General features: G+C 33.2%; 1 protein-coding gene across 1 annotated transcript; it reads left to right on the top strand.

Moving 5' to 3' along the window:
* Positions 1–27,990: 27,990 nt before the first annotated feature.
* Positions 27,991–63,342, top strand: LOC128998449 (uncharacterized). The gene is made up of 3 exons (XM_054424578.1): positions 27,991–28,034; positions 62,169–62,360; positions 63,032–63,342. Exons 2-3 carry the CDS (start codon positions 62,170–62,172, stop codon positions 63,189–63,191), a joined length of 351 nt encoding a protein of 116 aa, XP_054280553.1. The 5' UTR covers positions 27,991–28,034; position 62,169; the 3' UTR covers positions 63,192–63,342.
* The last annotated feature ends 6,825 nt before the right edge of the window (positions 63,343–70,167 follow it).

Here is a 70,167-nt window from a genome sequence, read left to right as displayed (position 1 = left end):
AAGCACGCGGTTTTGTGTTGTTTTGTTGAAATACTGGTGTGCGGCAAAAGTAAAAAGTATGCGGTAAAAGTAAGTAAATGCAGCAATCAGTGCAAGGAAGGCCACTTTGTCAGGTGACTGTAGGAAAATAACTATTATAACATGCAAATCATAACATGGTGCATGAAAATTATAACATAGCTACACCTGTAAACAGTACGTAAAATAGCTAATTTTCGCTCCAGGGTGAGAATGACTAATTTCCGCTCCCTAAATCAGCTGATTTCACAGTTCGTGTTTCTATAAAATACAAATATCCGTTGATCTAATATTTGTATAACCTAAAAAGCAAACATAACCTAAAAGACATATTATGTTGTTGGTACGCTAATGTTATGGAATAATAAAAACGACACTCTTATGTATTGGCGAATTTCCCATATTGGGAATAAGCTATTACCGTAGTACTCATGGTAAGACCTGTACCCAGGACCGATTTACTTTTTCGTTTTGAGGTCCCTAGAGGCCAAAAACACCATCCGTTCAAATTCATATATATATATATATATATATTCTGAATTAAAATAGAATAGTTTAAATTATATTTAACAATTTTTATCAATGTGTCCATAAACAACCAGACTGCAACAGTTTACTCTTCTCCCCGAGGGTAACACAGGCCTACACATTTTAAATATACAGTTTTTTTTTTAAATTTTATCCATATCGAGTAAAGAAACATTTAAATGCACCATCTGTATACTAAATATACTATGATGTGACGACTGAAATGAAAATGGGATACGTTTATGTTTTGAAAGTTGAAATATGTATTTATTCAAATAAAACCCTGTTCATGTTAACCAAACTTGCTGGTTTGCGACTCATTAAGGTTTATGTAGCCCTACACGTCGATGCCTTCAAAATGTTGTTATCGCGTTCAAATATACACAAATACATGCAAATTCAAACGAATACTGTTGGTCCAGGAGTTACCTCGCCATCTACGATGTATTTAATGTTCGTTAAATGTTTAGTCAATTCTTTAATCTGACACCAACATTTTATTTCCATTGGTAATTTCATAGATAGATTATAGTATCTAACAAATGCAATGGCTGAATTATTTTTAGGAGGAATATTTTATAACTCTATGGCCTCTACCACGACCCAGCTATGTTTATGCTCCATGGTACGGCGTGGCGTGACGTGTATTGTTAATGTTTACAGGAACCACGAGGCGTCACTCAACATCATATAAACACCACAAGATATGTCGTCAAGACATTCCCAAGTGGTGTAATCGTAAATTAACCAGTGTGGGAACGCTCACCATAGTCCAAACAATTACTAACAAAAGTAGAATCGGAACGCTATCCCCTCTACTGTTATCTGAAGTGAGTAGTTGTAAACCAAATTATTTGATTTGAAACGTATGAGAGAATCTATACACTTGACCTTTTTTTTATTTTTATATTAAATCTAACTACTACTAACCGTCTATATTTACTCCTTTACGTTTATTATTATATCTATTGAAAGACACATTGTGGGGGATATGGCTTGCGCTTGAACTCGAAATACTATAAAGTTTGCCCGTGTCTTTACTAATTGCACCTTTATTATATCAGCAATAATCCCTTTGTTAATCACATAATAAAACGAATCAGTTAATAAAATACAGGAAACCCTTGCGACCAATTTCATTGTACATAATTGCATAGAGAAACATTACATTTACAAGTACCTATTAAAATACGAAAGTTGACTCTTTAGCAAAACTATATAAAATTAGTTGTTCATGTACACACGCTAACCACTAGCCTACACATTTAATTAATATTGTTTTCAAGACTGGGAATCCTACACCCTTATTTCAAGAAGTTATTAAATCATATGTTATTATTAATAATAATTAGTGTTAAATAAAAGTCATCAACGTTACACATTTTTATCAATCAATTATATATTTAGAATAAATCTTTTCAAATGAAGCAACCTTTTTCAATTATCAAACTCAACAAAATACGCGTGCATACACAAGGCCACGACATGACTAATCAAGCAAGGGTTGACCCGATACAGTATGATTAAAATAATCAATAATCTTTCAATCACCGATGAATAAGAGTTAATTAATTGTTTTTAAAACAATCCTTTACCACCAGAACTATCATTTACACGAGTAGACTATTTATCAAGGTTACTTAGGTTATTACTTAGATTTGATGTCAGAAATGTCTTCGATACAGACACTTAAAACAATCAAAGGCAAAGATTATAAGTAAACAGGAATATAAGTCAGTAAGTTTATTGTGTAGGAAAGCGATTTCAGCTACTTAATACCTCTCAACAGACAAAACAATATCAAAGCATTGTATTGTACATTCTATTGTTGCCTGGCCACTTGAGAGTTTTCAATCAAGCCGAATCACGTTATAGAAATTATTAAAGGAGATACATTTTCCACGGACGATTTTCGTGTTAAATATCGTGTATATTCATAATCAAAACATCATGGGTAGTTTTAACTATGATGATGTATGTTAGGGTCGGGACAAAGAAAGGTTAAAACATTTTGACTACTAGTAAATATTGTTTGCCTTAGCACTATTTTCTGTATCCATTCTCCAAAGAACGTTGTTCGGAAATACGAAACTTAAGGTTATTTATGACCAGCCAACTTTGAGATGTATTTTATTGTGGTGGCATAGTATTATGATTTGTTCCGTGCAAAGACCGTAACCAGCTTTTATAATAATTTGTGTCCTAAGTGTTCTGATAAGCGGCGGACACCTTTATTCTGTTTTCAATGAATCATGAAAAATCAAGAATACCACCCTAAATAATTTTTTAGAAAACTTATATTTTAATAAACTTTCAATCGAAAGGAACGGTTTAAAACAATTTTAAGAAAGTAATAAAATTATTGTGAGGTTGTCCTTATCCAATAGGCTTTCATGACATTCATTGAGAGCTTAAAAACACCTAGGAGACGCTTTTCTTTGGATTTAATGTATATACAGTATAGGTTAGCTAATATCTCGATTCCTTCTATCGATATGGTAGAGGAGTATAAAGGGGATTTTATCACGAAGTGGAAAAAGCAAATCGTGTAAAATAGTTTATGTCAAATAGAATATGTTAAATAGAAATTACATTTCATATCCTGGCCTAAAGGACATTTTCATAGATAGTAAAATATTCTACTATCGAGGGATAAATTTGATTTAATTCAAAAATTGTGTTATGGTAAATATCAAGCAACCATAGGAGAAATCCACCGAATTAGTAATATAAAATATACAAAAACAAATTAATGATAAAAATAAAATGACTATAAATCAAAATCGTTACGAAATGTGATTAAGCAATCAAATAACATAATCCGTACACAATAACGATTATAATGATTATAATAGAAAGTGAGGATATTGAAACTGCTGTTGGTTTTTAAAACCATTCGCCCAAATTTATATATCTCGAGTGAAAATGATCAGATTTTGATTAAATTTGGTACAAACGTGTAAACCTGCGTTTATTCGAACGTATTCACGAACTAGTGTGATCGGACTATGGAAACAAGGTTTTATACGGGGTTTATGGTGTAAATATTGGTTTTCCCATTTTGACCCTAAACTCATTACATTTTCCTATTTCTATCTGAACAATTTTGAACAATCTGAACAAGTTTAAAAACCAAATAATTAAGTACATTGATTTGATGCAGTACCATCGATGGTTACGAAGAAAATGCAAAAAAATCTTCATTTTAAATGTTTGTGTCATTATTTACAGAATTTGATAAACTGTTGTAAATTGCTTGCCTATGGATGCATTTTGATCAAATTTATAAGATTTATTTCTTTCATACCGAGCTAATAACATTTCACTATAATCATTTTATTACCTTCCTTCTAGCAGTAAACCTAAGTACTCATTTAACCTAATGTAAACATAACCTAATGTAACGCAATAGGGAATAAATCTGTCATCTTAAAGAAAATCCAATTAACACTGTATGGTGGTTAAAATCCGATCAAGCAAATGGAAATTTGCTTGGCCTGTAGGTTTGCTGGGACGGGGTATTTATATTTATAACATATTTCGCACAAGAGATATTATACAATTGTTTAGATAAATTCACTTAAGTTGAAATTTAAACTTTAAACTACCGTCAACAGTGTACATCCATTAAGATATTTTGTTATTATGTAAATAACATGTTGGGATCTCAAACTGCACAACTTGGACAGAAGAGTATAGAATTCAGCAAAGAAATGTAATACCATTACGCAAACGGGCTATAGTGCATAACTCATTTTCAGTTTTTCAATGTTGCCAACATGCAAATGTTAACCTTGTTAAACGTTTCATCTACTGGATGGTAAGACATAACTGTTGAATTTAATTTCTTATTAAGGTGCTATGTTAACAAGAAGGTCAGCACAATTTTTTCCAAAGAGGGGAACCAGTATCTTATCTCGGGATCTGGAGCAAACCCTCATATACTAATAATTTTTATATGGAATACTTAAAATATTTTTAGACTGTAAGTTTACAGTATACTAGGTTTCCCTACAATGAAGATTTTATGAAGATTATAAACTAAATCAAAACAATGTAAATAGTTAATACAGGAATAAAAGAGTAACACGTTTTTAATAATAAATAAGGTTTTCGTCATACTGTCCGGAAAGTGGCAGTTTATAGTTCTCTAAATCGTCAGCAAAATCATCGTTTTCGGGTAATACTTAATAACTTCAAAATAGACAACATAAAAAACATATGGTAAATTTTTCTGTTCGCTAACCTCAAAATTTTATCAGTGCATTATGAAAACGCTGCTAATCACACGATGTTTAAGTCCTGTTTGTAAACAACAGAAATGTAAACATTGAAGACGACTATCATGTGTATCCTCAAATTATGCGTAACGATTGGAGGGATGTTACCACACTATGATATGAAAATAGTTGGGGTCGCTGGAATTGTACCCCCCTGGAATTGTATTTTGTACACCACACGGAGTGAAAGTGTCTTTTTGGTACTTAATCGTATTTCAAAGCTCGGCTGCGCCTCACTTGTAAAACACGATTGCGTACCAGGTAAAGCGACAGCAGGATCAACCAGAACACCAATGTAAAGTCAGATTTACTTTATGGATGTCTCTCTAGCAATCACAAACAAGCTACAGGTACTTGTAAACCGGTGCACCCACCAAAGAGGACCCCATAGATCTACAAATTAAAAATCTGAAGTGGCAATGGATAGGACACACTCTGCGCAAGGATCAAGACGCCGTAGAAAAACATGCCTTGAGCTGGAATCCCCAGGGACAGAGGAGGAGAGGAAGACCGAGAAAAACATGGAGAAGAACAATTGAAGCTGAAATCAGAGCGGGTAAGAGCTGGAGAGAAGTAAAGGCATTGGCTGCTATAATAATCGTGTCCGTTGGCGCTGTTTCGTAGAGGCCCTATGCTCCGCTAAGGAGTGACAGGAAATAAGTCAAGTAGGTCAATATTCTATAGTTTGTGGTTCAGTATATCCAGGGGGGCAGGTAGAGTAAATCACAATATCCTCAATATACTCAAGCCCCTAAATATCTTGAAACTTGAGGTAAACGCACAACGAGAAAACCCTATTAGTAAAGAGAGCTCTCACAAGTTCAGTTTTTTTGTCTGACACGGAAGGACGCACTGTATGTAGAAGGCAGAAGATTCCTAGGCTGTAACTCGCTAAGAAAGGGGTATTAAAACACTGACAACTGGAGTTTTTACACAAAACAACGATATATGGGAGCGAATAAAAGTTTGAAATAAGAGCCCATTTAAATGGTTTACATTAAATAAAGAAATTTTGTAGAAAATGAAAGAAATGGGAAAGCGAAGTGAAGATCCAAAGCCAAAGCGGACAGAAAGGACGACGCATAGCACCAAAAAACGGTGAACACCGCAAAAACGGAAGTTTATTGAATCAGCCAATGAGAAGGCGAATCTGGTTAACTGGCAGGATCGGTGATGGACGTTCCTGGGTTGAGTTCCTACCCCTCCTCACTCCCTCTCTCTCGTCGTTAAATTTGAATAATAATTGCAATTTATAAACTATGCATAGAAATAGTGTACATACAGTTTATTATTAATTACTTAATAGAGAACGTTCAATCACAAATTCCCGCAACGAATGGCTTTAATATATTTGTAAAAAATAATGTATTTATTTATTTTTATTTTATATGTCATTGTCATTTACGACATTCATAATTATATATGACATTCAGTTAGGATTTATAAAAAAATTGTAATAATACTCGTATGCTCAATATGGGCTTATAGCATATATACATTTTACACAAAAAAAGGTACATTTTACTATAAGGCTTGAAGGGTAGTATAAATTAAAGTGTGGTTGGCCAACATTTTACGTTTAGCAACACATTGTGGATTTGAGAAATATAAATTGTTTATTCTAAGTTCAAAAAACCAACACAAGTAGACTTCTCATCCCATTGTAAATTTTGAAGCTAGTTTTTCATATCTAGTTTATGTCCGGTGACACCGATCACTAGTGTCGACAAAATTTTGTTTCTCTTATTTTAGGGTCCATTTTATTATTCGACCTTTACTGTTTGGTTATTTAACTAGAGGATGAGTTATTTCTTATGGTTAGATCGTTTTATTTGGTAAAAAAGGTAGTAAATGACTGAAACCACAAGAAGCAAATTGTAATCAAAACGTGACCTCTTCGGTGCAACGGACAGAACTAACAATAACACTAGCTTCAGCTGCTCCATAAGGATGGATGATAAATCTACTAATGTAGTTTATCTATGATTAAACCTTCAAATATCGATAGACTATATACATGGGGACGTGGACGTTCCGTCCCCTTATTGCTGTCACGTCACTAGTTTTAGAATCAACAATCAACATGGACGCAGTTGAATAATAGCATAGATAAAAGGATTATAGACAGTACAGTAAAGGAGTATGTTTACTTCTTTTAATCTATGATAATACAGTAGTTCGTTTATGCAAAATTACTGATTTCTGCCGAACACTTATTAACCAAGTAAAACGTATATGACGACATAATAAACTAAAACATTGCATATTTTTATGTATCATAATATTGTAAAAATATTACAAAATATATTGCGTTAGATATTGCATATCTTATGCCACGTCAATTATCTCAGTAACAAACACTAAAGGTTGATTCACACACATCAGTTACGGCATGTTGCAGTCCAGTCACTTAACAAAACTATTCTTTAATGGATTTTCTATAGCACTATCTACGCTCACCCGTTGCAGTTCCGTCAGTAGCTCTGCAGGCGTCCGTCAGTCAATTTCAGATTTCTTTTCACTGATATTTTTTATTGTTCGGGTGCCTGACGGACGTGTTTGCGGTTATAAAATAGTACTTTTTTTATTTAAATGATTGATTTTATATTTTAAGTAATGTTTGTAACAATCAACAAGACGAACGATGAAAATTTTATAGAATATTTTGTTTTAAGTAACATTTTTTACTTTAACAACACTCTAAATGAAGTGACGGAAGAGTGACTGCAAACAAATAACTGACAGTTTGACTGAGAAATTGCGGATGCAACTGTGACTGGACTGTAACGGAACTGTGACTGGACTGTTATCAGTTCAATCACAGTTATGTTACAGTTCAGTCTCACTTGCATCAGCAATTTCTCAGTCAGTTTTTTTTTTTTTACATTCAATTTATTCCTGAAAACTAAAAATTCAGTTTCAAGCAAGACATATAAAAAAAAGTTTAAACTACACGATTTTTTTTCTCCTAGATATTTTTTACTTCCCATTTAAATTAATCTTTTCGCAACTCGAGTCTATGCACAGGCCCTGCCTATGTAGACTTTTTCCTTTCTTATAGAATGTATTTTTTTACACTTTTATTTACTTATTTCTACAGTATATAATTTTTGTTTTGTTATCTAGTTAGTAATGTTTTGCTGAATCATATTTAAGTAAAGAAAAAAAACACAATGTACTTATCTGTAAATAATTAATGGGAAATAAAATATTATTTCATTTCATTTCATTGCTACCAGCCCCGCGCCGTGCCGGACCAAATCAGTATCATGATAGCGCTATCTAAATGTTTATCGTGTATTCGTACCGTATTAATTTTTGGACTATTTGACTGAGGTATGTAAAAAACCTATTATTGTCTTTACGATTTTTGTGCACGTTATAAATTTTGTTGTATCCATTAGTAAAAATAAAATGTTTGGCACAGTAATCATTAACATGCCATAAGACCATTTTGGTACTTATTCTCAAATACAATACAAAACAAAGTTAAGGTCCCAAAGACGAGTCAGAGGTACAAAGTATGCTGCACTTTAAAGGTACTATTGTAGTATAAAGGTCATATTGGACCTTAAATAACCCGAATGACCTTAACTTGCTCATTGGTATCTTTGGACCTTAATTTGGTTTTATAAGTGTTTTAAAAAAAATTCTGAAAACATGGATTCAACAGGTATGCAATTAATGTTTCAGTAAATAAATATAAACAGCACTTCTGACAGGTGATTTGATTTCCAAAATATTTTGGACCCTAAAAAAATATTTTGCAATTTAAATTGTGTTTTGACGAGTTAAAATCTTTGACAAATGTCTTCGCAACGAAACGTTTAAACTACTGAACGAACAATCCTAGTTGTTAGGCTACTATTTGATGGAGCATGTAAAATATAATCTTTTATTGGCTCAACAAAATAGTCAAAAAGCCCCGCTCTATGTAGACCAACTTAACCTTGCTAATATTTGGTAGGAGATCAGTGGTTGCGCAGAAAATTAGAATTTTTGTTTATTATGTGGTAGCATAGATAAAAGGAGTGGTAGTCGACAATGACCAGACAATGACAGTGGTGAGCTCGGTCCTCAGCGTACTATAGCTAGTGGCTGTTGTGATACAATGTTCTCTATGTTGTGGAAGCGCAGGTCCCGAACTCTATCGGTCGAACAAGGTAACAACGATTGTGTCGGTAATGCAGATTTTATACTAATAAACCCAGATTATTTGGGCATATTTAAGGAAAATAATATCACCAAGTCGTGTAGAAAAGTGTAAACATCAAAGAAATCATACTTTGCATGGTCTCTTGTAGGTGGTTGACGAGAAAAACGATGATCAAAGTGTTGGTTCTCGCAGGGAAGAGTGTTTCTGTTCACTGCATATATACAACGGAGAGCCATTGGTAAAAAGGGTGGATCCGATACTTTGTAAAGTACTTCACTTTGTGCCGTACTTCTCTTCTTCTGGACATCTTGTTCGATTGTGTCCAAGTTCAAGTTTGAATGACTGTGGCGACTAGCGCCTCTTCTCTCGAAGTTCCTCCTCTCTGGGAACACAAAGTGTTTATCATGGGTATCGCGATCCACTTTTTGTAAAATTTTGCAAAGATTTCAGTTTTTTTTTAAATTTTATACCATAAAATGTATATACTTGCTGGCAAAGAAGTTGTGTTATTTGTAAACTAAATTTTCACCACAAGATTCACGATCAGAGGTCTCCACGTCTGAAAGCAATTCTCTTTTAACTCTTTTCTTTTCAATGGATAATATTGATGAAGTTTTGAGTTTAGGTGCATCTACCCTTGGTTTCCTGGGATTGCTCTGTGACTGCTGTCAGCTGAATCTTTGGTTGTGTCCTGATTGCGAACAGTCCAGATTGCGAACAAGGGTAAAATCGTCCAGACTGCGAACACCTCAAAAATGCTGTGGACTACCTGAACATGAGTCGTCCAGACTGCGAACATATATTTTGGAATCTGTAAAGATGGTTTAGTAGCTGTTGTTGAACGTGAGTTTTAATTGCTTGTTGAGTTGGGAATGTGATTGAATGATTGATGTCGTAATGTGTAATGCATATACATGTTATTTCGGATGTAAGATGTATGTAAGTATGGTATTTATTTTAGTTGCTATTTAAATTGCTCGTTGACGATGTTTTTTTAGGTAATTATTGAGTTTGGAATGTGATATTGGCAAATGCATGATATTTCGGCTAATTATGTTAAACTATAGTCAGTTTCTCTTATCTTAATATGTGAGGCTATTTTTGTGAACAAAACTTCTCCGTTATTTCTGGACCGATTTTAACGTTTGAGGTGTCAAATAATTTGTCTCAATTTGTAGTAGGCTACTGTATTGCATAAAGGTTTTATAACTAAAAAACTCTTACCCTTAAGGGCACGAGACGCTATCAAAGGTCGCATCTTCCCCATAAGAATTACATTGAAAACAAATTTTAAAACAAAAACAACTGTATATAAAAAGAAACTCACCAGCTTTTTGGGAGTAAATATTGATGTTTGTAATATTTATGAGGTAATAGACAAATCTAAACAGTCAATCAGTTTTGTTGGAAGAACAGACAATTTCTTGAGTTTAAAGGAGAAATGTTGAAAACAGGAGGAGGAGACAATTAATAGGAAATCTTATACGAATGAGAAGAGTAGAGGAGAGGCCTGGTCTCGAAGTAAGGAATCCAGGTACACACTCACTTGGGGAGATGAATCATTTTTGTCAGTTATGCTAAGCAACTTAAAAACATGTAGAATATACAACAGATGTTGTCACAGTGATAAAGTAAACCTACCTAAAGTCCGATCAAATAAATACATGCAAGAAATGTTTACTGGTTAAAAGCTTTAAGTCGGGAAACATTTGTAGAAAACACTAAAAATTAAGGCCGGGTCCAAAAAAATGCTAAAATACAAGAAGCGTTTATTATTTCAAAGAGCTATTTAATAGCGTGAGTATTACAATTAGTCACATAAGTATTTAGTCGGGTCTTTTAAACTCATCGAAAATTATTACTGTTATTACTGTAGTTTTAAAATAACTTCTGTACCTATAATTCCGGCACTTGACAGTTGCTCGATTTCGAGCAACAGGTACCCTAGTTCATATGAAATGATTGTTTTATTTCTTTTACTCTGAGATTGTTTAGTAAAAAGTTGCTTGTTCAAGTCAAACATATTATAGTTAATTTTAAATAAACAGCCAGTAAATACCTATTATCAGAACGAATTTGTGAGTCTGGAAGAATCTGTCTGTTAATAAGGGGCTTTACCTATAATTATACTACGTCTCATAAAGATATGTGTCTTCAAGAACATTCATCCTTTCCATTATGTATATTACCAGTCTTAAGTTGTGATTTAGGCTAAATCATTCTGTTAAGGGTTTTTATAAAAGGGTTGAAAACCCCGACCACTCAAAATGTGTTCGCAATCAGGAATCCTCCCCACCCCACGGACGACCCCCTCCACCTCGTAGACCTAAACATGTTCGCAGTCTGGACTGTTCGCAATCAGGACTGTTCGCAATCAGGAGGACACCGAATCTTTGTACTTATGCTTAGGCTACTGCACTGCACTATATACCGTTCTTTCAAACCGGAGAATTTTATTGCCAAGCGATGTTTGTGAAGAGTTTCAGTTGGCCCACTTAAATCCCCTGTATCCGACTGTACATTAATTTTTCCAGCTACTTCGTTCAAATTTATGATTGATGACATTATAGCTGGTATTCCTTCTATTTTCCATAACTAAAATTTCTTCCCTGGACTGCTCAGAAGGGGACAATAAAATGCAGGGGTCCACGCTTTAAACCAATTAATTTTGTAAAACAATCTCCCCATTTTAAGGAGTTATGTTATGTTGATTTGTTGTTTTGATTTCAATGAAAAATAAAAATGTTCCCACTATTAAATTCATAATATAAATAATAACAAATCCATGTTTATTTATTTATTTATTTATTTATTTATTTATTTACAGACGGAAAACTCCATTTTCATACATACAATCATGGCAAGAAGTTTCATTCAACTTACATAGAACAATTCATACATCACATCAAGATGACCTGACTAAAGAACCCTAATAAATAAGAATGTATCAAAATATATCAATATATATAACAATAAGATAACAAAAAATAACAATGAATAGCAATGAATAACAATAAATAACAATAAAAAACAATAAATTACAATAAATACAATAAATAATAACAATAATTAACAATCAACATGGGGAACAACAAATTTGGTAATTAGCTAACAAAATAAAAAATCAAAAAAACAAGTAACAGTAAACAACAACTACAGAAACAAAAAAGAAGGTAACAGTATAATGATCAACAGCAGCTAAGCGAAGAAACTCTTCAGCCCATTTCTAAAGACTTCATCGGACATGGAGAAGAAGTCCAGGTGTTCTGGAAGACAGTTTCCAAGGCGATGGAGACGTGGCATAGTGCTGTGGTACGCATATTGTGTAGAGCAATATCTCCTCTCAAACAGTTGTTTTGATCTTGTCGATTTCAACGCTCGAAGGTCGATTTACAATTAAACTCAAACAACAAATAAACCATGTTAATTGTATACAGATTTTCTCAATGTTTATAAGTGCTTATACCTTACTGTCCTTATTAGGTTAGGTTAGGTTAAGTATTTATTTGGATTGAAGTTTAGTGTGGAAAAATATAAGTAAACCAAACCATTATTTAATGGCAAAACTAGGCCGTTCATAAAGCACTTTTGAAAAAACAACACTTTAAAGGATTTTGTTCGAGTTCACTGTCCAGTAAAATTAGTTCCGCTGATTCTACATGAACTCAGGCAACAAAAACAAAGTTAAAAATCGAATAATTCAAGTTCTTTAAATTAATTTCAAGTCATTGTAGGAGAACATTCCAAAAATTTACATTTAAACTTTCATCCTTGTTATTCTTCTGGACAATTGAAAAATGTTGTGTAGTTTGCTTGCTTTTGCCATATATATCATATATTATAATCCATCCAAGTTATTATATATATTGTCCAATCCATATATTATATATATTGATTCCATCCAAGTTAGTATTGAAATTCAATAAAATAAATACATTTTACCTACCTTGTAACAGCAAACCTAAGTACTCGTCAAATCTAATGTTAAATAAAATAGTGAATCAATATTAATGAATTACTTGAGTTATATGGTTACTTTTAAAAATATCACCATTATATCAAATAAGGTTTAAATAGGGAACCCACAAAATGACTTCGACTTGATTATAAAAATATTTTAGTATAAATCCTATCAGACAAATTGAATTTGCTTTTTAGTATTCTATAGTAATACTAGTAGTATAGCATAGAACAAATGCAGGTTTGTTGCGGCGGGGGTAATGGGCCTAAGTAAATCTTTGTGAATAAGTTTTTAAAATCTCCTACACAGGTTAAAAGCGTTTGATTTCAAACTTAGAGGTATACAGTTCAAATTTAAAGGTAGGCATATAAAGAAGTTAATCGGACTGTAGTAGACACAGTTAAACATGACTTTTTTAAAGTTTGTAGGAGGATTTGATACTTTATTAACATCTTTCCTAAATTTTGTGATCATTTGGACAGAAATAGAAGTACGGCATCTATTTAAGTCCTTAGATTGTATGGGTTGTTTTTCTGTGTTGTACCCTCCAGATGTAAGTTCCTAGTAATTATAGTAGGAAATTATTACTTTAGTAAATATAGCTTAAACAGTGTCATAGAATTCTTGAAATAAACCAAAGTTACCAAAAGGTTGTTGTAACATTTTTATTTGATGAATTCCACACATAAAACCTCCGAAAATTTCCTTTCTTCTTTGATTTTGCAGACATAAAACTAGCCTATAAATATTAAGCATAGTATGTGATCAATGAATAAAATATGTACTTTACTGAAACTAAAAAAATAAAAAAATAAAAACTGTTGATAGTATATCATATGATATATTTTTAATTCCCGAAATCTATAAGTATAAAAGAGGATGTTTGTATATATATATATATGTTTGGCAGTGATAAACTCAGACACCGCTGAACCGATTGCCACGAAACTTGGTACATACGTGTAGAATTTCATGGAATAGGTTTATACACCATCAATTTCGTGATCCGTCCAATCGGCTCCGCCCCAGTGGCTCTGGAGTTTCCCATGTTAACCTTATGAGAAATGGAATTAATGAATCTTAACAGCTGTTTCAATTAAACAAGTTGGTTCTGTTCTATGAAGTTCAATAGCATTAAAGTTACAAGGATTACCAACAGGGTGCAGCACTATTATTTCTTTTACATTTATGACAACAGCTAATTTGCAACCAAAAGGTGAGTGAGCATAGCGAACGAACTTCAACCTGGAGGCGAGTTAGCGTAGTGAACGAGCTAACCTGAAGGCAAGTGAGCGCAGCGAACGAGCTCCAACCTAAAGCCCCGTGTACACGAGGCTAGTACTAGCAGCTAGTTGATTAGCGCTAGTAAATTCGCTCCGTGTAAACGGTCTACTAGCGTTAAAAAATACTAGCGCGCTAGCATTTAACTCGCTGCTAGTCGTTTTGAACATGTTTGATATTACTAGCGCTAATAAGTGGAGGGGGTGGTCACGTGACCACTAGCGCTAGCGAACTAGCGCGGTACTAGCGGGGCATTTGCACTTCTGCTAGTCCTAATCGCCACTCGCCACACGCCGGTGATCAGTTTCGACTGATACTGCAATAGGTGTTGTGAAGACTCGAAATCTTGAGGCCAGAATTTCCGAATGCATTTTCGGAGGGTCGCCGGAATTTTATCCCCCTGGAATTTTACCCCCTGGGCAAAGCTGACGTCACTATGACGTAGTAACCTGAGTGGCCAAAAGTTTGTTCGCGGCCGGAATTTTACCCCCGCGGATTTCAAAGTCTAATGAAAATGGTCAGAGCGTGATTAATTCGATTAGCGATAAAAACCGGAATTTTACCCCCTGTCCATATAACTAGTGTTTAGACAATTGAAATGTACGGGCCGGATTTTTACCCCCCGGAATTTTACCCCCCGGAATTTTACCCCCCCGGAATTTTACCCCCTGGCCGATTTTAGAAATTGAATGATTGGTTTTCTTATTTCTGTTTGTAATTAATTGTAAACATTTCATTATTTAGTAGCCTATCTTTATTTATTTATTTTTTAAAGAAATGTTCGAAACAATTATCATTCAGTTGATTGTTTATACGTCATATTAACCAACTGTTAGCTTCAAAGATCGAATCCTAATACTAGAATCTCAAAATTAAAATTCAAAACCTGTTCGGTTTGTTTCTTACAAAGAAATTAATATAGGCTACTTAATAATAAAATGTTTACTATTAAGTTAAAACAGAATGAAGATAATTAATCATTCTCACTAATTTTTATATCTAGCCCGGGGGTAAAATTCCGGGGGTAAAATTCCGGGGGTAAAATTCCGGGGGGTAAAACTCCGGGGGGTAAAATTCCGGGGGTAAAATTCCGGGGGTAAAATTCCGGGGGGTAAAATTCCGGGGGTAAAATTCCGGGGGGTAAAAATCCGGGCCGTACACTCTAGGTTTTTATAATTTGATGTGTTCTGATTAAATTCACAACCGTGAAAATATATGTCTAATTCCGCGTTTAATCCATCGAGCTGATGTCGCGAAACTCAAAAGTTCGCGGCCGGAATTTTACCCCCTGGTTTGTGACGTCACGTTTGCCCAGGGGGTAAAATTCCAGGGGGATAAAAATCCGCTACCCCTTTTCGGATACCCTTCTGGCTCTTGAGAGTCGGTAATTGAATACTCTCTCGCTTAATTCTAAGTTTCTGTGACTATAGGGTGTTAACAGATTGTGACGTAGCGGGAAAGCATCATCAGCCACACATAAGCCATTCTTTGGCCACTGAAGAAGATTTTTCTCCAAAGCTATATTTAAGTCAGAGTTTTTGAAAATTGTGCTGTCATTGGCTCTTCCGTCACAGCCTACATCAATGAAACTGAAAGTGTAGTCGGCATTAACCATAGCAAATAGTATTATGCTATAGAAACCTTTGTAGTTGAACATTTAGTTGAACATTTACATACAAACTAGTCTACTTTCGTATACTTTATACTTTAAGTCGATATTCAATAGTAGGACTAATCAAGCAAGGGATGAGCCGATACAGTATGAGTAAAATAATCAAGAATGTTTCAATCACCAATGCAATAAGAGTTTATTGTTTTTCAAACAATCCTTTACCACCAGAACTGTCATTTACACGAGTAGACTATTTATCAAGGTTACTTAGGTTATTACTTAGATTCGATGTCAGAAATGTCTTCGATACAGACACTTAAAACAATCAAAGGCAAAGATTATAAGTAAACAGGAATATAAATCAGTAAGTTTATTGTGTAGGAAAGCGATTTCAGCTACTTAATACCTCTCAACAGACAAAACAATATCAAAGCATTGTATTGTACATTCTATTGTTGCCTGGCCACTTGAGAGTTTTCAATCAAGCCGAATCACGTTATAGAAATTATTAAAGGAGATACATTTTCCACGGACGATTTTCGTGATAAATACTGTGTATATTCATAATCAAAACATCATGGGTAGTTAGTTAACTATGATGATGTATGTTAGGGTCGGGACAAAGGACGGGTAAAACATTTGTACTACTAGCATTGACTATTGGCATTGACTATATATACCTACATTTGGATACAGAAGAAGACATCCCATCTATATGGATCAGCTGTCGCCAATTTTTTACTAGAAAAGAATGTAGTTGTGTGAGCCAGTCACAGATTGCGCTAGTGTCTAAAACTCTATTTTGTACCTTATTTTTCGTTACTGACATAGTTGCTGGGTCACAACAGTTGCTATAGCTCATAATAAGTCATTCCATCAGTTTGACTTGGTAAAACCCATTATTTAATCGGCAGAAATCAGTAATTTAGATCAGCGCAATCTGTAGCTGGCTCACAAAAACCTGGCTACAACTTTAACATGGGGATGGAATGTCTAGTTGTTGCATTAATAGTCTAGCTACTAGTAAACATTGTTTGCCTTAGCAGTATTTTCTGTTTCCTTTCTCCAAAGAACGTTGTTCTGAAATACAAAACTTAAGGTTATGTATGACCAGCCAACTTTAGGATAAGCTTTGGTATTGATGTAAAAATATGTATTTTATTGGCACGGAATTAGGATTTGTTCCGTGAAAAGGCCGTAACCAGCTTTTATAATAATTTATATGCTGATAAGCGGCGGACACCTTTTTTCTGTTTTCAATGAATCATAAAAAATCAAGAATACCACCCTAAAAACTATTTAAGAAAGTTTCTATTTAAGTAAGCTTTCAATCGAAAGGAACGGGTTAGAACAATTTTAAGAAAGTAATCAAATTATTGTGAGGCTGTTCTTCTCTAATAGGCTTTCATAACACCCTTCGAGACCTTAAAAACACCTAGGAGACGCTTATCTTAGGATTTAATACAGTATAGGTTAGTTCATATCTAGATTACTTCTATCGATATATGGTAGAGTAGTATGATCACGAAGTGGAACACACCAGATCGTGTAAAATAGTTTATGTCAAATAGAATATGTTAAATAGAAATTACATTTCATACCCTGACCTAAAGGATATTTTCATAGATAGTAAAATATTCTACTATCAAGAGATAAATTTGAATTCATTCAAAAATTGTGTTATGGTAAATATCATGCAACCATAGGAGAAATCCACCGAATTAGTAATATAAAATATACAAAAATAAATGATAAAAATAAAATGACTATAAATCAAAATCGTTACGAAATGTGATTAAGCAATCAAATAACATAATCCGTACACAATAACGATTATAACGATTATAATAGAAAGTGAGGATATTGAAACTGCTGTTGGTTTTTAAAACCATTCGACCAAATGTATTTTTTTAGAATTTCCCATAAAAGCTAATCCTGGTAAGACCTTGACCCGGGACCGATTTGGTTTCGTTTGTTGTCCACAGAGGGCAAAAGCACCATTCGCCCAAATTTATATATCTCGAGTGAAAATGATCAGATTTTGATTAAATTTGGTACAAACGTGTAAACCTGCGTTTATTCGAACGTATTCACGAACTAGTGTGATCGGACTATGGAAACAAGGGTTTATAAGGGGTTATTGGTGTAAATAATGGTTTTCCCGTTTTTGAACCTAAAATCATAACATTTTCCTATCTGGACCATTTTGTAGAGTTAAAAAAATATAATTAAGTACACTGAATTGATGCTGTGCCATCGATGGTTGCGAAGAAAATGCAAAAAAATCTTCATTTTAAATTTTTGTGTTATTCTTTACAGAATTAGACAAACTGTTGTAATTTGCTGGTCTATGGATGCATTTTGATCAAATTTATCAGATTTATTTCTTTCATATCGAGCTTGTGAGCTAAAAACATTACATTATAAACATTTTATGACCTTCCCTCTAGCAGTAAACCTAAGTACTCATTTAACCTAATGTTATTGCAATATGGGATAAATCTGTCATCTTAAATAAAATACAAATATTACTGTATAGTGGTTAAAATCCGATCAAGCAAATGGAAATTCGCTTGGCCTGTAGGTTTGCTGGGACGGGGTATTTACATTTACAACACATTTCGCACAAGAGATACTGTACAATTGTTTAAATAAATTCACTTAAGTTGAAATTTAAACTTTAAACTACCGTCAACAGTGTACATCCATTAAGATATTTCGTTATTATGTAAATAACATGTTGGGATCTCAAACTGCACATCTTGGACAGAAGAGTATAAAATTCAGCAAAGAAATGTAATACCATTACGCAAACGGGCTATAGTGCATAACTCATTTTCAGTTTTTCAATGTTGCCAACATGCAAATGTTAACCTTGTTAAACGTTTCATCTACTGGATGGTAAGACATAACTGTTGAATTTAATTTCTTTTTAAGGTGCTTTGTTAACAAGGTCAGCACAATTTTTTCCAGAGAGGGGAACCAGTATCTTATCTTGGGATTTGGGGCAAACCCTCACGTACTAATAATTTGTATATGAAATACTTAAAATATTTTTGGACTGTAAGTTTACAGTATACTAGTTATTCACTACAATGAATATTTTATGAAGATTATAAACTAAAATCAAAACAATGTAAATAGTTAATACAGGAATAAAAATTAAGAGTAACACGTTTTTAATAATAAATAAGGTTTTCGTCATACTGTCCGGAAAGCAGCTGTTTATAGTTGCCCTAAATCGTCAGCAAAATCATCGTTTTCGGGTAACTTCAAAATAGGGAATAGAAAAAAACATATGGTAAATTTTTCGGTTCGCTAACCTCAAAATGTTATCAGTGCATTATGAAAACGCTGCTAATCACGCGATATTTAAGTTCTGTTTGTAAACAACAGAAATTTAAACATTGAGGACGACTATGTGTAGGGTCAAATGATGCGTTCAAATTTTGTAACCATTGGAAGGTTGTTACCACATTATGATATGAAAATAGTTGTACACCACACGGAGTGAAAGTGTCTTTTTGGTACTTAATCGTATTTCAAAGCCCGGCTGCGCCTCAATCTTAAAACACGATTGCTTACCAGGTAAAGCGAAAACAGGACTGAATCTGACCTGGGCCAGCCTGAGCCCCCTGGGGCAGTCACGCGGCATTTTCTGATGGTGCATTTAGGTGAAAATTTTGCCGTGAAATTTGAATAGTAATTGCAATTTATAAAATACGCATAACAATAGTGTAAATACAGCTTATTATTAAGTACTTAGCAGAGAAAGTTCAATCACAAATTCCCGCAACGAATGGCTTTAATATATTTGTTAAAATAATTTATTTTATTTTTATTTTCCACGGCAATGCCATTTACAAAATAACATTCAGTTATGATTTATAAATAATTGTAAGTATATGCTCAATTTGGGCTTATAGCAAATCATGAAAGGTATATTTTACTATAAGGCTTGTAGGGTAAATTAAAGTGTGGTTGGCAAACATATTACGTTTAGCAACACATTGTGGAGTTGAGAACTATAAATTGTTTATTCTAAGTTCAAAAATCCATTTCCTGGGCCAACCGGAGCATCGATCCCGTAAACACGAGATCAATCCAAATATTAATATTCATTTGTGTAACCCTTTAGCATACAGATTGAAAGCTAAATACGTCAATCTTCTTTTTTACATCTACAGTTAGGTTAGGTAAATCAATGTATATTCATGTGACACATTGAAACACCTTTGTCCCCGTATGATTTTACTGTCACTTTCCATGATCGGATACACATTCAAATGAAAGTTTTAAAATATGCGGTTCGATGTAAAAATAAATTGCTGTGTTAGAATGTAAAGAATAAATGGTATATTTCAATCCAATTTAGAACCAAGTCCAAAGCCTAATACTATGCTCAAATATAAAAACACAATTATTATTGTAGTATACCAAACTGATACTGGCTGTATGTCCAAAAAGTTCCCATTTCTGGTGAGTCACAGTACCTCTGTCAAAAACTAAATATGACCAGAACTTGACAAGACCAACTTCTTCACTTATCAAGAGTTCATCGTGAGGTGAGAAGAAGCTTGGCGTAAATCAGTTCAGTGTTGTACTACGACCTATCAAACAACGTCAAAGAGATTTCCTTTAATTAGTATATATTTCAAGTTAGTCATGTTATCCCCTCATTCAAGTTTGTCATGTTAGGTAAACGCATTTTCCTATAGTGAAGAAGCTATTACCGTAGTTGGCAGAGGAAGACCTTGCTAGAGCCGTGTGTGTGTCCTTGACCACGATAAGTCTAGTAATTTTTGTCCGATCTTGATGCAATTTGGCATGAATGTGTATAGCTGAATAAACTAGATTGAGTTCGCGAACCAGCAAAATCGGTCTATGAAAAAGAAGGTGTTAAAAGGTTTTAAATATTTTCAATTTTTTTTTTATTTTATCCTAAAAATGGAAATGTCCAGTTTTTACTACAGACATCATGTAGAGCTAGAAAACTTCATTTTGCATAATAAAGCGTTGTTGTAGGATTAAAAATTACGGAGAACATAAAAAACTCTACATTTAAAATACACATGTAATTCATATACAGAAAAAATAAACTGTTGTAGTTTGCACGTTTATGGATATATTTTGATCAAATGTCGCTAATTTATTTATAACTTCTTAATCAGCATTGTACGTGTTATTAAATTTACGGAAAGTAAATTAAAGATAACACTTAAAACATATATAGGCGAGTTTATTTAATAATGCCATACTATTTATTTCTTTTCATATAAAAACACTTTCCTCACTTGTGGCAGCTAATCTAACAACTCGTTTTAAATCTTCAGTTATTTAAATAGGGAATAAATAAGACTTGATTATGGAAATATTTTTGTAAAAATCCAATCAGACAAATTTAAATTCTCTTAGTTTGCAGGGTTGTTTCGGCGGGGTTATTACATTAGTTTTAAGATTACTATTAAGTGGCATGGTAACTATTGTCAAGAGCCATCCTGAAGAAAGGCACATTCAAATTGAGTATCATGCACGAATCCTAGAAAAATACCGGTATGGATCATAAACATAAACAAATTAAGTTTTTGGCCCGAAAATAAACATTATTTAACATTGCTTAAATGGTACTGCCAAAACATATGTTCAATGCTATTAGTATAGGATTCGGGCCAACAACGTCATTTGTTATTGTTTATAATAATATATTGTTTATTTGTTATAATGATCCATACCGGTATTTTTCTAGTATTCGTGGTATCGTGTGACCGACGTTTATGTAAAGGCATTCATTTATTTTACAATATATTTGTAGGCAATCAGTAATTGTTCTCTTAAGGATTCCTGTAATCTAAAAAACTATGTCTACGGCTCGGTTTCGTGCTATATCTATGGTGCCAAATGCAAATATATTCTATTAAAAGAAAATAATCGGATCGTGTCTGCTCCTAGACTACCCTTCCACAATTAAATGAAAAAATCTTTATTTACACAGGCAAAGTAACATTTTGATGAAGACCATATAAATACTCCAAAGCAATAGTATAGAGACCGCTGGAGCATACCCGCCTGAGTCACAGTCATGTCATAGATCAATAAGTTGCAGTAAATAAAGTATGGTAAGACAAGTGATCACCTGTTATTTCGTATATTAGGGCAAAAAATTCCTTAATCATAATTATCTTTATCTGGAAGAACGAGGTTTCAAATGTTGAAAACCACTACGGTCAAACTTCATTAATACGAACCTAGGTAAAAAAAATCCTCAATAAGACGACTTTTTTTTTAAATCCTTTTGAAACTTTGATAAAGGTAAATGCTAAAAACATCTCAATACAACATAGTCATTAGGGTAAAACCTCCATAAGAGGAATTTGTTTATGACATGGGATAAGACTGATTAACCTCTATGCAACGAATATCCTTAGCACAAAACCTCTACAAGACGAATACGACCTCTATAAGACGAATCTCTGTTGATTTTAACCTCCATAGTACGTAGTTTTCAAAAGAAACAGAAGCTTGTCTCAACATGAAACCCTCACCCTTCCCTCTTCCTTCCATTCTTTCCATCTCAGAGCGAGGAGAAACCTCTATAAGACGAACAACTTATACCTCGATAAAGTGATCCTCTGTATTAAGGATACCTCGATGGTAAATATTTCCCCCCTACCCCTTGAAATTCGTCTTATAAAGGTTCGACTGTATACATTGCGCCCCAGTTGTATTTCCCTTTCAAGGTGATTAGTAGCTTCATTAGTTCGGTAGTGGTGCACTAGCTTCTTCTTTGAGGTTTGAAGTTGTTGGCTCATGAAGTTCATGAAGTTCTCACTGAAGTTCAGTCTTGTGCAATACTACCTGACACAAGAAACAAAGATGCAGATTAAAACATGTATTTGCTCCTCAAATACAAGTTTAGAATTCCCTTCCTCAAGTAGGGAGTAGTTTGAAGTCCTGGATGCATTGCAAACTTCCTCCAAGCTTTAAGTTCCACTCAAAGTTGACAATTCAGAGCTTTTAAGATTGGGTGATTGTTTCTTAGTGGGTCTTTTAGGCTGGTTCTCATCAGACGAAATTAGTTTTCATCCTGGGAGTCCTTTTAGGGTATAAATAGCATTATACACTATACTTATCACCAGGGATGGGTCGAATGGACGCTGCTGAATTGCATCATACTAGACTCGTCACAGAGGTAGGTTCAAAGAACCCTCCACGCAATAAACGCTGCTGAATTACTTTCGCACTGACGTGGGTAGATGTAATTATTTCAGGTTGGCATGGAAAACGCCACACGATCTATCATGCAGTTGTAGTAAAAGTTTTTAACTAAGGACCACTATGCCAATGGCTGCTTTTAAATCGCAAGTATATGATTATTATAACAAATCATTGCTTGGTATGCAATGGGTTTGAAGATCTTTAGTTCTTTACAATCTCAGATGTTTGGGGTTGTTTGGAGGGAAAGATATTTACATATTATTCAATACATATTTCTTATAATTATTTGATCATAGCAAAATGTCTCTGTTTCTTAAGTGGCACACAGCTGTACATACCTCAGAATTTTAAACAACTAATAAAACTTTGCTATTAGTATTAGGCTATATCTATATTAGTTTATTCCCAAAGACTCAATTAGATTACACCTAGCTTTAAATATAAAGTATCTGGTTGTACTAATATTACATTGTAATTAGGAAAATTGTTTTAAACTCATCGAATCATTGTAATGCAATCCATTCCAAAGTTTCGAAGTTTAAATTTTAATATTTAAATATATTACCTGACGTACATATAACCATTACGAACATTGCGGGCTTTGTACTGTATAAATAACAAATAAGAAATGATCTTTCTTAATTTAACGTGAGGTCCTTTCAGAACAAGAAGTGTATCTTCACATGAATTAAAGATTAAGTGTTAATTATTTTCTTCGTCCTCTTTTGCAAAAGTTAGAAGGAATTAATTTGTATAATAGACATTCGATCAGTATAAAATAAAAAAAAAAAAACGATTAACGTACCCATCTTTATACCCAAATCAATTGGATAGATTGGTCGTTTGGATTGCCCACTTTTGATTATAAAGGCAGTTGCTGTTGTGTTAGTAGACCATTAGATTTCTCATCCTTATGGAACAGCTGAAGCCAATTTTATTGTTAGTTCTGTACGTCCCACTATAGAGGTCGTGTTTTGTTTACAAATTGTTTTTTGTTATTTCAGTCACTTAAAACCTCATTTAACCAAATAAAACGAGCTAATAATTAACAATAACTGGTCTCCTAGTTACATAGCATAGTAAAGCACAAATCATGAAAATAACCCTAATATAATGGAAACAAAATTTTGTCTACACTAGCAATCAGTGTCGACGTACATGAACTAGACACGTAAAACTAGCTTCAAAATTTACAATGGGATGAGACGTCTACTAGTCTATGGTAGAACATAGACGCCCAGCCTGAGGACTTGAGTTCCTGCCTCACCAATAACCAATGGTTTTTAGCTATCTTATAATGCGGTATCGTAGTGGTTCGGAACCCAGTCTGCAGGTCCACTCATCTAAAAAACAAAGACTGGATATCTCTGACTAAGTTTACTTTCTCAGTTAGAGTACTCTACCCACCAAAAACCATACATTTAAAACTTTACATAAGTTCATTAAGTACTTAATGAACTTAAACTTTGTTTATAATATAAACATAAAAGTGAAATATTAAAAGCCTAAAAAACTTCAAAGAATTGGCTTTCAAATATGTAACTAATTGATATATGGGTCGTTACTATCTGATAATAATTTTATAGGGTAATCCGACAATGTAGAAATCATGTTTAGATAAGGCCAGACAAGGAAAGCGTTTCTAGCCAAAACTGTGCCGACGGCTACCTCCCTCGGGTCTCTGTGCTCTCAAAACATTAATTCGTACAACCTCAAAATATAAACAACAGCAAATTCTAAAATTCAAGTACAACCTCAAAATATTTACTTGTACAACAGTGCTTTGGGCACTGGAAGAAGACTTTATGTTATATTGTAAAATATGAAACTTGTTATAGCTTTTATTTCGTGTTTGGTGACGCTTGAGTGTCTTATCGTACAAACTCTAACGATACATTAAAATAAAAAATGTTAACCTCAATTTCAACGTCAAAATGGCATCTGTGCCATTCTTTGGGCGCTGCAAGAAGACTTATTACCCTATTGTGAGACTAACACCTTTTTAGTCTTGTTTATATCTAGTTGAGCTTATATGCGGTGGTGTTGATTGATTTTCTCTTATTGTGTACTTTAAATCTTCAGTGAATGCCCTAATATTTGTTTATAATACAACAAGCATGCTTACACTGATTATAATAAGGCAAGTAATTGTTTGTATATGACTCGTTCAATTGATCTTAGTAGTTTCAATGTTTGTGAAATAACCTGAAAGACAAAGAAAAGTAGCGTCAGCCTCAGACTTTGTGGGACCACAGGCTTTCAGTGGAATTTCTCGTGGGTATGCCCGGTATGCGTGTCAGTCAGTCATGTCATGGGCTCATGAGAAACACAGGAGAATATGGGTTAGGCTTCAACACTATAGGATAAGCTCCAGACAGTCGCCTCCAATGATCTACGATTGGGCAGGAGGCAACCAAGATATATTTCAGGAATGGTCACGGGTCATGTCCTTGGCTTCCTGAAACTGCACCTGCATCGCTTGAGGATCTATAATGAAGACACTGCGTGTAGGAAATGTAGACTGCAGATAATCATCTCTGACTGAACAGCTTTGAATGAGGTAAGGGAAATCGTGTGCTCCCGCTATCTCCGCGTTCCGCCACCTCCGAACCCAAATCTGTCCCGCCATCTCCGAATTCTTGAGTGACCCCTATAATCCCGTCACTGCCTGCGTTGGTAGCTGTCATTGCATCCACAGTTGCGAAGCCCCGTGGATGGAAGATTTAATGAAAATTTAACCCGTGGGTTGGGTCAGGTTATGTCAGGTCAGGTTAGGTTAGGTTAAGTTAGGTTAGGTTAGGTTAGGTTGTGTTAGGTTTGGACGGAAAGTCTTAACGCTGGTAGTAACCGAGGATTATAGGGATCACACGGAAATTCGGAGGTGGCGGGACACGGAGGTGGCGGGACGCGGAGATAGCGGGAGGTAACCAGGGAAATCACTCTTAGAACAAGATAAGCGATAGGGTTAGACCCAGATATAATCAATCAATCAAAGAAAAGTACTGATTCACTCAAGTATTACCAAACATCAGGTACCTTAAAATTGACTTCGACTGAATCCAAATTGTTCTTCTATAAGGGTGTATGTTTAATCCAAAGACTTAATTGACCTCAGCAATTGGTTGAAGAGTTTCGAGACTTATGTTCATAACATCTTTAAATATATTAAAACTTGAGATTTTTAAAATGCAATGCTAAAATGTGGTTATTATGGACACAGACAATTATTGTTTTAATTAATGCTATTAATGCAGAAAGATAATTATTTTTTTAAAACTCCTATTTCTCTCTGCAAACGTCGTAGTCCACCTGCATGTTTAAAAATAAAAAGTTCAATCTACAATTTCGTTGTGTCGAAGTATCGAATGCTCTCTTGGTAAATCATTTGATTTATCATTGGAAATATTAGAGATAGTAAATATTTACGACTAAATCGTCTTAAAGTTAATTAAGTTTAACACAGTAAATTGGTAGCTTAATGTTTAATACAATTTCAAGATTTTAAGTAGTTGTGATCAGTATTCATTCTTCAAGCGAAGATCAACTTTTGATTCATACAAAGCATATGTACACTTCATGAAAGCGATTATGCTGTACTACATTCTAAAGTCATTTAAATAAAATAATCAATGAACCTATTACTGCATATTTGTTTTTGGAATGATTGTTGCTATTTATGTCTAAAGAAAATATTCCGAGAAAAAATATCTTAGAAATTTAGGTTTGTGCAAACACTACTGGTTTGGGCTCTATTAAGAGTCAAAATCAATAAAAGATCAAACTAAAATCTTCAGGTGGTAAAATAAATCTCCGATGACACACAATTATAAAACAAAACTACGAAAAAACATAAACTCCTTGTTAGTTCGATCAGGCAGGTCTACTATCTTAGCATTTACAATATACTAACAATAATTGCACACAACTAATTTATCTCATGGTAAATTTTCATAAAATTCAGCGGAAGACACCAAATACTTTTTAATGTGGCTTTGCGATGCAAGCTAAGTCTCCAAAACATGATTAAGTGTAAGATACATGTATATTTCTGTCATATACACAAACTTTTGACCAATTATATTGCTTTTTTGTTACATTGCCAATAACTTTAAAGTATAAAGGACAAAAATGCAGCTAAATCTTAAAAAATAATAGTCCTTTGGTATTATTAATCAATTGAATAGTAAAGTTTATACAGTAACATTTTTCATAAAATAAGAGGATATTTTGTAGACTTCAGCATGGATACAGTTAACCGAACATAAACCGAAAATATACATGCAACACCCAAAGGTAAATAATCTACATGTACAAAGTCAAAAATACTAAAGTAAAAAATTCTACATGCAATACCCAAAGTAAAAAATTCTACATGCAACAACCAAAGTAAAACATTCTACATGCAACACCCAAAAGTAAAAAATTCTACATGCAACACCCAAAGTAAAAAAGTCTACATGCAACACCCAAAGTCAGGAAATCTACATGGAACACTTATAGTAAAAACACAATAGTCAATCATGCAATAGTCAAAGTTAAAGAATCTACATGCAACACCCAAAGTCAATTAATGTAATTGGTGTAATACCGGGGTTGGACGTGACATCCTATATGATGTTAAAATGTACAACTTAACGTTTAGATACCTCAAAATGAGTCCCAGTGCTCTCAGCACATCCTCTTAATCACATTTTAAAATTATAAGAGGAAACAACAATTCACTTATATCTCAAATTTATTTAATCTGAGTTGTTTACACTCTCGCATTTTCTGTTTCCCATTCTGTCATGTCCCTATGAAATATAAGCGAAATTTAAATAGATATTATAAAATGTGGAATGGGCTGGATGAATTGTTGTGGGTGGTTCGTAGGTGGGAGGGGCTTCAACCCCCCCAGAGATATATAGGTGTAAAATTTGACGTTGAGTTCTTAGTGTCCGGCGCGCCACCTCTGATATCAGATACTTTACACTCTGCTCTAAGGTACGTACCTACGTAACAACAATGATTTGTACAGCTCAACTACAAGTTATTGTTCTGTCATTTATTAAAATTATCATTTTCGAAGAATCGTTATCATGATCTTAGAACGAAGAATCATGAAAATATCCAAAGCAAATTATTATAGACCTAACATTTGAGAGAGCGCAACAATGTATTGTTAAGGTAAAATGTATTTCAACTGGCCTTTACTTTTCATTAATGAAATATTTATATACATTTTCATGTTAATTATACAAAAGCAGTTTATTAGAGAACCAGCATTTGATAGAGATCAAATGTACAGGCTGTAATGAAATGCGTAGAGTGATATGCAGTCGATATATGGACTCGATCTTACATACACAAATAAGTCAAAACTGTCTAGTTACATTTATTTATCTAAATCATCCTTAAATTATCAACTGCTGATGTTTCTGTAAGTTTCACGTCAATAGATATAGAAAATATTAGCATAGAACTAGCATTTGGTAGAACGGTCCATGTATTATTACACAAACGTTTATTTAAAATATCCTTTACCTATTCGCTACTGAAATGTTTGAAAAATGCCACGTAAATCTAATTAACACTTTGGCACACTTTTTTAAAGAGCAACTATATATTTTACAGTTCAATTTATTACAAATATTTTTGACTATTCACTACGTAAAGATCTAAAAATATATTCTAAACAGCTTTGAAGATCACAGTAATTGAAAGGGTGCAATTATGTATTGTTACAGAATTATTTATTTGAATTATAAATTATAGTTTTCCTTCTAAAAGATATCTGGCAAGTTTCATGTAAACAATTTAGAAGAAAACTAGCATTTGATAAAGCGCAACTATACATCATAAATATGATTTATTTTAATTATCATTAATATGTTTACTATTGAAATATTTATAGAATGTGTCATGCCAATCTATTAAAACAACTTAACATAATAGCAATCGACAGAGCACAGCTAAATGCTATTAGACTATCGATTTGATTAAATGTTCATTTATTTTTTACTGCTAAAAATCTTCTTGACAACTTAGGTTAATCTCAAACAACTTATTTCTCAATAATCTCAAAGCATACAACTAATAAAAGAACAACTCTTTTAGATTGTGGCTCTTTCATATTCGTATCCCTTCTATTATAACATAGAATAAAGTTCACTCTTCGATTTCCGTTCTTACTTCAACAACGAATTTAGATTAAGAATCTAAATTAAACACATTTCAACTAAATTTGAGTAGTACTAGTTGGTTGGGCAAAACAACACCAAATTCGTCAACACAAAATCATAATACGATTCAGATATATTACACGACTTAGTTGTTGGCGAGAGTTTGAACATTGTTTAAGTCTTTATCAAAAAAGTAACACTAATTTCAAATAACAGGTCTTTTGAATAAGTCTTTAGTATCCCGATTCCCGATGATTGCTACGCATTGTAATATTTTTGATGGATGATAAGTTGAACGTCTTCATAGCGTGTTAAATATATACTATTTATATAGCTAAATTAATAATTACAAACAAATTAATAGGTTATTTATAGCTATGACATTATCAGGCTGTACTTTATTATTATGTTTTAGGTTATTTAATTTCGATGACCCTGGTTATTGTTCATTTTATATTTTTGCTTTGACAATAATTGTAAAAGTGTAATATACCTACTATAGCGTCGGATGAATATATAATCTTAAGTAACGTATTTATATGTTATATTGTTGATCGTTAAGTGCCTGTACGCAAATAAATTGGCAACGCAGTGGTACGATAAGGAAATGAGAACAGAAATATCGATTTTGAAGATAAAATCGTTCATCATAATTGAAGTCAGGCTTACAGTCATTTGGCGATTTTCCAATCGTTTGTTGCCTAAAGAAAGCGGTCGCGATTGTGAATATGCTCTTATTGTTTGGATTTATCAATTGTGAATCACTGCCACGCATAATACCGCATATAAACTCAACGGGTTGAATTGTGTTGGTTTTTCAATTTCGATTTGCAACTAAGTTTGTTAAATATTCGAGTATAAAATAACTAAAGTTACCCCAAAACATAAAGATTTTAAAAGAGGGAGTTAAGATTTCAATATGGTTACAGTATCTCTTTCACGAAGTATTCTTTTTGATATAGGTAGCAAAGACTAATTAATACAATTCAAAAACATTCCATTATGAAGCTTCATTGGTTCATACCCCCCCCCCCCCCCAAAAAATGTGATTAGGTATATTGTGGAAGGATAAGTTGCAAATCAGAAAAAATATATGTTTATTTGCAATATTTGTGTTTTTGTGAATTTTATTTAAATAAATTACATTTGTTTTGCAACTTTTATGAAGTTTGATGCAGCATTTGTATCATTCCAAATTTTTCAAGTAGAGTGGGTTCAGCCAGCCGCATGGAGGACCGTGAGTTCAAGATGGATTGGATGATTAACCGATTGGCTAGTGCATTTCCCTAAACTATTTTCTCCATTTATATCCTTATTGATACAGTTAAAAAAAATATTGTGTCGATTATATGTATCCTATTGATGTTAAAATTCTGTTGCATCACATTCACTACATGATCACTAGACTGTCAAATCATATGAAATAATTATGTTTCGATGCAGTTTCATAATATTCTACGGACATATTATGACATATTACGACATTGTACTAATGACTTAAAAATATGTTTTGAGAATGCAGGCGGCTGCAACGAGAAACCTGTTCAGTAGTATTTACAATATTTTGTCAAAGAAATTCAAGCAAAACATTATTGAATCACGTTCAATCTCAGGAGAAAATTACTTCCCTAAGATAATGCGTACAAAAACTACGGCAGAGGCTTCCCTCTTTGTTGCTTAAAAAAAAAACATATCAGAGTCATATACGAGTAATTAGTGTTGGTAATCGTGAAAAAAGTATACAAATAAAATTTAGAAAATATGCTCCAGACACAAATGATAATTATGATCCATCAAAATATGATTGAAAATTGTTGTATGAGCCCTTATGTTACATGTCTTCTTGTGTTTTAAAAGTTTTGTTTTCATATTTGTTTTACTATACTCCCGTATAAGTGGAGTTATAACTAGCATGGGAGTTGCATCACTTTTTTATTTTCTTTGCTCATGTGTGAACCTCAACCAAAGATTAACTGATTTCGAATCTAATCTTACCTAAACTATGATTAAAAATCTTCATTTAGTTGTATGTTTAAAGGATTATTGTGGACTTTTTTAGTAAAACAGGAGGTTACGTATTTTTAGTATCTTGAATCTGACTCTATTTTCTAGTTTTAAGGTTTAAAAATGAATAATTACTGAAACCAACAAATAATTTTGTAAGCTGTCAAATTAAAATCAAATAAAAGTTTATACAGTAACTATAGTGCCAAAAAATCGCTGGCCTTCAATGCAGTTGCATTTTTAGGGCCTCCGAAAAAAATTAAATATGCTCCATCATACTTTTTTTATCCTTTGTTTAGTGGAAGATAGTCAGATGTGTAGCTTTCCAAGTTATGTGGAATGTGTTTTGTATTTGCCATTTTTTTAATCAATAAAAAAACATTTCCTTGCTTATTTAATATCATTTTTTTAAAGTAGAAATTGTAAATTATCGCTTGTGCTTCGGTATTATAAACGAAACGTAAAGCGCGCGTTTGTATAATTTCCCCTGATAAAAGAGGGTAACATTTAACTATCATCAACGCCTTATATGATTACCAGAAAAGCACTCATCAAAACAAATTTTAAATTTAACATAAAAATATTAAACATAACAATGACAGCGGTTTCGACGAAAATCCCACATAACCGTCCAAAGCCAATGGTTAAACGCAATTTACTACTGAACCAAAGAAAATTGAATCGACAATAATGCACAATAGAAACAGCTGATTTGAACAAGCGGAATTCTTTAAGTATGTATGACTATAATTACCGTACTCCAAACTTGTTATTCACTATTATTCTAAGGTGAACATGAAACTAAGTGTAGTGTTAAACTTTTACTGTTTGCAAATGGGTGTTGACTTAGCTAACGGAAGACAACTAATGGCTAGGGTGAGTCTATATGTGTTTATGCATTTTTACTGCCTATCCTTACTATCATGTGAACAGAGGTTATAGTGGAAATTATTTAAAACACAGTAATAACAAATACCCCCACCGCAGCAAGCGTGCAGGCTACGAGCACTTTGACTTTTTGAATACTTAAACTTCCTATGTTCGTATATTCTATTGAAAACGTATTGTTTAGAGAAGAAAGTACAATTATTATTTTGTTGATCAATGTATCATTAAAATTCAACACCACCAACATAATAGCAAATATTCATGTACGTACAGTTTCCTAGTTTACTATAGTCTATCAAAGAAAAAAAATAATTAAAAAAATTACAATTTTTGATTACGTAAAATGTACAAATCTCAGACGCTAAGTAATATAAGCGAGAGTTGAATGAATTAACACGAATCAAGTTTCTTACACAGCCAGGACATCTAAATGAGATACATCGTATAAATTGCATTCCATAGAAAGTTAATTAGGTTAGAACAGCCCTGTCATTGAGGGACATTATCTACACATGAGATGGAGTTTCTCAACTTTGAACATTTGAACACTTGTTGAGTCTCTAGTTTCAGCTGTTCATAAACATAATTATTTGAGGGTATTCAAACTAAATATTAAAAAATTGACATAAAAAGGCTTCGTTTGCAACATGTCATTTTAAAAAGAAATGCTTCAATATAGAGTTGTAATTATAATTAATATGGTAACTAAGGAAAACTACTCTATATTATATAACTGTTTTCAAAACTTTCAAATCAATTTTATCTTTTAAAATACTATCAAGTGAATGTATAATTTTGATATTGAAAAACTTAATGATTTGGTGAAAACGTTATACATAATAAATTAAAACCGTTTGAATTCAAGCAAAATAATGTCGAAGAGCTGTACAGTCTTAAATAACTACTTGATCAAAAATTATTAACTTTACAGGAACCAGGAGGGTTAAATTTTAAAATTGTTTTTGAATAAAACAGACTACATATGGCCAATCAGAGAACTCCGGAAACGTACAAGAATGGTTCGATAGTTTGATTAAACCAATTTTACTTTTACACCAACTACAGCTGTTTCAAACACAATAAACGAAGTCCAAATAGTGTTCACAACTGTATTTTTAAGCATTATAAAACGTTGATATTTTTCAGATGTTAGCATAAATAATTGTATATTACACCAATACGTTGATTTGCCAGGTTTGTGACACTGGAAAACCTTTGTTTTGCGTGTTCAAGAATTAAATTTGGTCAATGGAATCAGAAAATAAAAAGCCAATTAGCTAAATTATTAGTTCGCTATGTCGGCAGGTTTGTTGAGGTGGGTGTATTTTTACATTACAGTAACTATCACACCTTTAACAACATTTATATAAAAGCTCGACACTAGGGTGGACCCCCTTCAATTTATTAGTCATTAAATATACATAATTATATACACCTAAAAGTATACCACACCATCATCTAAAGAGTACAATGTTAGTTATTGGGCTAAAACTGTATTTGGATACGTTTTATCACCGAAACCATGTCGTCCACAAGTAAAATGATTATAACTCTACAAGCTGTCAGTGTCAAAGTACTTTTTGGAACACCCTCTATTTAAGGTTCCTGAAATAACGATCGAACTGTAGATACATCTATTAAATCCGGATTCTGGGCAACATTTTGAGATCAAAGACAGAACCCCTACTGGACAACATGTCTGTACATGTTCGTTGTGTCGTATTGTTCGCTCTGATGCACAGAGATGTACAATGAAACTGTAACCTCAGGTATTTATTATTTTAGCGAATTTCCCATATAGGGAATAAACTATTACCGTAGTACTCATGGTAAGACCTGGACCCGGGACCGATTTACTTTTTCGTTTTGGGGTTCCTAGAGACAAAAAACACCATCCATTAAAATTCATATATACATATTTATAAATGTGTCCGTTAGCGCGATAACTCGAGCAAAAATCATCCGATTTTGATGAAATTTGGTACAGACGTGTAAACCTACGTTTATTCGAACGAATTCACGATCCAGCATGATCGGACTATGGGAACAGGGGTTTATGGGGGGTTTTATGGGGCAAAAATTGGTATTTCCAATTTTTTAACCTTAAAAACTTAAAATTTAGCATTTTCTTTCCAAACCATTTTGGAAACCAACTGTAAATTTAAAATTTCCATGTTATTCTTATGGAGAATAAGTAAACTGTTGTAGTTTGCTTGTTTATGATCATATTTTGATCAAACATGCATTCATTTCATAATAAACTATTAACATTTTACAAAAAGTACATTTTTACCCTCCCCGTTGCAGCAAACCTAAGTACTCGTTAAACTAATGTTATTTAAATAGGGAATAAATGTGATATTTTTAAGGAGACATTTTAGTGTAAATCCAATCAGGCAAATGGAAATTCGCTTAGTCTGCAGGTTTGCTGCGGCGGGGGTATTATAAGCTTAAATCCGTATTATAGATACTGATTATGATTTATTCTGTAATAGTATGTACAAATTTCAAAGCGACTAAATAACAACTATAATCACTAACAGTGTTACTTGTGAATCATTGAAACTGGCTGGGTAGCTGAGTGGTTATAGTGCTCGCCTAGTAATCAAAAGGTCCCCGGTTCGATCCAGAAAAAGTGTGTAGCTAGATGGTTCGAAACTGGACCCAGCTGTCTCTGATCATTGGGCTTTAAATAAATTATCCTGGCTAATGAAACAGCTGATCTTAGTCAGTAACAAAGCTACACGGGTCATCACACACCATTCTACACTCATCCTTCACTCATATTTAGGTTAAGGCTAAACATCCCAGGTTTAGTTCCAAATTCTGCCACCACGTCGCAGCACCAAAATGGAGTCATTTTGTGTTGTTGTTTATTGGTGGAATTTTCATCCGATTTTCATTTTGAAAACTGATTTGTGAACGGAATAAGATAACAATTTACGCCATTGAAGATAAATTTGAATTAAGTTGCTGGTTAAAAAAATTATAGTAAAATAATTGTGTTACAAAATAAAAAATGAAAATTGCAGGTAGTCATTTTAAAGACAATAATTTTTAATTAATTTTACTTTTTAAATTTTTAAAATTGCTTGGCTGGTTCAGTCGGTATCGTTGTTTAAACATTTACAGTAATTATAACAAACGCGCGAGAGACATGAAGCAGGTGCAAGACATGGCCGCTGTGACTCATTCCAAGGTCACACTCACATTTGCTACCCCTCCCCGCCACAACGCGGCTGGGGTGTTGCTTGTACACCGGTGGATGACGGTTTCCCGCGTTTCCATACACGAACAAATACAGAATTGAATTAGGAGTTTTGCTACGCTTTAACCAAAACAAATTGCAAACAAAATAATTATTTAAAAGTTATGATAGTGTCATCAAATTTTTAATTTTATGATAATCGTATTTAGGCCTAATCAAACTGTAAAATTTGTGTAAATCCGTTGGCAAATATATAAATCTATATAAATAAAACTACAGTTTTGTCTGTACATTGCTTAGAATCATGCAGGTTTTGGTTATTTTTACGTATCATAACATAAGAAAGCCGAAACGAGTCTTTTCTCAAATTCTGTCTGTTTGTCTATTCTGTGCCAAAATGTCATTTTGCGCGGCCTACTCCTAGAAAACTAATGTTCCAATCAAGGTTCTAATAATTGTTCCGTATTTACTGGATTGATGAGAGTGTCTTTGGCTATAAAAACATGGCCTCGCTTCTTTGAAAACAAAATAACGAACCATCAAAAACCCAATTTGGTTCGAATTTTGTCAAATTTTCTCCCAATGTTTACTATTACATTTTATGAAATAACGATCAGCTGTTTGGATTAGTTCTCACTTCTAGCTGTCACTGATATGTTTACATTCTAAGTTGTTTACAAATACCGCAACCATTTCCGATCAAGTTTTGTTAGCACATCCAAACCAAGTTAGATTAAAAACGTTGTGCGGCCTTGGTTGTGCCTTACCTAAGCGGTTTAATAAATCGCAAGTGCAACGATTGTTCTTGAGTTTTGATAACCGGGGAAAATACTGTGAAACAGTGCTGTATATTAGTGCTGGGAAACTTACATTTATTTGTCATCGTCACCAATAGCTTACAAAACAGGTTTCCACTCATTGATGGCGCTTCAAAGACAGTTGTGTAAAGTGCAAAGTAAAAAATCAGAACTGCAGTGGGTGATCGTGGATGTTGCTGCGATCTTGGAAGATATTTCTGATTTCGCTGTGATCGTAGAGGTTTAACTTACAGATGTAGCTAAACTCACTTTTCCAATGTGCCACTGGCTGCCATTTTTGGTGTCTACTTACTTACATTTCGACAACGATCGGTACTTTTCCTATTTAGGAAGTAAAATTACTAACGTCCGAAACCCCTGATTTGTGCCTTTTTTGTCACATTTCCTCCGAATGTTTGCCAGATATATGTACCGATTATCGTTTAGAGATTACGTAATCTTAAGAAACCTTTGTTTGGATAACGGTGGTTTCTTCAAACTGTCATTAATATGTTAACATTAAAAGTTGCTTACAAATAATACTATTAATGGAAAATAACTTTGATTTTCGAAAACTTAAAAAATGTAAAATCAAGGGAGATTAATAACTTCTGAACTGCACAACACCAAGTGAAAGTTTTTTTTTGAGAAACCCATATAGTGAGTTTTTAAAGCTTTACGTTGTTAACGTTAACATGTTACATAATTTGTGGCCTGTGTATTAATTTATTTTTATATTTGCCAACGGATTAACACCTATAATGCAGTTTAATTAGAAGGACAGTTTGAATTGGTCGTAAGTAGGCCTACTATAGTTCTTTTCTTAAATGTAAACGTTGGTTTTTGGTAGTGCTACTTTTCCTTAGAACCATTGGTAGTACAGTAGTAAGAAACAGTTTTACGTACAAACACATTACTATTTACAACTATAGTTATCGTTAGTGCTGCACCTTATTTCTTATTAAATTAAATTGATGTCTTACTGTACAATTTTTGCGTTTTCTGTCTGGACTTCATAATATTAGTTTATGCTATGAAAATGAAAAACCATTAGTGAAAATCTTTTTGCATACTGTTGTGTTTAAATAAAAGAATAGATTCTAATAATTTAAGTAACTCATTTTATTAAAGGTGTATCTAAACAGAAAACTAAACTATAAATTACAAACATTAACAAACATTAGAAAATAAACACCAGCTGATCAGCTGGTATAGCACATACCATCATGAATTTTTAAAGCTTGGCGTTGTTAACGTACATGTTTTGTGGACTGTGTATTTATTAACTTACGGATTTACACCAATTTTACAGTTTGATTAAGCCTAAAACCGATTATGATAAAATTTGATGACACTATCAAAACTTTCAAATAATTACTTTGTTTGTAATTTGCTTTGGTTAAAGCGTAGCAAATGCCCTAATTCAATTCTGTATTTTTGTTTGTATGTCTGTTGGTAACGCATTAATGTCCTCATTTCTCATTGTTTCGTGGAAAAGACAAGAGCACCTTTGTTAATGAAAATTTCAACCCCAAAAAGTGTGCAATAGTGAGGTTGAGGTAGTATTTTAACTACTTTTAACCTGTGTGAAAAGTAACTTAGAGGCCTTCTTTTAATGCAAAATGCACACTAAATATGCAAACCAACTCCTGTTCAGAATATAAGGTTTCAACTTACTACAAAGATTCCCGTAGGCCCTACGTAGAACGGGCAAACAGCTAGTAAGTAAATAAATGCACAGTCCACAAAACACGTTAACAACGTAAAGCTTTAAAAATTCATGATGGTTTGCTAACAAAATATTTCACTAATGTTTTATCATTTTCATAGCATAAGCTATGATTTTGGAGTCCAGAAAGAAAACGTAAAAATTAGAGCGCGAGAGTGTTTTGTGCCAACTCTCGCAATGCTGTTTTAGCGCTAACACAGCTCGCTATTTTAGTCATCGGAATGAGCATTCTCAGTTAAAGAAATAACATTTATGATTACTGTAATATTAATTGCCTGACACAAGTATTCAATTTTTATATATTACTGATAGGCTTTATTCATAGGCTTTCTTAGGCTATGAAATGTAAAAATAACCAAAAACACCATGATTCTAAATGTACAGATAAAACTTCAATTTTATTTGAATTTAAAATCATAAACTAGTATCTGTTGAAATCAGGAGTCCAGTCTAGTAAGTGTGTCCGGTCAAAGGATGAATGCGAGGTGTGTGTGAGATGACGAAGCTACAGTCGTGTTGCGTTGCAGGGCCGGGCAGAGCGGCTGGGCACTGGAGCTGCGCTATGCGTAGTGGGGGAGGGGGGAGGGGACCGGAGCCCGAGAGAAATAATGATAATTTCTTTAAAAAACGATTCCGATACAACCATTTGGCCGAATTAATATCTGAAAACGGCAAAATTCTTTTAAAATTTCTCTTTACAAAATGACTACCTGCAATTAAACAAAATTATTACAGCAAAAAAATTCTTTATAAAACTTTTTTGTAAATAAATTTTAAAAAAACATTAGCAAAATAGCGTGAATGTCTTATTCATATCATTTACAAAACCGTTTACAAAACAAAAATCTCATAATAAATACGGAAATTATAAGTGGTACAAATTTGCCGCAGAGGTGCTGCTATCTATCGGGCCAGAAACACAACTTTTTCAGGGATGTTTAGCCTTAAAATACGCACCTAGCCCCGTCCCCATCTAAAATGACAAATGTAATATATGATATAGTATAATTACTACACTAGAATACTTATAGATTTTCGTCAAAGAAAATCATGGCATCACACAATACTTGAACTTTGTACTAGGGTACTAGTGTCAAACAAGAAAACATATTTTCCATTAATTACATTTTAGTTTATTTTAGAATTTTTTACAAAAAGTAGTTCATTGTCAATTTAACGGCCTAACGGATAATTAAAACAAATATTGAAAATTATTATTATAAAAATCAATATTTTATCACACAAAGAAGTATAATTACCTGGTGTATGAAGGCAAAGTTGTTCAGTGTGAATACTCTTGGATAGAGTAAGGGGCTTATATCCGGGAAGAACGGGTTAAAGTCCTGTAAATCATAAGAGTTTTAGATATTTCTAAGAGATTCTAAGAGGTTTTAGATATTTGTAAGAGTTTTTTTTTATTTTTAAAGAGTTTTTACATGTAAAAAATGTGCGATTATTAAGAAAATAATTGTCTCAAGGAGAACTTGATCGTTATTGGCAAAATTCCCCTACTAAACCCGTTCGATAATCTTTTCAGTTGCATTGAATTTTAATTGGACCTGCCCTATCAGCCCGCTTGGATTTACGTACAGTATTATACTTCAGAAATTTAAAGACGTTTTAAGAATGACAATATGGTATAAATAATTTTTACTATCAAATTAGAAAACAGCGGTTCGTAATAAGGGTAGGGAAATTGACACGTTTAGTGGGAAATGGGGCTAAGTAGTAAAACTGGATTGAAAACCTGACACGATTTTAGGGCAGTTTAGAAAGATATTCAGAAAGGCAAAGGATATACAGGGTGGCTGAAAAGTAACTTGCAACCCCCTTAACTTTTGGACCTTTTGAGATATTTGAAATTAGTTTGCGGCAACCTTCTTTGAAATGAGGGGCTAAAATAACTATGGTAAATTTAGAAAATTTTGCCCTTAGGGGTAGTGGGGGTAGGGGGTAGCTCAAAATTTTCAAATGACAAGTATAGTCGAGTTTGGTATCATTTTACAGGTCTTGACGGAACATAACAATTGACATAAAGAAAACCAAAATCGGGGTACTAATAACAAAATGGCGCCCTAAAACGTTTCAAATCCAAATAACCATGAGGAGAGGGTGGCTAAAAAATTTACTTGCACCCCCTTTTACTTTTTTACTGTTTGAGATATTTGAAATCGGTTTGAGGCAACTTGTTTAAATATGAAGGGCCACAATAATTATGGTCAGTTTTGGAAATTTTACCCTTAGGGGTAGATTTAGCGGGGGTAGGGGCTCAAAATTTTCAAATAGCAAGAGTATAGTCGAGTTTGGTATCATTTTGCAGGTCTTGACAAAACATAACAATTGACGTAAAGTAAATTGAAATCGGACCATTAATAACAAAATTGCTGCTAAAAATGATTAAGACAATGGTCATTAAAAGTAATTTTGAACTGCCATTTTGTTATTTATGGTCCGATTTCTATTTTCTTTATGTTAATTGTTATGTTTCGTCAAGACCTGCAAAATAATACCAAACTCGACTATATTTGCTATTTAAAATTTTGAGCTACCCCCTACCCCCGCTACCCCTAAGGGCAAAATTTTCAAAACTGACCATAATTATTGTGGCCCTTCATATCCAAACAAGTTGCCGCAAACCGATTTCAAATATCTCAAATAGTAAAAAAGATAAAGGGGGTGCAAGTTAATTTTCAGCCACCCTCATGGTTATTTGGATTTGAAACGTTTTAGGGCGCCATTTTGTTATTAGTACCCCGATTTTGGTTTTCTTTATGTCAATTGTTATGTTTCGTCAAGACCTGTAAAATGATACCAAACTCGACTATACTTGTCATTTGAAAATTTTGAGCTACCCCCTACCCCCACTACCCCTAAGGGCAAAATTTTCTAAATTTCCCATAATTATTGTAGCCCTTCATTTCAAAGAAGGTTGCCGCAAACCAACTTCAAATATCTCAAAAGGTCCAAAAGTTAAGGGGGTGCAAGTTACTTTTCAGTCACCCTGTATTTCTGTTAGGGAAGTAAGATAACTTCATTAAATAATTGGCGCACATTTTTATTAAACTGAAAAAAATACATATTTTGAAACAAATTTCTATCCTAAACTTGATGATCAAATGTGGAAAATTTAATTATTTTATACTACACTGTTTATTACCCGTAGACGCAAACCTAAAAACTCATTAATGTTCATATATCCAATGTTATTTAAAAAGGGAATAAATCTGACAAGTTTAGGGAAATGGGAAATGTTTGAGTAAAATTCCAATCAGACAAACTGGAATTCGCTTAGTATGTAGGGTTGCTTCCATTAGGGCATTTGCATTTCAGGTGCTCATTTAATAATTAGTTTAGCTTTGATAAAATATTATTTCATAATACAAATAGTCAATTTAACACAAGCCAATACAAATCAATGATATGTTCAAAAATCGCTATCTTCCTTCGCATGGTGGAGTACGAGCGGCCAGCAGAGCCAAAATATGACATTCAAATACACAATTCTACCAGCGATTACGAAACTATTAAACATTATAGAACATGTATTTTCCACTAATCTAAGTATTTATTGTGTTTGAAGCATTCTCGATCATCCGATGAAATTTACTAAATCAAGACCTAACAGTTTTTACGATGAAGATGTTACCAAAAGACAAATATCCATTAGTGTCGGTAGTGTAGATAGAAGCACGTCTTCTCACTTCAAAAAATAATAAAACTTTTCCTTTACGAACTATTTCCAATTTATATTTATTGATGTCCATTCATGAAATTAAGTTATTTTCAATCATGTAATTGTTGCCCACAAAAGTTGGATTGGGTTAAATACGATTTAAATAGAATGATAATGCACGAGAAAAGCTTTAAGAATGCTAAAAGCTCTTAACCTAAGGACCTTTTCAGAAGTAATATGTGTGATACTTTCTATGATTACCAAGCTTGTTCAATTAGTCAATTGTATCTGTATTATATCTGTATTAAACTGTTTTGATTTGGTTTACTAGAGAGTTAAACTACAGTTCGCTGTAAGGTGTTATAGTAAAATTAAGTCTTGAATTATAATGAATATATGTCGTATATCTCTTAAAATATAGAATTAAGTTTATCCATGTTAACCAGCGGATAAAAATGCTAACACATTACTATAACATTTTAAAGAATACTATAAAGTATTTAAATACTTCAATCTTAGGTACAGGGGTTTATTTGAATTTTAAAAAATAAAATGGTTTTCATCACAGTAACAGCCTAAACATGCTCAAATTTTAATGCATACGATTTTTAGTCAAATACTGTATAAGTAAGTTTGGAGAATTCCATAAATGTAAGTTAAAATTACATCATTGTACCAAATTAAAACAGAAAAGCACATGTTAAGTATGAACAAAATTGTAAGGCTTTTAGTTTTTGAAACACACAGTAAACAAAATACACTGTCAAATAAAAATTAACAAGACTTTTCGGGGTATTTTATACCTTTAATTGTAAAAATTTCGAAATCTTTAATGTGTAAAGTCATAACATATTTGAGTTTCTCCTACAGTGTTTAAGATTTCCATATTTAAGAGCCTGCCGTTTGCAAATAATGCTACAAGTACGACATTATGCAGAATTTTTACGCAGATAGGTTATTTAGTTAGTAGTCTAACGGTTCAATATGCAAGATTTAGTTTGTACGGCATAAATTAAATACTATATTCAACTAATTACAGCCCTGAAATCGGGCTATTTAAAATGAAATAAACTACTGAAGTGACCAAATTAACTGTGCAGCAATGTTAAATGAGTGAATTATTTGTTGCTACCCTGTATCATAGCAAATACGGAGGGGATGAAACTGTTGTTATAGGACGCACTTCTAATTTTAGAACCCAGGTGATTGAACAACCTTAATATTGCATCTGGTTGTCAAATATAGTTACTCCATATCGTTTACAGATGCTTTTGTCATGTACAAATGTATTGTGAGGAGGAATACAATTTGCCACATTTTATCCATGGGATGAAAACAACAGTTTTAAAACATGATACATTTATTTTAAGGAATACAACATGACAAATGAAATTTTACCCCTATGCCACCAATTGATATAGGGATTATGCAAATTCATACAATTAATTGTTATATCCTTCTCTTAGTTCACCTAAAAAAACTCAGGATACTGTGAATGGAATTTCTAAACCTCAAGGCCGATCCAGCGATTTCATCATCCTCCAATAAATAAGTGGTATTGGCTTTCATATACAGAATGAATATATTTAGGATTTTAATTTCCAGACAACCGGTAAATATGGTTTGGTCACTTTTAACTTTTTATATGTTTAGATTATTTGAAAGATTAAGTAAATACAGGAAAGGATTTACTTTGGCAAAGAACGATGATGAACGAGCCCGGAGGACGTTTGACACCGGTTGGGCTTTATTTATTGAGCTACTTTATCGCAAACCCCGTTGCGATATGATTATATAGTATTTATAGCGAATTTCCCTACAGGGAAGTAACGATTATCATAGTCTTCATGGTCTAGTTCCGAGACCTTTGTTTTTCTGCGCACAATATTATTGTACAATAATAACTGTTGAGAACACTTCAAGATTTTGATAGAATTAGGACCAATTAATGTTTACCAACATAGATCAGATCATGGAAAGGGAATTTCGGGATTGTTTTGCATTACAAAAGTGGCCTTTGGGATTTACCATTGGCTATAGTTATCTGGTAGATTGATACTATGGTCCAACCAAAATTTAAAAGTCATAATTATTTTGTCAACAATTAATTTAGTTGTAGTAGGAAAACAATTTAGTGCTGTTCATTATTATTCCAAGCGTATAATTTACCTAGATATTCAAATTGATAAGTACAGTGGTGTCTCCAATGTTTTACTAGGATAAATGAAATGGAATGCTTGTGTTGGGGCAGGTTAGCCACAATTTTTTTTTAAAGCCCTAATATTGAATTATTGGGGAGCGAGCTGGCGTAGTGGGTACAGCGCGGGACTTCGGTTCGAGAGGTCCCTGGTTAAAATCCTGCCAAATCACCAATGGATTTGATCTAAGTGATAATGACGCAACCCCTTGGTCTAGCCTGAAGTAATGTGAAAAACAATCTCGGGCTCGTGCTTAGCATCCTAGGACAAAAATCGAATTAATGAGCTATAACCTCAATACATAACATTGCCAAAATTACAAGGTGACAATTAAGTAGGGTGACTTAATTTTAAAATGAAGAGATATAACAACCAAAATTGCCATATTATTACTGGTAATAGTAAACTAATTATTTGTGTATATGGGGATCGGATGTCACCTATGGGGGACGGCCTATAGAGATCAAAATATGTACATAAAATTAAAGGTCTTGTTAAACTAGAAACAATGCCGCAAACCGGACCTCAAATGGACAACCGAGTCAAAAATTGCAGCCGTTCAATGATTTACAGAATCTGCCATTTTGAACCTTTAAACGGCTGCAATTGTTCACTTAGTTGTTTGTTAGAGCTCAAATTTGCGGCATTGTATTCTACTAATAAATACCTTTAATTTGATGTGCTATGCTCACATTTTATGATTTTCTTCCGTCTTCTAGCGGGCGCCTCCCTGAGGAGGTAGCGTATACTAGTATTGCAAATGCAATGAATTTTTAAACAGCTGGAATTTTTGAATAGATATTCCATTTTAGGTTTTGTTTACAGCTTTGTTTAACAAGACCTTTAATTTGATTTAAATATCAATCTATGTGTATCTTTAAGATTTTCAACTTACTCCCTATGGACCGTCCCCCATAGGTGACATCCGATCACCATGTACACAAAAAAGTAGCTTACTATTACCAGTAATAGCAATTTTACATGCCAAATTTGGTTGAAGTATCTCTTTTTGTTTTATAGTTATACAAAGTCGTCCTAAGACTTAATTGTCACCCTGTACATTTAGTGAACTGTACCCCAATGATTTTTTTTTTCTAGGACGCTAGGCATGAGCCTGGGATTGTTTTTGACATTACTTCAGGCTAGACCTACTAGGGTAGGGGTAGAGTAGGGGTTGTGGCATTATCACTTAGATAAATCCATTGCATTGGTGATTTGGCAGGATTTTAACCAGGGACTTCTCGAACCGTATGCCAATGAGTAATGGTATTTAAGGTTGCTAAAGATAGTAGGGTTGGAAATGTGAACTGAATGATTACTAATAAGATATATGCGAGAGGGAGCTGTCCCTCACAATGAAAAAATTAACGTTACGTTACAAATCAAATAAAAAAATTTCCTTTATTCATATAAGTTCAATTGAACAGGAATAGAGTCAAATCTTACAAAATAAAAAGTTTCTCATGAAATTAAAAATAAAACAGAGTATTTATTTGATTTGTTCTCCCAAAACTCTTAAGTTTAATCAAATACTGTTTCAGACAATTTTTAAACTTTTTTGTATCATTTTCAGTTAGAGGTGTTTTTGGTAGATGGGACATAAATTTATTTCCAGTGAATTTCGTATTCTTTTTATAATATTCTAGATTGTATCTACCAATTTGGTTTTGGAAACGAGTGTTATAATTATGACTAATTATGTTTGATACTTGACTTTTTGTAATATTTTTCGCATAACTAATAGTTTCCAAAATATATAGTCCATGAACAGTCACTATTCCAATATCGGTAAAAAGATGTTGTACAGAATCTTCCCTTTTCAAATTAAACATTGCCCTAATTTCTCCTTTTCTGGTACGATAAAATCCTCTTTAAGTTTTTTTATGTAGTTGCTACATATATACTGATTCCATAAGTTAAATTAGAATAAACTAAGGCATAATATATTGATATTAATGTTTTTAAGCTGCAAACTTTATACACTTGTCTTAAAGCAGACACTCCAGAAGACATTTTTTGATAACATGATCAACATGTTTATCCCAGGTTAAATTTTATCAATTATTAAACCAAGAAATTTGGTATGTTCTACCTGCTGTAATTTATAATCTTCTAAGATTATGTGTGGATTTAATTTGTTTTTGTTTTGTTTTGTAGAAAATGATACAAAATTAGATTTTTCAGGGTTTAAAAGAATGTTTTTGCTATCTACAACTTTTTTATGATGGAGAGACTGACCATGATGATGCTTCAATACTTTCTTTTGAATTTCCATTAATGGTAATATTAGTATCATCAGCATACAGTCAGGCCGCCCCGCCCACAGGCATCATGTCCTGTGTCTAATGTAATGTTTAATGTCTATGTAACTCTAACTCTAAGTTTTAACACCCTCATAGATGATAGACACCACCTCGTTCAACTAGAAAAGTTTGGCGAGACAAAGGCCCACGGACAGAGCTAGGGGCAGTTTTATAGTTATGTTGTCCCACGCAGAGCCAACTTTTAGCATGAATATGCTAAAACATGACGCGATCGTTAGGTGATTAGCCTACTGTGACTATTCTAGGACCAGGGTCCTCTACAGCCGACAATCAGCATAGGCAATAGAATGTGCGATATTGCGAGTAGAGTATATAAATTATGGCAATGACAAGTAAATTAACATTAACCTATATCATAGTATTCATTACCTATATTAGCAAAATACGTGAAAAGACACCGTTATGATACTAAAATATTGTTTTGAAATATATGTCCAAACAAGCTTTTGGTATCACAGTTGTGTGTTTTTTTTTCAAAATTTAAAGTATTAACCAATTTTTCTTATGTAGGCTTGAGAATCTAAAATATTTTCTTTGTTCTTTAAGTAATATATTTGGGTACGCACTGAGTATGTTTGTTTTATTGTGATCTGAGTGTACACTTCCTTTTAGCGAATTCCCATACAGTGGAATAAGCTATTACAGTAAGTCGCATGGTAAGACCTACAGCCGGGACCGTTTTTCTTTTTCGTTTTGAGGTCCCCAAAGGCCAACAACATATTCCGTTCAAATTCATATACATCCGATTTTTATGAAACATGATACAAACGTGTAAACCTATGTTTATTCAAACGAGTTCGCGAACCAGTATGATCGAACAATGGGAACTGGGGTTTATGGGGTAAAAATTAGTTTTTATCATTTTTAACCCTAAAAAAATTTCACAATTTCTTACCAACCCATTTTGTAGCTTGAAAAGGAAATAATTTTGTAGATTGAAGAGTTCTTGTATGCCTAACGGTTATGGAGATAATTAAAAAATTCCCATGTTATTATTAAATTGAAATTCGCTTAGTCTGCAGGTTTGCGGCGGCGGGGGTGTTATTGTTAACTTGTTTTTATAAAGTCGAGGGATTTGTAACTGCAGCAATTTACCAAAATAAACGTAGATGATATACAATTAAAACGTTTGTTCAAGTGAAGTGTTCCATTCAATGTACTTGACAACTACGATCAAAGAAGCATTTTTTTCTTTGTTAGTTACGAATTAATTTTTTGTTGGAGTACAGTTTTATGTGTCTTCACAAAAACGTACACGTCACAGTAAATTGACGAATTTTCATTAAAAGTGACAACGATTGATACTAGTTTTTTTTTTAATTTAAGGTACAATTGTAAATGCATATTCAGAAGCTCTATATTAAATATGATATGATCATATCATTTCGTACATCTTTTCTGACGATTGAAATGTCATATCGCCTGTGTGTGGAACACTACAAAAAAATCCAGGTGAGGAACCCCATTAAAATACAAGATTAACCAGTCAGTAAAGGCTTGATTACTCCGAACGTATTTAAAACCTATCGTGGCGAAATTACAAACTACTGCTAAACTAGCTACTCTGAAAAATCGCCACCACAAAAAATATTCTCGTGATCAAAATACCAATCGGGGGTTCTTTTGAAAAATTATTAAAACGTGTAGGAATAACATAATACAGAGATAGTACAATACGATTCAACAATGTGAGAAAAAAATTCAAGAAAATTGTAATTTGCATTAAAAATCAGCACCACGACTATGTACCATAATAATAAAGAAAATCAATAAAACTTACGGAAAACATTAAAAAATTTGTGTAACTTGTAAAAGGATGATCGTGCACTGATATTTCAATGGGTTTTAAAATGTTAGTAAACCTAAAGTTTGTATTTAAAATTGACCCGACAAACAATTCACACTGGTTATTCGAAAATTGATCAACAAACCTTGCAACAATTATCAACATAATGCTTTACCTTCCAGTAAAAAAGAAATCCTACACAGTGGATTAACAAATTTGAGTAGACATTGAACTTTTTGTAGTGCAAAATTTTAAATAAACTCGTCAATATCACTTAAGAAAGATAGTAACTAGTAAGAACATCAAACACAACTAAAGATAAACAAAAACGTAAGTAGACATTGTACTTTGTATAGTGTTCTGATATCAGGTATCCTTGTCAGGATGTAACAGGTGTAGTGGGGAAAAGAGTTAACAAATGACCCATTAGTAGATGGACGCTAGCCATTGATTGATAGGGCATTCCACCGCCCACAGCGAGTTAAAGGTCCGCTTCCTACTGTCTTTGTATTCAAATTTAAAATTTTGAAATGATTTTAATTTTATATGTAGTATAACTATAAAACGATATTGTGACAGTTAATCTATCAATAATTTATACGTGTTCTAAATGATTAAATCTATGTGCACGATTATGCAAGGTTTTACGAGTCTCGATATGAAATATATTTGTTTGTGGCTACATAGACGTAAATGGGGACCAACCCCCTTCATACGTTTACGAGAATAAAAGCGAATTTCCATTTGCCTGATTGTATTTTCACTTAATTCTACTTAAATAACATGAGGTTTAACGAGTACCAAGGTTAGCTGCTACAGGGAGGTTAGTAAAGTATGTTTTAGTAAAATATTAATACCTTAGTAAAAAATTAAAAATTCCAAGTTTGATCACAATGTATCGTATCCATAACCAATGAAACTACAACCGGTTAACTTGTTCTCCATAAGAATAGCAAAGGCAATTTTGGTTAATTTTTTTTTAATTTCCTCCTTAACTAATAATCGTACAAAAAACACTTTAATAGCCTATACAAAATTATTTGTTTTTTAAGGTCTTTAAAATGGTCTAGAGAGAAATTGAGATGAAATCCCAATTTTTACTCCATAAAACCCCGTTCCCATGGTCCGATCATGCTGGTTTGCGAATTCATATACAGTATATGAATTTAAACAGATGGTGTTTTTGGCATCTAGGGACAAAAAAACGAAAAAGTAAATCGGTCCTGTGTGTGTGTTCGAAATCAAAATATATATATATAACTTGATTTATACATTTGTGAGGGTCAATTTTCTTTCAAAACTTTTTTTAACACTAAGACCTATCGTGGTCCCTGGGTGGGAATCGGCTAGGTAGTGATGGATGAATTAAGGAACGTGACCTTGGTATTAGATTTGAACTAGCTCACTTGACAGTGACGGGTCTCTTTGGAGACTTACGGACAACCCTCCTATATTCTATAGTATTTCTTACGTACAAGATATAAACGCGTCCTTCTGGTTGTATTAAAATTTCCCTACTTATATGTCCTGGCTACTGGTATCCATTACTAAACGTTACAATGCATAATCATCATTAGGGATATATTTTACTATCGATTGTATGATTGCAATATTTCCAGTGTTCGTATATTATGTTGGAACATATGGTTGAATTCATTTTTTTCTATAAGTATAATACGAGTATTTTTATGGTGTAGATATGATTACTGCTGTATTCCTTCTTTCTAGTAGTCCAGCACAGGTAGAAATAAGGGTTCTTAGGGTTGAAAAAAATACTATTCCATTTTGGTTTGGAGAAGTATCCTTTCTCTATTTAAATCCAAATGTCACATATCGGGATAGGTTTTCCTATGCTTCAGTTTTGTATTCACGTTAGGCCAATGCCATGAACTATCTCTTTTCTCAAGAAGTGTCGAAAAACATGTTGTTATGGGGGTTTTGTAGGGTTGAATCTAGGATTTTCCTATCCACATTTTTCCATGAAATCTATATGAGATAAAAGACCAGCTTAAAGGTATTTTAGGAAACATGTCTCTTTATCGATTTGCTGATAATGTTAGTCATCCAAATAACCATATGGAATACACGCTGTAGCTAGTAATGAAGGATACGCAGAACGTATAAACAAAAACAATCGAAAGAATTCCTAAATCAATTTAAATGCTCTTTGTTTCTGCTTCTATTAACACTTTTTAATTATATGTCACCATCACGTATATTACCACCAAAAACAAAGTAAATAATCCCTTAAAATGGAATAACATATGAGGATCGGATGTGTTTAAAAGAATTCTCCAATGGTCAGAACGGTCACAAATTTAAAGAAAATTTTCAAATAAAAGCAATGTAACAATTGTATTTGATATACACCTTGTCAAAAAAAATACATCAAATCTACAGCTGTTGAATGGATCAAATCATACTGGTTACATAAGATCGTAAAAAAGTCAACTATAGCTAATTTTAAAGCTGGCATCTTTAAGTTTTTTAGTACCCTTTAACAGTAATCAGCTGTTCCATTGTTGTTAGTGCGTTTATAGAGACAATATCTGTGGTGTATATATTTTTTTTTTTTGCCAGGGGTTTGTGAAAGATCGAGTTCTATTGCTCGCCGATCTCAAAACAAATCCAAATGAATAAATAATAGAAACTTTGGAAAAATACCCAATAAAATGCGCAACAATTTGTGGTCAGAGCTGGAACGCCGAATTGACTTTCTTCGAGCAAATTATGGAGAACATGTAGAGGTTAGGCGATGAAACCATGTGTATATTATATAATATAAAGTTACCTTTTATCTTAAATAAGAAAGTGTTGATGCCAGTTTACTTTTGATCCATTCTTTTTGGAACACCAGGCATATTTATATTCAATCACTACCCAATATCATAGAACTTTTTGATACCCCGAAGTCTTTGATGTTGGCAAAATGCAATAAAATTAAATTAAAAAAACATCATTTACATAAGTTTTACTTTTTGATTACGATTTTACGCCACCCTATTATCATCAAAGCATTATGAGTATAACTTTTCTCAAACAAATATTTTTTCTTAGTTTATAAAAACAGTTTCAATATACCTCAAAAACTGTACTAACAACTTACTTAATAGATTGTAGTAGTGGTTTGTTTATGCAACGATCACGTAAAGATAGTGTTAACGACACGAGCAAAAATCTAATACTATTTACACGAGTTGCGTACACTACTTAACCTACGACAGTTTTTTTTTTAATTACAAACAATCATTACTCTTAACTTCTAGAGAGGTTATGTTTTCGTTTATAACCTCTCATTGCCACTGGCAGTGATGCAACGATTGTAAAAAAAAACACAAATTGCACCACTCATTAACAATTAAATTAATTGGTCTTAACAGCTGATTAGTTGAAGTTCGAACCATTACAATTTTACTTCTTTTCTCTCAATCATTGAACGTCATTGGTAAGTTACTCGTGTGGTTAAGTAAAAAAACAATGCTGTTAAGTGAACCTTTTCAGTTCCAAGAACTGAACTGGAACGGCTAGTTAAAAAAACTGTCGTAGGTAAATGTATTTAGCATATCCATAACACAATCCAACAGCTTGAATAACGCCTTTATTTACATACAAATATTTATTTATACAGGAAAAACGGAACCACGTCACCCTTTCATAAACTCAACCTGGCTATTTTCACCCCGATTGGAGATTTTTAATATAATAGTTAATCAAAAATATCTTCGTATTAAACATTAATAGTAGCCTTGGATATGTTATAACATAAACATATCAAACTATAATTAAAGTGACAATGTAATTGTTTAATTTGACAATTTCAAAACAACAAAACATGTTGAGCGCTCTGCTACCGGCACCATGTGCCATGTTACATGCTTGCACACGGGTATTCGGTCTCACATTACTGTATCGAGTTATGTTTTACAAGCAGCAACAAATAGCATTCACAGAAAAAATTTGTAACCCAACGTTGAAGGCCCTGAATGACCTGAACTGAGTTTAGCAAAAGATTTAAGTAATTTTTATTAGTATCATAGAGCATTTTAAAACACAGCTACTTTCGCGCTTATTATTGGGGGAAAAATATATGTACAAATAATCATAGGCTACAGTGAATTTGAACTACTAGTAGGGACAAAATTAGTGCTGGAAAATCTGTAGTGTCTTCAAAATCTCCTTTGAATTTTTTCCATAGGAATTAAATATTAAAATACACGTTTTACAACGTTTTGATCTCATTTAACAATGTATCTGCGATATTCCCCATCGAAATTCCGGGTATTACGAAAAGCGTGCCTCACAAATAAATTTTCTCGGATAAAACAGTCTAAGCGCGGGTAATTTCGTCCGGGGATTTTTTTAAACAACTCGTAGATTTTAAATCATGATTGTTTTCAGAAAATAAGATTTTCTTCTAAAGTAAAATAAAACATTCCAAAAAATAAACCTTTACAATCTTAATGAGGTTTAAATCGTCATTCCCTAGTAGCACAAATATGTATTTTATAAATATTTTATATATTTAAAGTTGTATTTGATAGAACCTCGAATAAAATATATATACAGACTGTCCCAAAAGTCCCGGACCGGTTTAATATTTTCTAAACGAAAACAGATAAACCAATAAGATTTGGTACATCAACACCCCACCTAAAAATCTACTTTTTTAAGTAACTATCAATTTTCTGTCATATCATGGGGACGTCCCGCAAGGAGTCAGAAGGAAATCTTAAATAGAAGCATAGGTTGGCATGTACATCAAATTAAAGGTCTTTACTAGCAGAATATAATGCCGCAAATTTGAACTCAAACGGACAACCGAGTCAATAATGACAGTTGTTCAAAGATTAATTTAATTTGCATTGCTATTATACGCTTACTCCTCAGGGGGCATAGCCCTAGGAATCGGAAGAAAATTGTTAACGTAAGCATAGGTCGATATGCACATCAAATTAAAGGTCTTCACTAGTAGATTACAATGCCGTAAATTCAAGCTCAAAAGAACGCCTGAGTAAAAAATGGCAGTCGTTCAAAGATTCAAAATGGCGGATTCAAGAAATCTTTGAACGGCCGCCATTTTGAGCAGGATCAACCTTTTGAAGTGCAGTTTGCGGCATTGTATTCTACTAATAAAGACCTTTCATTTTATGTGCATATTGACCTATGCTCTTATTTAAGATTTCCTTCTGACTCCTTGCGGGACGTCCCCATGATATGACAGAAAATTCATAGTTCCTTGAAAAAGTAGATTTTTAGGTGTGGTGTTGATGTACCAAATCTTATTGATTTATCTTTTGTCGTTTGGAAAATATTAAACCGGTCCGGGACTTTTGGGACAGTCTGTATAATATATCTTTAATAATAGTTTGATATATTCAAATATATATTAAAAATATTACCAAAAAGCAATGCAAAATATAAATTAAATATAAGTTTTGAATATATAAAATAGATTCATAATATATATTGATAAAACAAGTATAGAATCTATAATATACATATTTTATATGTATATTTTTCCTATTAAATATTTAAAAAAATTATGTGTTGAGAATATTTTAAATATATATAAAAAATATTGTTGAAACTATATTATATATTTAAATTATTTATAAATATATTTTGAAACACGTCTAATATTTTTATTAATAAAATAATATTATATTTGTAGAATATATAGCCTATAATCTATATATTAGCAAATAAATAATTTGCATCTTTTTGTTTTTTATAGTGTCTATCGATTTATAGATGCATTTTTTGTATGATAATTGCTATTGTGAAAGCGTTAAAATTAAGTTAATAATAATACGTACTCTGAATGGTGTCACTCTATCATACACGTAAAGAAAAAAAATAGCATATAGTCAAGAGGCAGTATACATGTTTGACAGCTACATTTGGGTCAAACGAAAAAAGTGTTGATGGGTTTTATTTTTTAATTGCAATATTTGACAATGAATGTGATCATAGAAATCTCGAATGATTGGCTAGAAAAGGGTGCTAGTGACTGGCGACCTTTTAAGAAACTAATTACGGTTGTATATGACGTTCTACAAATAATTATTTGATTTACATATGCCATAAATTTCATAATATTTGTCATAGTTTACTGTTTTAAATTATGTAGTTTACTGTATTTGTATTTGTGGAGACTACTCACTATTCACTACAGCACTATTCAACTCAACTACTTGATGCCAAAACAGAATCATATTATACTGTAGTATCATAAATATTTCAAGTATTGCAACCATTGCAACTGAGGGCCACTCTTTCACCATTTGAAAACCAATGCTAACAACGATCACAAGTAGCTCAGTGGTATGGTAGGAGGCTCATAAGTCGAAGGACCCAGGTTCGAGACCCACCGGGGCTGAAAAAATTTTATCCAGCAATTTTTTCAAAATTTATTTTTATGAACTATTCAATCAATTTACTCAACTGATAATTGTGTTTTTCATACTAAATCTTTATTATTTTGTGTTTTTATGTTTAGGCCCCATGGGATGTTTGGAAGAGATATTAAATACATTTTTTATTTAAATATTATTCAATAAAATATATTATTGGAACATATTTTTTTAATGTTTAATAGGTTCAAAAACATATTTTTTATATATTTAATATATTTTAAATATTATATAAAATTTACATTAATACACACTTGAGATATATAAAATAGATTTTAAATATATTTATTCATATGTATTTAATATATATTTGTGCTACTAGGGTTTGCTGAAATTTTAACCCAACAAAATCATATATTCCAATGGTATTGAAATAAATAAAAATATTATTAAATTGGGTTGCGTTTTATCAAGAGATGTAACATATTAGTAAAACCACTTTTATTGTACACAACTAGTTAGTTACTTTCGAACAACGATTATGTAAAAGCTTCTTCAAGTCTTCAAGATTCTTTTAAATGTGTTTTTTTTATAAATATTCGTAGGAAACCTGCATACTTACCAAATTTAGAGTTATACGTAGAAAAATATTTCGTTTAACATGTCAGATTCATTCCCCATTTAAATAGCATTATGTTAAACGAGTACAGTACTTATTTTCTGCAACAGAAAAGGAAAACTTGCTTTTTTAAATTGTTAATAGTATAGTATAATATGAAATGTGAAATGTTGGATTTGCTGAATGTATCCATAAACAAACTACAACATTTTACTTTTCTCCATAAGAGTAACATTTTATTTTTAAATATTCAGTTTTTGGGAATTTTTTCTTTAACCTTTAATCGTACAGCAACGCTTTAGTATACAACATTATCGTATACAAGTATACAAATTTTTACAAGAAGTGTTCTTGACCTCCCAGAACATCAAAAGGAAAAAGTAAATCGGACCTAAGTCTTACCACGGTAATAACTACTTCTCTATGGGGGAAATTCACTAAAACGCAGACAAATTACACCTAAGGTTACATTGGCTGGAAAATTGCAGATTGTTTCCTTGCAATTGTCGACAATGTGTGAAGCAATATGTTAACAGGCCATCTACACCGCACGTGACACCCGAGCCCGGACATAAATTGTTTCTCTTAAATATTCCTTCGTGGGTTGCGGATTGTCTAATCAACATTTAAATAAGGACGCTTTAAGGTGACAAGGAATTGTAAAACGATTAGACTTGGGGTGGAGAACACACAGTTAAGAAATGTTTTGCATTATAATTATATAGCAAGTATAAGGGAGTAGCGGAGTGTTCATTGTGATCATTTCACAATAAAAAAATCACTGGCCCGATCCTGATAAAACACTTACCTACGACCTTTTTTAAACTAGAGGTTTCAGTTCAGTTCTTAGAATTAAAAAGATTCACTTAACAGCATAGTTTTACTCATAACAACACGGGTAACGGACCAATGAGGTTCAAGGATTGAGAGAAAATAAACAATCAATGTAATGGTAATATTGGCTACAATTTTGGATAGAGAAGAGATAGCAAAATCTGTATTTCACCATTCTTTAAGTTTTTGTAAACACTTCAAAATGAGGTATCACTTGAAGGGGGTTTACTTTTAACATTTTTTAGTTTCCCCCAAATCCCGCATTTTGGGAGGACGCTATAAATTTTAAAAGTCACAAAATGAAACTTCCTGCCAAGGCTGCATGACCTCCCAAAGGATAACTCTGTAATATTTAACTAGGAGCAAATTAGAGGGGAGGGAAAATAGCTTTTTCACACAATAAAGTTAATGTACAAGTAGACGTCATTAAACTTTTGACGGGCTACTATTTTGGATAGAGAAGAGATAGCGGACTTCACCATTCTTCAAGTTTTTGTAAACACTTCAAAATGAGGTGTCCGTAAGGGGGATTTACAATCAAAAATTTTGAGTTGCCCCCAAAATCTCTCATTTTTGGGGGACACTCAAAACTTTCAAAATCATAAAATGAAACTTCCTGCTAATGGTGCACGACCACCAAAAGGATATCTCTGTATACTGTATTTACTTACAAAAATATTAGATGGGGGGGGGTCTTGAGTTTTTATTCACCTATAAGTAATATGAAAAGTTAACAATACAATGTAATTGGTTGTAAAATTCTTTTATCGTGATAAATGTTCAAAAATTCAAACAGTAGTGAACAGGTTAGTAAAATCAAAGCTAGGATACTATGATGTAGTATAGAATAAGTAAAATATAAATTATATTTTTAACTAAAGAAATGAATTAGAGAATTCAATTTGAACAACTATTAATCGTTATTATTAAATTATAACAGTTGAAATCCTATTTTAATTATTTTCATGTATTGGTTGAAGATTAAAGACCAGTGTAGTTGACTATACGAGGAAGCACACCGGTATCTACAATCACTTAACATGAGAAACCAATTGTTTCTGAACAAAGTAGCTTATTCCATGAATCATATTTCTCATTATTTTATCATTTTATATTGTTAAACTATCATGACTAAAATCCTGGCTAAAATTGCACTAACGAACATATTGACAGCTAAATTGAGGCTTCTCGAAAACGAAATGGTTTTTATTTGTCAACATAATTTTGTATCAACACAATTTCACCTCCACATACAATTCAAACTACTTCACATAAGGAATAGGTAGCCAAATTACCATATCGAATTAAAAAATAGTTATATTCATAGGCTGGAAGGGATTTTATTTTCAGCTATTTATAAAAGCGCATTTAAATCTGTTGGAAAAGCAATCTTTGGTGTAAACATCGTCATGTAATTGGTAACATTCCAATAGACGGATTATCTAACGGTAAAGTCAATAGCCAAGTCTTACCTCAAACTTAAAACTCGTTTACGCTGTTAAGTGCGCTATGTTGTGGTTGAAACTGTCAATTGAACAATGTCCAGAATGAAAAATGTCCTTAACGTAATAAAGTGGGAGAGTAAACCTCCTTTCCCCTTACTGGAATGCAATATCTTAACTGTTATAAAAACAGAAAAGGATATCTAAAACTTTATGGGCTTTGTAAGATGAAAACGATATGAAATTGGTATTTACAGCTAAACATAATACTTTGGAGATTATCTCTACAAAGTGTTTCCTTATAATGGCGCCATAATAAACTCAAAGTCGTGGAGATTATTGCTTTTGGTTACACGAAAACAGTTGTTGTAGTGTATTGATATTAAATCAACACCCATAATTTGGTAATACAGTTTTTACCTACGCCCGCTTTTTAAACTAGCCGTTTCAGTTCAGTTCTAAGAATTGAAAAGATTCACTAACAGCATTGTTTTACTTTACAACAAGAGTAATGTACCAATTAGGTTCAAGGATTGAAAGAAAAGAAGTAAAATTGTAATGCTTCGAACTTCAACTAATCAGCTGTTCAGACTAATTTAATTGTTAATGAGTGGTGCAATTTTTAGTGGTTGGTACTGTACAATGAGTCGTCGCATCAATGTGAGTGGCAATGAGAGGTTATAAAAAACATAACCTCTCTTGGAAGTTATGAGTTGCGCATTTGTTAGTAATTCAACAACAGTCGTAGGTAAAGTTGTGTAAGCAACTCGAATAAGTTTTTAAGGAACTCGCCAAGGATTGTACCTTAAATTTCTACTCGTGTACACACTATCTTTACGCGATCGTTGCTCAAACTAACTACTATAACAAACTGGTTTTAATTCAGACTCGACTCAGTTGTGGTTTATGTTTCTGGAAATGATAGAGAACTTGATTATTTTGGTTGTTGGAAACCTAAAACAGTTTTTATCAAGCATGGCTTTTAAAGCCAAAATACGGAACATTTTTATGCACCTCAAAGAAGTACAGTAGGTAAATGCGCAAATCTTAAGGTTATTACAAAAAAATATTCGAAAAAAAATAATAAATTAATACTTTTTTGTTATATTTAAAATGTTTGTTTTAACATGAGAATATTCCCCTGGTATTTTCCAAGTAGAAATTGTCATCAAAACTTTGCTCACAATGTTTGTATAAAAAACGTTACCTCTGTTTTCACGAAACAAAGACATGTTTGATGTAAGTCTCTAACTAACTGAGTGAACTAAAACTCTAAGTGAACTGAAACATTGTTTGAATTTGAACACAATAAGCAGGAAGTGCTCTTCGTCGTTTATAACAGGGAGATAATACAGAGAAATTGAAACGCTCGAGGAGCATACGGGAAAGAAATATCGAAGATTGCATCTAGTAATGAATTGAAAGGCTCCATGTCCCTCTCGATAAGTGAGAAACATTCGAACGAGAGGCACGATCAACAGTTTTCTGTCTGCACCTGAGTCTGGGTCCTCAACCGATATTCCTCCCACATCCACCTACGGCTTCTTATGTTGTTAGGACGTTACAGTAATGTAACACACTGTATATGTAAGTTGATCCAGTTAGAGGTTACAGTTTAAAAGTTTAATACGTATTGCAATTCTAGGTATTTATTCGACTCTGGCATTGAACGTGAAACAAATTATCAAAATTACCACCATGTACCCTAAATACTTAAGCACTTTTGGTGAAAGATTTAATAACTTTTTGGTAATTTTTGGTAATTTGGCGGATAAATATGTTAATCTTTCCCTTTGGTTTCGAATAGAGTTGAGCATTTTTGCATAAACCTGCCTCAAGTAAAGTGATTTGAGGACACATGATCTTGCTGGTCGATGTAGATAGTTTAAACGAGAGAGATCAAACGTTTAAATTACCGTATTTTTGAAACCGAAAGTCGTATAAATTTGTATCACCACCCGATTCTTTAAACAGTTTCCAAAATAATCACTTATCGTCTCCCCATAACGTCATATATTGATTGTAACTGCATTACCCAGAGAATTTCTGAAAATAAGGGAAATGGCGCGGAAGTTCTCCAACATTTTCTTCCATCGAATAACGCAATGTTATTAAATGTTACAAATGTTATTAAACAACAATGTCCAAAATATCAGATTTTTAACTAGCAAAAAACACTGCTGCCAACTGCAATCTAATTGAACCTAATTTAATCACCATCAATTTATTAATTGAACATAGCTTACACTCGCTAGACAGTATAGCGGAAACCCATATAAAGCTGTGTTTTTAGCCAACCACTAGGTTACTAGTGTCCAGTTCCGTATCGTTGTCCAGTTCCAAGCAAGACAACATTTATTTTCAGACGTGATAACGATCACTTCAAAAAAAAAATTCCCATTCTCTAAACAAATTACCCGCAACTCATGTCTACGCACAGGCCCTGCCTATGTAGACACATTTCCATATAAGTTGATTAGGTATTTTTTTTTCTCTTTTTGCCATTTAGTTATAATATTATTTTGTAAGTTATTTTTAAGACAAGAATTAAGTAATTTATTCTGTAAAATACCATGAATTGTACTTTTTAGTTGGGAAATAAACATCATTTCATTTCATTTCATCATTTCATTTCATTACTTTATTACAATTAGATAATATGTACAAAACCGCTGCATCAATTATGCATAGTCAAATAAATAAACTTGTACCTTGTACTAAAAAGTCTACATTTACACTTTAATTACAACCGATCAATACGTGTGCCGTTAACTTGTCATAATACATTTCATATTGTTGTTTTAAATGCCTGTGTATGTGTGGTTAACTAATTTACTTTTCGTGATTATAGAATTCACGTGAAGTGACAAGACGCCCATTTGAGACCACTTTGTCAAAACTAGTTTCCATACAAACTTCACCAAGTACACTAATTGTTTAATGTGTTGGTGAAAAAAAAACTCAAGAAAATATGTTACATGTAGGCCTACTTAAGGGGAAATATACGGAGTGAATTGTGCAACTTGAATTGGCACTGCATAAAAGAATTGCTTATAAATCTGAAATAACCTACAATAGTAAACAATTATCATTATAGTTTAAAGAAAATACAACTATGAATTATTAAGAGAACGAATAAATTAAGAAGATTTGGTTTCGTTTATCAGCAGCCTTCGTTGACGTAACTTTTGTAAATGAAAATCCTTGATTTCAACAGGCAAAGTTAGGGTCACATTACCCTTTCTTACACTTAACCTGCATAAAAATTATAAAATATAAAACACAATATAGAACACATTATTTCTATTATTATTTTTATTTGTACATCGTGTGTCAAAGTCACTGACGTTGTATGTTGTGTTAAGTGGAACAAGTCTTATAACTTACGCTCTGGAAAAACATTATAGATTACCTCATTTGTTATGATAGCTCAGATTAATAATACATAATAATATACATTATTATTATTATACTAAAAAACTTTTTGATCAGCATTGTACGTGTTATTAAATTTACGGAAAGTAAATAAAAGAAACGTCTATTCGCCTATTGGGTCTGATGATGATTGGAGTGTCCAATCGAAATCGATCACCACCTACCATCGTTTTTGTATATTTACCGTCTTGTGAGTAACAGTATAAGCGTCAATCTATGTTTTAAGTGTTATAAGACGTTTCTTTTATTTACTTTCCGTATTATTATACATTATGTATTTTTACTATGAGATTATAGCAATGAGCTTAGAACCCGTTTGTCTTTCAGGGACATTCAGTACATCGAAAACGCCGAGAAACGAACCGCTTAAGCTCTCCTCATTATCAGAAAACAACAAATGAATGCCTAGTCCTATTAGATCGTGTTAGTGTGTATGCGTATGTTTAGCGATGTTGTTTACTGTATCCAGCTGGGTTTGGTTGACCGTCGCAATTGTTAGCTTCTCAGACGAGAGTTAGGTCATCAACAATGATTCATTGTTACTTTAGATGTATTCATTGTATGTGTTGCTAGTATAAATATTGTGTAGCAAGTTTACAGTCCTTGATGTTTTGTTTGTAATATTTCCCCAAGGGAGAGTTGCTCGTATTTCTAAACACATCCAAACAAATGGACAAACAATTAATGTATGAGATGTAAATAGAACTGTCTGGAAAATTTGTGCTGTCCCTAGCGTAGGGAATAAGCTATTACCAAAGACCATTGTAAGACCTGGACCTGGGACCGATTTACTCTTACGTTTCTAAGTCCACGGAGTGTAAAAACCCTACATAGTATTAGTTCAAATGCATGTATAAATACATGTGTCTGTTAACACGAGAATTCAAGTAAAAATGCTCCGATTTCGATGAAATTTGGTAGAAACGCCTAAAACTACGTTTATTTGAGCAAGTTTACGAAACACCCTGATCAGACTATGGGAACGGGATTTTACGGGTTTTAAATTTGGATTGCCAAATTTATTTATTTCATTCTAAGCTATTAATATTTGGCAAAAAATACTTTTTACCTTCCCTGTAGTAACAAACCTAAGCACTCGTTAACCTAATATTATTTAAAAATATATTTATGTAAAATTCCCTTAGTCCCCATAGTCCAGACCAAAGATTTAACCATAACTGGGTTTAAGCACAGAAAACATACTACTGTATGTTTTCTCTGGTTTAAGACATTTCGAATTGGCACACCTGGGGTATTTTTTATAATAAACTACAAACTATTATTAGTAAATCAGATGATCGCCCGATGCAAACCTAATGGAAACTTAAAGTTACAACTTATAACTTGTAACTTGTAGTTTATTATGAAACAGGACTTTGTTTTTTATGCTAAAAACAAAGTTCCCTCTTGTTTAAGTTTTAGATGGTAAAATGTTATTCAACTCAATTGAACAATTTTAATTTTTTTGTCTGTTTCTAATCACATGGCCTGATTAATTGTAAATGGTTTACATTCATATTTATTTGCGTTCTTACTATTTAGGTATTGTTATGCTCAGGTATTACTCCTTTTCCAACTTTTGGCAGTGGTAAAGAATGTTGTTAGATTCTAGTGAATCCTGAATCTTTCCTGATGCTGTAGACTTAGTTTCAGTGTTATTTTGCAGGATGCTGTGGACCGTAAACGTTGCATTGGCAGGATGGCTGTGCCTGCTAGTCCTAGCAGCGCCTTGCTGCTGCGAACCCCTAGGAGGTCCTGACCCCAGGCTGGCGCGTCCCAAGTCCTTTGCCTCCCCAGACGACCTGCGTCTCTACCTCGATCAGCTCGGCCAGTACTTCGCTGTTGTTGGCAGACCAAGGTATCAATAATTTAGTCTTCCCCAAAAGTAGATTGATCTATCAGTCATAGTTCCAAGAGTATAGGTTTACTTTTCTCAATAGTCACTCCTGTTGCTCACTACTACAACACAGGAACTGGTATTGTAGGCCCTTGAGGTTCTCAAAATGTTAAGCTGTGCCTTTACCTAATTTGAATCTTTCTTCATTAAACCACAAACAAGACCTACAAGTCCGACTGATAGTGAGCAAAATGTCATCAAAGATTGGCATTTCAAGGTTTGGTCCATTGATAGAAAAGCAAAACTCATCTTGTTTATTAGTTAAGAAATTTCCACAATACATGCATTATACTAGTAAGTAAAGAATATAATTTAAGTGAAATTAATTATTCAAATGCCACAAGACGATTGGTACTATCAAACTTTATTGTGATTGTGATCCTTGCCATGTTCAGTTTTAGTTGGTAGGGTGAATAAACTAGTTTGTGGAGTCACTAAATCTAACCCTAAGCCCCAACAACCCCCACGACACACACATTCAACACATTGTTCACACATTGTGGACCAAATTACTATGAAAATTTGCTGTTATTAAAATGTTCAGCATTCCACCCTGTAAATACATTAATTTGGCTCACATGACAATACGATGATCAGGAAGAATTGAATTTTAACAAGTTTCAACATTTCAGATTCGGCAAGAGGACGTCTTCGGCATCAAGGGATACGTCTCTGGGCTCAGGGATCCCAAGCTACTCAAACTACGCAGCTCCTGCCCAGAAGACGTTACAAGCAGACTCACCAGATGTTTACGACATCTTTCAGTATTACCAACCTCGTCAGCAAGAGTAGACTGTCAATCACCTGTTTTGTTTTGTTGTTTCCTTTTATACAGTAATGTCCGTGTAGTGTTTGTGAAATGAGACTTACTTGACTGAGTGAACTTAGATATCACCCATTGTACAATTTGAAAATAAGTAAATACTTAAGGTTCTCTTGGTAAGTTGTGTTTCCCTCGCCTTCTCTGAAATTTTATATTTTTAACAAGCTATCACTTCTATAGGGTTTTAAATGAAGAAGATGCTTTGAATTCATCTAATGAGGACATGACAAACATTGGTGAACTAAAAGGTCAAATTGTATCAAGGGTGTCTAAGAAAGTGGGTATCTGTCATGTATTAAGCCTTTTCAATAGACCGAACATTTTGAAGTAAAACTACAGATGCATGTTTTGTTGTTGAGCAAAGGGATGCAAATTATAACACACAAAAACTAATAAAAATTAATATGAATACGTGTTGTATCACTTCTTAACCAAGCTTATGTGAGTGATATGTTGTTTGTTCCTATGGAAAACATAGAGGATGGATTTTCCTTATAAATGAGAATGAATATAATTAACTGTACAAATTGGTAGAAAAGTTAGAAGAATCATAGCAAACATTTATAACACAACAAGACTGTTAAATTTGAAGACAAGGAAGAAAAGGATAGATACAATGGTCACGTAAGTCTACAGACAAATTATATTTCCAATCTATTGATTTTTTAGATCATAAAATATTCAAAAACAATAATTCACTAGTATTCTAAATTATTCGACACACTTATTTTTTAGAAATCAGAAATTAGAAACTTTTTATTGAATTTTTTTAAGCTTTTAATTTACTTTTAGCTTATTACATCTATTTGCAAACCAGGGTTCTAAAACATGAGTCTTGTTCTAATTACGATTACAGAGCGCCAACAAAAGAGTGTATATGTTTCATGTGAGACTATCTTGTTATTCTGGGTGGCAACTCCCGGCCTCCGTATAGAGAGGGTGTCACATTTAGGAGGTAGTCTGCAGCTACCACTACTTCTGTGCTCTTGATTGGCAGTTAGTTCACAAAGAGACTGTGATATAAATTATGACCAATAAGGCAGCAGCATTCAGGTTTGCACAGAGAAGTAAGGGACAGAGGAAACACTAATGGTACACTTAAGTGGTGTCTATCACTAGCCGCTGGGGTCTACGGCAAAATCCAACACCACCCTCCTCGTCCTCATGTACTACTGTACAACGCTTGGTAAAGGAAGATGCTGTGCCCTGAGCAATAGGTCCAGTACAGTGCTCGGTGCTTGGGCTCTTCCTTGCTTGTCACAAGTATATTTTTCAGGGAACATTCTAGAGCAGAAGGTGCATGGTTGGTCGTCATGCAAGTTTCCTCTATACCTTACTTCTCTGTGAGAATAGTGAAGTGGCTGAGAATGAGTGAGAAATATTAATCAAAGTTAGACAATCTTATATGGTAGAACAGAAGAATATGAATTCTCTATCAACATGGCTTGATGAGATTTTCTCTGCTGTTTTAATATATTTAAGCCTAGCTAGATATGAGTAGCAAATACGCAAGGATGTGATAAAGTAGGTTCTGATGAATTAAAATCACAGGTTGTATACTTGTAGATAGGAACTTATAAATAGAGGTCATAATGAACTTATAACATTAGAATTAGAAACATTATGTGCATTCAAATAGCTATCTTGTTTGCTGCATGAATTATAAAATAATCGAACATTTTTCATTTCAATAATATTATAAAGCCTTTTGTCCTATATCGACTCGCAGTTATGTTATTACAGTGGAATCACGCTTATCGAACCTAAACCGGTCACGGCAAAGTCTGATAACTCCGACACTCAAAAACCATCGTAAACATTTTAGAAATCATCAATTTAAGTTTCACCTCTATTAAACCTATTAAAGGCTTTGAGATTGTGTTCCATAGAAAAACATTTTTCTGTTTTTCAACCGTCATTACAAATAGTTTACTAGTATAGCCGCCCAGGTAAAAAACCACTACAATAATTGTAAAATATAAGATTATGCCACAAGTAATAAGACACACAGTGACTAAGACGCAAGGGATAGCAGAGAGGTTTGCAAGCATGAGAAGTTGACTGTGTGGTATGTAAGACCAGCCTTTTTATTGGGGTTTTTGTAGTACCCCATCCCCTGGCTCCTCCTATAGAAAAGTCAGATGTACACCCACGTTACCAATTGGTTTTATGTTTGAGGCTTTTGGAAAGGAAAGAGATGAGAAGCAACCACTAAAAAAATATTTGAAAACAGTTCTAGACAATTTTCTTGCTTTAAGACATGTTTGGAAAAGAGGAAGAGACAGTGGATACCCCTCCCCAGATAAAGTAGTTTTAAAAGTCTTTCACTTGATTGCAGCACTAATTAACACACTGAATAACACAAAATAGTTTACTTATTTTCCACTAGATTTTGAATTGAAGGAAAGGATGATAGCAGTTAGCTTACCTTGAAGAAGTTTAGGTAGGCCAAATAGAACATATAGAAGGAAGATACACTGTGCACACAACATTTCGTCCCCTGAAGGTATTTTAAAAGTCTCTCACTAGAGTTCAGGATATATTTTAAGAATAGCCCAAACAAAAACAGTCTACTAACTCACATGACTGATGACACTAAAATGTTCCTTAAATGCTGATAGTGGTTATGAATGTGTCTTTTGATATTTTTGGATATATTACCCAAGTTAAAACCTTCTGCAACAGCCTTTAAGGTAATCTTATCCATAGTTGGGACAACTTTCAAAGAACTAAATATTGCCAAACTTCTAGGATTTGTATTTGACACTGGGTATTTTTTCATGCCATCAAGCTGAATAAGTTTTTGATACTGCAAATGTCTACTAGGCAGCTGTGATTTTTATTATTTTTTTGTTTATTTTTGTACGGTAAGGAGGATATTATCTGAATTGTAAACTTGAAGGGAAAGAAAGGTGATATGAAAACTTAAACTCTTATTTTATTGGACTTATTATAAAAAGTGAAGCAGGCCAATTAATACACACAAAAGATATTTTGAAGCACAACAAAAGATATTTTATACTCGGGTAGATACCACAAACCAACTTTGAGTAATAAATGAAAAGATTAACACTTTTTCCACACGGATAGACCAAATAAAAAAATAAGGGGATTCCTAGAAAAAAATAAAAAAACCTTTGTTTCTCGCCATGAGAAAATAATCCCTATACCTATCTTCTTGACTTGAGATAATTCCTCTGTTAAAGGAAATTCATTGGTGTTAAATGGATGTACAGTAATTACGTGTATAAATAAATGAAAAATAGTCAACACAGAAGAAAAAGTAATCCTGATTAGAAACTCATTTTTTACTTAGTTGCAGCAACTAGTTTCATTTTCTACTAAATACAGTAATCCTTTTTTCTGTCTTTCACTAGGGGAGAGACAAGTCATACACCAAATTTTGGTTTCCCGCATAGTGTCGGTTTGCGCGCTTTGCGCAAGCAACTTGTAGAAGACTAGTGGAGAACTGTTCGATAATTGACATCAAATATTTAAAGTTGCTACTGGTCAGTCTCAGAAAGTTTTTTACACTCCCGTTGCACTTCAGATCACCACTCAAACGGATCTTCGTCAACTTCTAGGACTAAGCTATCAATTCTCTAGCTATTCTAGGAGTGTAGCTATCAATGTCCCCTAGCCATCGACGAGGGTCTCACCCAATATCTTCGCAAACCTCTTGTACAGTGACTGGCTATTATGACACAGACAGCCGCAGCAATGATTGAGTTTTCTTCATCCGAAATACTTGACACTACCGCATATTTTGCGTAAATTCTTTGTCGACAATTGTTCCACTTGCTCTAAATTGGAGATGAACAACTTTTGGATTCCTACAAATATTTTTCCAGTAGTTGCCTTAATTTTAAGAACAACTTTTAGTTGTAAGCTTTTGTCAACTTTGGTGTAATCGTGCCTTAATGTTCACTAGTATCTATTACTTAAGTGATAAGAAATTTATAAATCCTTAACCGTTTTGCAAAATGGCAAAACTCATTGATATGGATATACATCTGGTAGCCTTCCAAGTCTGCTACCAAGGCTGCGTGCCTTGCCGGACATGATAGCGCTATCTAAATGCTTATTCGTACCTTTCGGTTTTTATGTTTGTGTTATGTATATTTTAACTGTGTTAATGAAGTTGTAGCTTATAAATTAGTGTTGTTGCATAAAAACAACCCTAGTTAGTTGATTCAACCGAATAATTGTTGGACTTCTTGACGGTTTAGTAAAACCTGTTCTGTCAATTTACTGTATTGGCTTACAGTCACCTAGAAGGTACAATTTATGTGTTTCAAAACTTTTTTAGTACTGTTTTGACAACAGAGTTTTGTCAATTGAGATTACAAAAAATGTCTGTGATTTGCAATATACTACAAACTAATTTCATATCCAAATTCTAAATGTTAGTCTTGTCTGTTAAATAGTGGCAGCCAAGAATCTGTAAAGGGGGAGGGTTTCATCTAGCAGACCGATAGAGGGAGTCTGAGGGCAACCCCCGTAATCTTGAGAACATTAATAATGAGGCCTTTTATGGGCCATATGTTATAAAAAACTTAAGTATTTTATGAGTGTAGGTATACTTTGATTTGATTTTTTATTCAAGCAAATCATATTTAAATATTGAAGTTTTCTAGTAAGTGCAAATTTTAAGGATAAGGTGCAGTAAAGATGGACGTATCCCTAATGTTTAGTTCTCCAAATACAGAGATGTAGGCCTAAACAAGTCCCACCTCTAAACATTTTTAAAGAAAAATTGTTCTAGTTAATACTAAAGCTATAAAGTATACTTTAGGATGGAGAAGGAAGATAATAACATTAGACTGAGATTATCTCCCGCGATTGTGGCAAAACCGTGAAATGTTCTGCGATCATAGTGAAATCATAAACATCTCCTGTAATCATGGGGACATAATGGTCATCTTCCATGAGGGCATTATGGGCACCTTCCACGGATGCATTGTGAACATCTTCGACGATTACAGAGACATAATGATCGTACTACTGTTATTTGCTAAAAATTCCTTTTTGATCATGGATGGATCCATCATGAACATCTCCCACATTATGAAATATCTTCCGCGAGACTATGGAAACACACTTTTGTTATCTATTAACATCTTCTACAATCACGGACACATAATGATCGTCTCCCACAATGGTGGCAAAATCCTAATTATCTTTCGCGATCTCGGCAAAACCCTTTCGTCAAGGGGGGCTATGACTCCCCAAACCAAATTGTCACAGTAACAAAAACAAAGAACAAATCAATAATGACTAAAAAAACACGTCAATGACTTTTATTCAAACTGTATTTTGTGTTCTATAGAATTCAAAATTCTGTAGGCCTATTTCACTTGTAGAATTCAAATGCACCAACATAAGGAATAATCATTAAGTTTTGTAATTGTGATTGAAACGGTCCCAACTGTAAAATTTCACAGTACAGTATATCGATCGGCTAAGGGCTATCTAAAGGAAGAAACAGTATCACATTATACCTTAGTATTTTTCCCTCAGTCACTGATACTATCAGTATTTTACAATTATTTCTCTGTATACGTTGACAACATCACTATGGAGAAGACATGATCCGGAAACAGGGAATTTAGCATTAATTTACAGATTAGCCTTAACAAACTTGATTATGTACTCCCCTACATAAAGCAGCTGGCCGCTTCCAATGGAAGTCACATTAAGTTGTTATGTTATATTGAGTTTTATGCATGACATCAAAATTATCATTTGTCTGTGAGCCCAACAACATTTCCCAGCACTAACTGAGATAAACTGGACCCAGCAGGAGGTTTCAAAGGATCTTTGGAAACTGGGAAAATAAGTTTCTCTTATATTGAATTCCTACTATCCAATTGGCTACCTGGCAGCCTAATATCGGTTACATCCAGGAAAACATTTAAATATAAATTTAACTTAAGATTAAAGACAATGTTTCATAACAACTCGTTTTAGTTTTCCATTGTAAGATTTGAGGTTGAAGATCCTGATGATCTCGATATATTTACTGATAAATTGAAATTTTGTTAAAGAAATATAGCGACATTTTGGTTTAGTTCTTTCTATTGTTTTGATGAATTTATATTGTTTGGGAGTACAAGTGGTAAAAGTATACGATTTCAGTAATTTGGGTTTTATGTTTTGATCTAAGCTGTTACATAATCTTCATATATGATTAACTGTCAGCATAGGGTTACTTATGTTTGTCCTTTATATTATGATTATATTAATAATAACTTAGTTAAGATAGCTGTAGTGGCACATTGTTCTGTGACTGTCAAATATTATTCAATAAATAAATAAAGTATCATGCTTAGTGCTTAGTCAGTTGTTATCAGTCAGCCGATGGAGAAGGGTGTTGTCGCTCCGCTCCAGGGCATAGTTCAGTAGTGCAGTCTCCGGTAGCTCGGCGTGTTTACTCGTGTTAATTGTTTTAATTTGATAAATTAGGTAGTGACAACTCATAATTAATTTTTGTTGCTGTTGTTGTTGTTATCATCATGCCCAAAATTTGTTTTAAGTGTGACGTTGACATGAGTGGGAAAGAAGTGGTCACATGCAGTGATTGTGAACATGAGTTTTATCCGGGATGTACAAGAATCAAGTCAGTGGAAAAATATAAGAAGATGTCGAATGCCGCGAGAATATGCTGGAAGTGTGACGAGTGCATTCTTAAGTCTGACAGTGCTTGTGACAAACAGCTGTTGCAGCCTGGTGAGTCACATGATGTCATATTAGCAGCTATTAACTCGTTCAGACAGGATAATGAGAAGAAGTGGGCTGTGTCGTTTACGAGGTTTGACGTGTTAGAAAACGAGCTTACTAATATCAAAACGGATATTAGCAATATTAAAACTCAAGTTAGTGACGTAAAAAATGTAAACGTGGAGTTGTGCGAGGATGTGACGATGCTTAAAAACGAAAACACCA

This window comes from Macrosteles quadrilineatus, unplaced genomic scaffold (genome assembly GCF_028750875.1).
Source record: "Macrosteles quadrilineatus isolate MER2022 unplaced genomic scaffold, UCM_ALF_1.0 Scaffold_7__1_contigs__length_78375512, whole genome shotgun sequence".
Classification (NCBI taxonomy): domain Eukaryota; kingdom Metazoa; phylum Arthropoda; class Insecta; order Hemiptera; family Cicadellidae; genus Macrosteles; species Macrosteles quadrilineatus.
The sequence above is the reverse complement of the archived record's forward strand: the minus strand, read 5'-3'. Positions and strand labels throughout refer to the sequence as shown.

What these genes read in the sequence shown, in the direction of transcription:
- LOC128998449 (XM_054424578.1), top strand. Translation starts at nt 62,170, where the DNA reads ATGCTGTGGACCGTAAACGTTGCATTGGCAGGATGGCTGTGCCTGCTA. An exon ending in GCTGTTGTTGGCAGACCAAG is followed by an intron (nt 62,361 to 63,031) that starts GTATCAATAATT and finishes TCAACATTTCAG; the next exon opens with ATTCGGCAAGAGGACGTCTT.